The 72,089-nt window shown below is 39.2% G+C and overlaps 2 protein-coding genes and 1 long non-coding RNA gene across 3 annotated transcripts; all 3 read right to left on the bottom strand.

Annotated features, from left to right (window-relative positions):
* Window positions 1–12,480: 12,480 nt before the first annotated feature.
* LOC127978621 (collagen alpha-1(XIV) chain-like) lies at window positions 12,481–36,439 on the bottom strand. Its single transcript, XM_052583411.1, has 8 exons — window positions 36,254–36,439; window positions 36,009–36,170; window positions 35,596–35,751; window positions 16,337–16,456; window positions 16,067–16,231; window positions 15,834–15,995; window positions 15,642–15,740; window positions 12,481–14,683 (listed from the first exon to the last, which is right to left on the bottom strand). The coding sequence occupies exons 1-7, from the start codon at window positions 36,405–36,407 to the stop codon at window positions 15,652–15,654; spliced, it is 1,008 nt and encodes a 335-aa protein (XP_052439371.1). The 5' UTR covers window positions 36,408–36,439; the 3' UTR covers window positions 12,481–14,683; window positions 15,642–15,651.
* A 292-nt stretch (window positions 36,440–36,731) lies between these two features.
* Window positions 36,732–44,219, bottom strand: LOC127978887 (collagen alpha-1(XIV) chain-like). The gene is made up of 5 exons (XM_052583843.1): window positions 44,173–44,219; window positions 38,038–38,106; window positions 37,286–37,435; window positions 37,011–37,130; window positions 36,732–36,754 (listed from the first exon to the last, which is right to left on the bottom strand). Exons 2-5 carry the CDS (start codon window positions 38,096–38,098, stop codon window positions 36,732–36,734), a joined length of 354 nt encoding a protein of 117 aa, XP_052439803.1. The 5' UTR covers window positions 38,099–38,106; window positions 44,173–44,219.
* An 18,399-nt stretch (window positions 44,220–62,618) lies between these two features.
* On the bottom strand, window positions 62,619–63,972 carry LOC127978645 (uncharacterized). The gene is made up of 3 exons (XR_008158580.1): window positions 63,757–63,972; window positions 63,108–63,154; window positions 62,619–62,736 (listed from the first exon to the last, which is right to left on the bottom strand). It is a non-coding gene; the product is annotated as an uncharacterized LOC127978645 (long non-coding RNA).
* Between the last annotated feature and the right edge of the window lie 8,117 nt (window positions 63,973–72,089).

Genomic DNA, 72,089 nt, shown 5'->3' with positions numbered 1-72,089 from the left:
CAACGTATGATCAACGGCGGCTCTGAACGAACACGAGTCCTGAAGGGATCGTTCGCTCCAAACCTGATCATTTACTCGCCTGCATGACTCACTTTCTTCAGTCCAACACTAAAGCTGATGTCTTGAAGTTTCGAAAAACCCTGAGACGTTCCTCAGAATATGTTCATACAGGACTGAAGGACACGAGGGAGAAGATGACAGAAGCGTGTGTTCGTTCATCTGCAGGATCAGATTCAGTCTGAGTCACACGATGCTCTCAGGGTTTACACCTATCTGCTTCTACATCAAATAAACACATGAATGAATGAACAAAGAAACGAGTTAGTGAATGTATGAATGATTGAAAGAACGAATGAGCAAATGAATGAACTCACAAATGCCCAAATTAACTAAGAACCGAAACCAAGCCAGCGTTGCTGAAGAACAGGACTCAATCAATCCCAGCATGCTCCGGATTATGAGATATATGAACTGATTGAGTCATCTCTGCAGTAAATGAGCCGTTATGGTGACAGACTCTTGTATATGCATTATATTGTTTAGTCATATTATAATGTCAACAAGAGACTATTAATCCACTCTTCCACAGTCACGCACTCTCTGCAGATATCTGTGGGTCATTACAGATTCACTGATGCTCAGTCGTTCTCATTCACTTCTCGATGTCAGCGCTACGGTCGTGGAGAACAAGGCGTTTATCAGTCCCACGGCAGGGGCGTGTCCTCCTCCTCCTCTCGCTGTGATTGGCTGATGACAGTGATGGAGTGAGTCAGTGTGTGATGGGTGTTTGAGCGCTTCATTGTGTTCCTCTGCCAGATTTAGACTCAGGACCTTTCCCTTCCAGCCGCTGGAGGTGAACAAATAAATGATTAAAAACGACTAAATTAATGAACAAATGTACAAAAGTAAATAATAAACAAATAAACAAATGAAAAAATTAATGAATAAATAAATAAATAAGTTATCTAAAGACTGAGTCAATTGTGTAATGAATGAATATGTAAATGAACAAATGAGTAAATGAATGAATGAATGAATGAATGAATAAATGTGTAAATAAATGAACAAATTTGTAAATAAATAAAATGAACAAAAACAAAAAAATGACTACAATGAACAAAGGAATATCAATTAATCAATAAAGAAGTAAAAATAACTAAATTTATACGCAAATGACAAATGGATGAATGAATAAGTAAACAATAAATCCACTAAACAAATTACTCAATAAATTAACAAGTGAATGAATTAATGAATTAAGGAACAAAATAATTAAAGAATATAAATGAAAAAAATGACTAAATAAATAAATGAACAAACAAATAACTGAATGAATAAAAAATAAACACATTAAACAAATGAATAAATAAACAATGTATGAATAAATACATAAAACATGACAAAATGAATGAATGAATTAAAAAGTAAACACTACATTAAACAAAATACAAAATAAATAATCAAGTGAATAAATTAAAGAATAAATTAATAACTAAGTAAATAAACAAATTAATAAACAAACAGCTGAATGAATGAATATGAATGAATGAATGAATGAATAAATAATAAATACATTAATCAAATGCCTAAATAAATGAAATATATGAATGAATAAATAATTAAATGAACAAAACATGACTGAATGAATTAATTAATGACTGAATTAATGAGTGAGTGAGTGAGTGAATGACTGAATGAGGATGATGAAGGGTTTGAGGACACAGAGGAACTCAAACTCGGAGACAGGAATCACGCGACATGCGCTGGCGAGGAGCTTCATACGCATCCATACGTGATTGTGTGGGAAGCTCTTCTGTTCCAGTGTTTCAGAAGAAAACTGACTCACCTAAACATAGGATCTGTTTACAGCTGTAATTAAATGCTATAATAATCAGCTTCATGAACTCTAGAAACTAACTTTGGCTCAGATGCAGGTCTAAATAAAGGCATCAGATGTGTCTCTGTTATCAGTGTAATGAGCGGGTTTAGTTCAGGCCACTCTGTCCTTCTCTATTATAGCATCAGTTCCTCCTTTGCCAAGTCTGTCCACCCACTGCACTATTCACAGCTCATGGGACGAGTTCTGCTAAAAATACTGCACTGTAATGGTGTTAGAGATGAGAACAGGGCTTCATGACCTTCTCGTGTGACACTGACCTCCAGCGAGAACACAACTCAGATCCAGATTCACTCACAGATGACGAACAACGGCTGGTTATTCAGTTCTGCTTCACACTGTTAGTAAAATAATGTCTGACCACAGCAATCCTTACAGCACTACAGGTCACTCAGAGGTTATGAGTGCTTTGGTAATCATAGTGTATTGTGTTATTGGATTTTGACAATTAGTGTTGGAGTTTGGGAATGTGTGGTTTTGAGCATGAAATTACCTGTTTTGACAAGTGTGTGCTGTAGGTGTGTTGGCACGTTAAGAATTTAGAAAACAATCTAAAAGTAGCAATTGTAAAACACTGTAAGATGTGTACAAATGAACAAAATACTCACTGAGCTGCACTGAGATCCCAATCTCTCTGGAAAGGAACCATCTAGAGCCTTAAACGCTTCTTGTGTTCAGCAGAGCTTCCAGCTGAAACTTCTGCAACATGAGCACTTTAACTGTCCCGTTCATTACTGTGAAGCTGCTTTAAAACTGCAATCTCTATCTTATAAAGTGTTCTAATAATAAAAATGGAAGTGTGACTTGACTGTGTTTGAGTGACGAACATTTGCAGATTCATTTCCACTACATTCATTCAGTCCGCTGATGTTTTCTCACTAACCCTAATATAAACCCTTTATAAAAGTCAAAAAAAAAACTAATTAACTAAATCAATTATAGAAAGTTTAATTGAACATCTTGCGTTTCTGAATACGTCAGTTTCATTGAGTCAATTCAAAAGAACAGAGGTTTACCGAACAATCAAACTTATTAATTAATTAATTTCCTTATGCAATGGACCAATTCTAAAAATATAACTTTTTTAATTAAATGCGAGCACATAAACACGTGCTCCAGTCTTCAGCACAGTGAAACAGCAACCGAACTTAGAGTTAAACATCTCTTCATCTTTTACTCTTCATGTCCATGCGTGGAGCTACAAACCCAGCGTCCAGATTTAGATTACGCAACACAAACTATTCATGTAATCACACAAACTAAACACTTCTGTTGTGCACAACCAGACAGAGCTGCTGCTGCAGTCAAACCCAGAACGAACAGCAGAAAACACACACACACACACACACACACACACAACGTCACAGCAGCTGTTTGAGTGAAAGAGAGAGCTGTTTTCAGTCGGTCTTGAGTTCCTCTCGCAGAAACTCACAATCAGAGGAGAGAAAGACAGAATAACACTTCCTCCAGTGAAAAGTCTCTCACAGATTAGTTTAGATCTGTTTAAACGCTGCTTGATCTGTGCAGATTTCTCTCCTGATTCAGTCCAGAACACTGTTTCACTGGAGGAAGTGTTATTATGGATTATAGACTCTATGTGTTTGAGTTAAAATCATCTTAATGCTGGATGTGTTTCAGCTTTTGTCTTCTCCAGATGTTCACTGATGGACTGGAGTGCTGTGGATTATTGGGATGTTTTTATCAGACTCTCATTCTGACGGCACCCATTCACTGCAGAGCATCCATTGATGAGACACTGATGCAGTGTCCGAGGTTGAACATTTGTTTTCATGAACTGTTGCTTTCACATTGTCTGCAGTCGCTGTGTGCAGTGATGAGAGAAGAGACTCTTTCTGTCCTTCAGAACCTTCACCAAACATCTGCAGACTCACAAACACTGACACCCTTCATCCTGAAAACCTCCTGCAGCATCATCATCATCATCTTCGTCTTCATCGGAGCCGGCTGGATAAAAGCATCTGCTACATGAATCAATATCTGCTGCATATGAACACATCTCACCTGCTCTACACCCCTCTCTCTCTCTCTCTCTCTCTCTCTCTCTCTCCATCAGAGCTTCATTATGTAAAGCGCTCTTCAAATCAGCCTTCTCATATTTACATCTCCAGAGAGAGAGAGAGAGAGAGAGAGAGAGAGACGGAGGAATACAAATTGTCTGTCTCGCTCACAGGAAGCCCATAGCAGGCTGTTGCCATGGGGACAGATGTCTGTCTGCTCTGACTGCGTGCCACAGCTCAAACTCTCTCTCTCTGCGTGTGTGTGTGTGTGTGTGTGTGTGTCTGTGACGCACACACTGACCTGCAGGGGAAGTTCTGATCTGACTCTGATAAACTGATTTGAAGACCAGCCGAACTCAAGCTGCACTACAACACACACACACATACACACACACATGCACAAACACACACACACACATGCACAAACACACGCACTCACACATGCACAAACACACACACACACACACACACTCACACATGCACAAACACACAAACACACACACTCACACATGCACAAACACACACACACACACTCACACATGCACAAACACACACACACACACACATGCACAAACACACACACATGCACACACACTCACTCACTCACTCACTCACACACAAACACACACCTGTGCTCATCATAATGTGAGTGTGTGTGAAGCACGTGTGAGCTGCTGTAGATCTTGTGCTGCAGGAGTTAATCTAATGACCTGCTGAACTCCACTGAGTCACAACTTCTGCAAACTCAACTCAACTCTCCTCAAACTCACTTCCGGCGCGCGAGCGAGGAGCAGCAGCGCCTCCTGCAGGACACACGAGGAACAGACGCCCATGAGGAGAGAACAGACCCTCCCTCACCTGTGTGAGTGTGTGTGTGTGTGTGTGTGTGTGTGTCTGTGTGTGTATGTGAGTGTGTAAGTGTGAGTGAGTGTGTGTGTGAGAGTGTGTCTGTGTGTGTGTGTGTGTGTGTGTGTGTGTGTATGTGTGTGTATGTGAGTGTGTAAGTGTGAGTGAGTGTGTGTGTGAGAGTGTGTCTGTGTGTGTGTGTGTGTGTGTGTGTGTATGTGTGTGTATGTGAGTGTGTAAGTGTGAGTGAGTGTGTGTGTGAGAGTGTGTCGGGATCATCGAACAGCATGGAATTACAGACAAAGAGAAGAAAATAAACGCATCATGCAGTAAATGAATATGAGATGCATAAAGCACACACATTAATGTGATGAATGCATCTGCTGCATGTCAAACTCAGAGATATCATTCACAAATCCAGTCATATAAACTCATACTGTATATTGTCATATTTTTCACATAATTGTCCTGCCATTAATCACTTCTGCATTGTTCTCACTCGACTTGTTTACTGTGCATTTTCCTAACGTTGCCATAAAGTTGTGAGAACTCTTTTTCCATTAATTGTTCTCTGAACGCTTTACAACGTTCAGTTTTTGTGCTGCAAAAAGAAAAAAGATTCTGAAATAAGTAGTAACATTTAAAAATGTAAAATAACGTTTCATAAATGAAACCCTCTCATGATTGATGTGTGATGTGATGTCTAACGTCTCGAGAGCATTATTAAAGATCTGCTAGCTCTGAATGAACGTTCTACTGATGTTAGTGGAAGAGCGTTTGAGAAGCTTGTCAGGCCGTCTCTGTGTCTGTGAGCTGTTCAGGTTTGGTTTGTCACAGCAGAAGCAGGTCTGAATCAAAGGCACATCAGTGATCCTCTCTGGGATGTTGTTCTCGACAGGGTCATCAGAAGGATCCGGAGCACCGCGGTGTCTCTGTGACTACAGCAGGAGCTCAGTCAGTGAATCAGAGGACATGGTGTTATCCAGACGCTGTCAGAGGGTTTCCCAGCATCCCAATCACTGCCACCTTCAGAGTAATGCTCTATATCAGATATATCACAGCTGTTCCTTGATGAAAGAAAAACTGCCAAACAACAATTCTGCACAATAAATAAATACATAAATAAATAAATGAATCCTTGCACTTATATGTTTGCTAGCATGTGAGGTGTGTTGTTCTCAAATGAAACTTGCACAGATGGCAGCTTTATAATCCTGTTCTTCAGGCGTCATTTGCTTTGTCTTTGTGAGCAAGAATCCTGAGACCGAGTTATCTAGAGTGCTCCTGTGTTAGCGCAGCTTACCTGGAATAGAAATGCATTACGATATTGTGTTACTCCATAAAAAGGAACAAATTGTGTTACTTACTTTTGATGGAAAATAATGCACTATGATACTTTGCATTTCTTTTTTGTCACTTGAGCTGGGCTTGCTTATTTATATTTAAAAACATTAAGAAAAAGAAAGGTTTTTTGGGGACTATGAAGTGAGATGAATGATCCTGAGGCTGAAGGAAGCGTCTACAGAAGGTGATTGTGTCTGTTTCTTTCCTTTGGTTAGAAAGAGCAACATCACCATCTGCTGTTGAGAATCATGAGAAGCGTCTGAAGATCATGTCCTGGAATCAGAAGGTTTTTAACATCACTTCGGTAGTAACATCACAACCTCGATGACACAAAACTCACAACCAGTGATCAAAGTTTGTTTCTTCAGTCTTTTGTCCAATAGTTTGAAATACAATAAACTAACCTAAGATCATGTGTGCATGGAACTAACATCACCTGTTTAAAACACATCAGTCGTGTTACAGTACTCCACTTGCATTTGACATAGACAGTAACTTCACAGTTTCTCAACAGTAGAAACAACTGCATGAAACAAATATGAAATAAAATATTTCTATTATGAAAAAAACATCTGAATGTTTGAGCAGTGTGGTTCACCTGATGACAAACACACTTTATTTTGGTCACTGCCACTGAAACTAAGCAGTTTTGTGAGTGCTGGTGTCCCAGGAAACAGTTGCACAATATGAATACTCACTTCTGAGAGATGGACTGAGGATTCTGAGCGAGGCGATCCATTGTGTGCTGCTGTTTGATGCCAAAAATCATCAGGATATTAAGTAAACATCATGTTCCATGAAGATATTTAGTAAATTTTGCTACTGTAAATATATCCAAAATTAATTTTTGATTAGTAATATTCATTGCTAAGAACTTAATTTGAACAACTTTAAAGATGATTTTCTCAATATTTAGATTTTTTTGTTCCCTCAGATTCCAGATTTTTAATAGTTGTATCTCAGACAAATATTGTCCTCCTAACAAACCACACATCACTGGAGAGATCATTTATTCAGCTTCTGACTGGTTTTGTGCTGCAGGGTCACAGACGTTTTGAGAAATGCACATACTGGTTTCAAATATTAAAAATACATATACATTACATCTGACACCATAGGCAGAAAGAAAGAAAGAAAGAAAGAAAGAAAGATAGACAGAGCAGTTTGTGAGAGAGCCACACCTTCACTCTTTCTTTCTTTCTTTCGGTTTTGGCTGTTTACTGCAGAGTTGATCCGTCTGTAATATCTCTCGATGGATCCCAAACTAACCATCAGAGGATGTGTAATAATCTGTTCATGTAAGTGTGGTTTGTTTTCTCATGTGGTCGGTGAAGCTTTACAGACTTTATGAACTGGAGATCATTTTAAAAGTGGAGGGGGAAAAGTTTTCTAAAGCTAAACTTCCTGTTATTGTTAGCTTATTGCTAGCGGGGAAGTTCGTGGTTTTCTTTTGACAATTAAAAGCTAAACTCACTCTCTTATCGTGGCTCACTGACTTTAATGAGGGTCTGTGATCTACTTTGACGATCTTCTTTATCAGATCTTGAGAGTATTTCTGTAGCTCATGGCGTTCACAACACCAGTGTCACGTGTTTAATGCAGGAAATGCATGAACCGATTTGTTTGATCTGTTTTGGATAAAAGCATCTGCCAAATGCAGGAATGTTCACCAGACGACAGCTAAGAAACCCACAGGCATCTTACACAGACGAACATGTGCTTGAGCCACATGTGAAGAATTCAGACACGCTTCACACAACACTTCACCGTCTGTGGCTGTCAAACCACAGTGAGATACAAGTTTACAGATTATTTAGTCAATGCAGATGCCACTGCTGTTATAACTGTATGAATTATAGTCGCCAGAAATACACTGTGACTAAGAGAGTCTGGAGCATGCAGCGCTGCAGTTTCAGGAAACCCACCGGAAACTAATAGAGACAGTGTTTCCTCAATAACAGCAGGAGCTTTATTAATGGTTGCAGATCTGCTGGCTATGCTGTCTGGACGGGACGCTCTCTCGTGCTGCAGAAGAGATTTCACCAACGGATCGTCCTGCTGTGAGCTGAGTGACCCCCCCGACACGAGCTGTGGCACACAGTGGAGTGCTGATGTGAGTCTGTCACCGCTGGAGCACAGTTCTGACACATACGGACACTAACTATTATATACAAGGTTATATTTATGAGATGCCAACTTTTTAATAATGAGATAACTTCAGAATTATGACAAAAGTCAATTATGAGATAAGAAAGTCAATTATAAAGAGATTTAAAAGTTCATAATTATGAAACAATGTTGATATACAAAGTCATAATTATGAGATAAAAATCCAAAATTATGAGATAACATCTGAATTATGATAAAAAAGTCCAGTATGAGATAAAATATCACAATAATGAGATAACATCAGAATTATGAAAGAAATCAATAACGACATAAAAATCATAATTATAAAGAGATTTACAAAGTAATAATTATGACATAATGTTGTCATACAAGTTCATAATTATGAGATAAGTCAAAATGAGATGACAAAAAAGCTATTATGAAATAAAAAGTCAAAACTTTGAAATTTTTTACATACAAGGCCATAATTATGAGACAAAAATCAGAGAGAGATAATGTTATAATTATAAGTCAATTATGAGATAAAACGTAAAAATTATAACATACATAAACCATAATTAAGAAAGAAGTTGAAATTATGACAAAAATGGAAATTCTGATCAATTATGAGATACAAATTTAATTCATGGCTTTCAAAGCCACAAATATGAGACAAAAAGTTGAATTTATGAAATAACAATAATTACGAGGAGAAAGGCATATATAAAAAGCCTAAATTATAAAATACTAAAATACAATTATGACACAAATTTGAAATTATGAGATTAAACATCATAATACTTACATAAAAAGTCTAACAGATGACATACTTATTAAAAATATAAAATTTGAATTTACAAATAAGTTAAAATAACTAACTTTTTTGTTATGAGTATGATTCACCAAAGCATGTTTTTCTTGGCTTCCATCATTAGAGTCTTCATCATGCTGTAGAAGTATGTTCAGTTTCTGAAGATTTATGATCTCATAATAAATGAGCCTGAAGCTGTACATGAATGTTTCGTGATCTGCAGGATATAGTGGTGGTTGACGAGTCTGGAGGGGTGGATCGGAGCAGAGTTCATCATGAGGGACCTCAGAGCATCATTCTGAGAGGACAACACACTGATGTGATCTTCTGGATGGACTGTGCTCCACCGAAGGTCAGGAGTTCTGTTCAGTCCATCATTAACACTGTCATAAAATATATAAAACATGAGTGTCTTCTCACCTGTGTCTCTCTGCAGAATTCTGTGCAGGTGTATTGTAACGGTGAGTACAAAAATAATTCTGTGTATGAAAGTCAAATCTGTGCTGTTTTATTTGAACAGATTTCTGTATTGAAATATTTAATTTCGGGGTTGGTAAAAGTCACTTCTTTTCACCAGGGCTGCGTTTATTTGATCAAAAATACAGTAAAAACTGAAATATTACAAACTCACTTCCCAAAAAGTTGGGACACTGTACAAATTGTGAATAAAAACAGAATGCAATGATGTGGACGTTTAAAATTTCAATATTTTATTCAGAATACAACATAGATGACATATCAAATGTTTAAACTGAGAAAATGTATCATTTTAAGGAAAAAATAAGTTGATTTTAAATTTCATGGCATCAACACATCTAAAAAAAAGAGTTGGGACAAGGCCATGTTTACCACTGTGTGGCATTTCCTCTTCTTTTTATAACAGTCTGCAAAAGTCTGGGGTCTGAGGAGACAAGTGTCTCAAGTTTAGGAATAGGAATGTTGTCCCATTCTTGTCTAATACAGGCTTCTAGTTGCTCGACTGTCTCAGGTTTTCTTTGTCACATCTTCCTCTTTATGATGCACCAAATGTTTTCTATGGGTGAAAGATCTGGACTGCAGGCTGGTCATTTCAGACCCGGATCCTTCTTCTACACAGTCATGATGCTGTAATTGATGCAGTATGTGGTCTGGCGTTGTCATGTTGGAAAAGGCAAGGTGTTCCCTGAAAGACACGACGTCTGGATGGGAGCATATGTTGTTCTAGAACTTGGATCTATATTTCAGCATTGATGGTGCTCATCTTTCCAGATGTGTAAGCTGTCCATGCCACACACACTCATGAACCCCATACCATCAGAGATACAGCTTCTGAACTGAGCGCTGATAACAACTTGGGTTGTCCTCGTCCTCTTTAGTCCAGATGACATGGCGCCCCAGTTTTCCAAAAATAACTTCACATTTTGATTCGTCTGACCACAGAACAGTTTTCTTCTTTGCCACAGTCCATTTTAAATGAGCCTTGTCCCAGAGAAAACACCTGCGCTTCTAGATCATGTTCAGATATGGCTTCTTTTTGACCTATAGAGTTTTAGCTGGTAACGGCGAATGGCACGGTGGATTGTGTTCACTGACAATGTTTTCTGGAAGTATTCCTGAGCCCATGTTGTGATCTCCATTACAGTATCATTCCTGTATGTGATGCAGCGCCGTCTAAGAGCTGAAGATCACGGGAATCCAGTTTGGTTTTCCAGCCTTGACCCTTACGCACAGAGATTGTTCCAGATTCTCTGAATCTTTGGATGATATTATGCACTGTAGATGATAATAACTTTAATCTCTTTGCAATTTTTTCTCTGAGAAACTCCTTTCTGATATTGCTTCAGTATTTTTCGCCGCAGCATTGGGGGAATTGGTGATCCTCTGCCCATCTTGACTTCTGATAGACACTGCATCTCTGAGAGGCTCTTTTTATACCCAATCATGTTCCCAATTGACCTAATAAGTTGCAGATTGGTTCTCCAGCTGTTCCTTATATGTACATTTAACTTTTCCGGCCTCTTATTGCTACCTGTCCCAACTTTTTTGGAATGTGTAGCTCTCATGAAATCCAAAACGAGCCAATATTTGGCATGACATTTAAAAATGTCTCACTTTCAACATTTGGTATGTTATCTATACTCTATTGTGAATAAAATATAAGTTTATGATTTGTAAATTATTCCATTCCTATTTTACTCACAATCTGTACAGTGTCCCAACTGTTGTGGAATCGGGTTTGTATGACAATTTAAATAATCTGTTTTCTGTCTGAATCTGTGTTAAAGTGTAATGTATTTCTGTATTTTCAGCATCATTCCTCCACACTGTTAAAAATCGCTGTAAAAAAACGGCCAAATTTCGACAGTAAAATACTGTATTTCATTTAAACAGTGCATTCTGGGTAATATTCATCGTTTTCGAGAAGTAGCCTGTTGCTATATATCGTAAAATAACAACGTTCAAATTCGACACTCAGCGTCTGTGTTTCAAATCACACCCTACACCCTCATTCACTATTCCTTACATGAGTTTACTAATATAGTCCACCTGACAGAGAGAATGAACACTAATGAGTGAATTCAGACACTGATCAACAGCTGCTGTTAATGAGTAGAATCACTGAAGAAAAAAAAACATAACAAGACAAACACATGAAATACAACTGACTTCAGCCACAGCCTTAGATGAAATCAACTGAAGATTTAAACGATCAACAAACAGCTTCACCAACTTCACACATTACTAACCGGACTGACTTTATTTCTGTCAGATCAGAGAACAGAGATCAAAAGATCTTATTGAGAATTAAAGAGATTTAGATGATAATGTTACTGTTTCGTTTAGCGTCACCATTGTGGAGATCAGTGTTTGCTTTAGTTGGGCTCCTGACCATTGACTTTTACACTTTACATTTTGTTTTATTGCTGTATTTGTATCTTTATGATGCATCTGTTACAGCAGTATTAATTTTGATAGTCAAGTGATTATGGTTGTTTCTAACAGGCATGATATACTAGACTGACTTAAAGTGTTGCTATAATAATCAAATATTAATTTGGTGTTGAAATATTTGAGTGAATGACACTTCAATTTAGTAAGTTTGAAAAGTAGTGTGACAACCAGTATTTATGGATTTAACGACTAGTTTTAGTTAAAAAGTATTTCGGGCAGCAGTCCGCACAACACTCAAAGAGAGAAATCAACAATCAGCATATGAATCTCAACAATGGTGACAATCAAAAGGTTCATGATGCAATGCATGCTGGGTACCAGCACAGGATAAAACTCATCCATGATTCCCAGCATGCATTGCGGCATGAATAAATTATGCCCCTGAATTGTTCACTTATTTTCTTGAATTCTTATGTGCTTATAATTTTGCATTTGTTTTAAGTTTTAGTAGCATGTGTTGTGATGTTCAGAACTGATCTGTTCATTTATTTTGTGGATTGTCACCATTGTTGTGATTCATACGCTGATTCTTGATGTTTCTGTCTAAATTTCTGCTAAGATTTTTTTTTTTTTTGAGTGAAATTTTATTAACAGTCTTTCATAACTTATGGCTCAGCAGTGTTCCTTCTCATGCTGTAGTATCAATATTCAATAAGAGAAGAGATACGGGATTAGATCAGAAATAATAGTATTTGTTCTTGTCAATCTATAAACAACAATATCAGATTTTTTTTCTTCTGTGTACTTTTGTTTTGCTATAACAGGTTCCAAAAGCACATTGTTACAGCATGAAAAAAAAAAAAAAAAAACCTTAGTTGTTGAAAAGTCATGTTCAAGAGCCCAACTAAAGTAAACACTGATCTCCATCATGGTAGTGAAAAAACACCTAAACCTATTTAACTCTCCATAAGTTCTTCTGTAGACATCTGACAGAAATAAAGTCAGTCTGGTTAGTAATGTGAATCTGGTGAAGCTGTTTTAGTAGTTGTTTAATCAGATCTTGAGAGATTTGATGTATTCTTTTATTCAGTTGATTTCATCTAAGGCTGTGGCTGAAGTCATTTGTAGTTCTTGTGTTTCTCTTTGCTTCAGTGATTCTGCAGGTGTTTATCACTAATGCTCAATCATCAATTAATCACCGAATTATCTCATTAACTTCACTGATTCAGTGTTACTCTAACACTCTGTAGTGTGCACACATTATAAGTGTTCATTTAAAACTGAGGATTTTCTTGTGGGGTTTAAAGGGTTAAAGATTTAAGATGAAGAAAAAACAGAATGAAACATAATTTAACAGTAATAAACTGTAATTCATTTACAGGAAACAAACTGTAGAAAAACAGTTATTTACTGGCACCCCTGCTGCCAGTAAATAACTGTTTTTCTACTGTTTCTTGCCGTAAATTAATGGTTGCCAGCAAAAAAAAAAGTGTTTTCTACAGTTTTTTGCCGTCAAGTCAAGGAAAAACAGTAATATACTGTAAAATGTAAATGTCAGATTTACCAAATGAAAAATAAGTTAATTTAACTAAAATATTTGTGAACATCCATAGAAAAAAATTAGGCAAAGTCATACACTGATAATGAGAGTAAATACTGAACTTGACTGTATTAATGTGTTTGCACAAGAGAGATCGTTTAGTTTAATGTAGTTTAGTGGTTCACCATTGTGCTGGAGAGTAGAGCCAGTGCTTCAGTCAATGATGAGCCACAAATTCAGATTTTCTGCTGCTTTATATAAAGACAGTAAATATGGAGTTGCTGATACAGTGGTGATCTCTGTGTTAAGTACTTCAGCACATACATGTGTGCTACAGCTGACAATGAGCCGCAGTGATTTGAGTAAAAGTCATGTATTTAGTTACTTTATTACTGCACATTAAGTGAAAGAAATATTCCTTCTCAGTGGACTCAAATGAAATAAGTTCATAGTACTAACATCGTAGGAATGCTAGTTTAAAAACTCGAACTGTTTGAAGCAGTGGGAGTGGAGTTAATTTCCATGGTAGAATTTACGGTAAAATACTGTTAAAAAATAAGAGTGGTAAATTAATGGTTAAGAGCTGTAAATTAACAGTACTTTACTGGCACCCCTGCTGCCAGAAAATTACTGTTATTTAAGGGAAATTTTTTTTACAGTGCAGTCTTCAGTGTCACATGATCTTCAGAAATCTGAATAATATGATGATTTACTGCTCAAGAAACATTTCTGATTATTATCAATGTTGAAGACTGTGACACATTTTATTTTTCAGGATTCAGTAGAAAGTTCAAAATTACTCTTTTGAAACTAACTGTCTTAACTGTCACTTTCGATCAATTAAATGCATCCTTGATGAATCAAAGTATTAATTTACCATCCAGTTTTTCAATTGATATTTAATTAGATAATATCATAATGTAAATATAACAAATATAAGTCTTTACAGTACATTATGACGTGATGACTGTATAGATGAGCTTATAATTAGCATGACTGAGCTGTATTATCTGTTCCATCAGATCTCTGCCGATCTTCTCCAGGTGAGTCTAAAAGAAAATCTAAATACTTCATTCACACTTAAAATGTTATTTATTATAAAGAAAGATGCAACAAGTTATGAAATTATAAAACAATATTAGTTTTTTTGTTGGTTTTTCAGGACAGTCACACAACGCTGCAAACAGGAGCACTTCTGATGGCATCTTCATCCTCCTGCTCATCATCATCATCTTCATTTGCGTCACCTAGATTTATTGGGTGAGAAGAAAATAGGAGAACGTGAAATGTTTGATTTACAGTAACAGCATTCAGAGATGTGAAGGAGAATAATTTCTGCTCGTTTCAGGACGTTTCTGTGGGTTTTGTGATGATGACTCTGGATTCTGTGACGTGGAGACCAAACCCAGAGATGAACCACAAAAACACTGCAGAGATCATAACTATAACAATATCTCATAACTATAACAATAGATATTTAATATAAAATATTGGTCTATCTATATCATACATGAAACTATAATTTTAGTGAATAAAGTTATTATTAATTAATATGTATGTTAAATATATAAAATATATGCTATATAAAATATATTATATTATTATTTTAGTTTTTACATTTGAGAGAAACCCCTTAAATGTGATCTTGATATTGTGCATTCATGACAAATTGAATGCATGAAGAAGAATATTATTTCTAATTTGTATTAAATGCTATTTTTTTATTATATTATATTATATTATATTATATTATATTATATTATATTATATTATATTATATTATATTATATTATATTATATTATATTATATTAAATTATATTATATTATATTATATTATATTATATTATATTATATTATATTATTCAGAAACTCCAACTTGTCTGTGGTATTTTACATTTGATGCCAAATTGAATGAAAAGTTTTAAATATTTAATGTGTTGTCTCTCTTTTCTACTGATAAAATTGATCTAATCTACAAATCAGTTTTCTGTTATATATTCTATGTTTTTTTCTATGTTCTGTTTAGTTTCTGTATTTTACTGTTCTCCTGTTTAACTACTGAATGTAAGTGATTTAATCTGACATTAAAGGTCTTTATCACTTGTTGTCTGTGTCTCAATGATTATAAACCTTAGATGTCATATTTCCTTCATCTGTGAACGGTATCATGGTTTGTCATCAGTTTGGTTAGATCACACACTCACTTGTGCTCTGTTAGAGATCCGCTGGACGAGTAACACAGAATCTCCTGGCCGTGAACTCAGAGGTCAGAAGGTCACTGGAAGCGGCTGACCCTTTTTCACCTGAAAACACACACCCAAGAGAAACTTAACCTCCATCTCCTGAAGAAACCTCTTGATCCTGCTCATTAAATAACAGAGATCTCAGGAACGCACCGCTGATCTCTCTGTTGAGTTCAGAGACGCGCTCGCAGACGCTCCTGCTGAGTCCCTCCACGATGTCTAACATCAAGCTGACGTCACGCACGTGATACACGTGTGTCTCCTCCGGTGGGGACGAGATGGCTATTAGCTTCTTCTTATCTGCATTCAACACTCCTGCAGATTCACACAGTTAGAAACCATTATCTCAAGTATTAACAAGACTGTAACTGGTTCTGTTCTGTTACCGATAGCAAACAGCTCGATCCCAGCATCTCTGAGTCTCTGAGCAGGAGAAAGAACATCGTCCCGTGATTCCCCATCCGTGATCAGAATCACAATCTTAGGAACATCAGGTCTGGATCCAGATTCAGCTTTGAAGCTGTTCTCCAGAATATACGTCAGAGCCAGACCTGGAAACACACACACACACACAGACACGTGTGAACAGGTGTGTAAGAATGAAGTCGTTCAGAACTAAGCTTTGTGAGTGTGTGTATGAGTGTGTGTGTATGAACCTGTGAGTGCGTATCCTCCTTTATAGGGCAGATTCTTCACAGCGTGGATCACGGCCTCTTTAGTGCTGTGAGTGTTCAGATTCCACTCGATCCATGAATCCTTGCTGTACAGCACCAAACCTGAACACACACACACTTGTGTATGTGACCTGAGCTGCCAGAATGAGTGGAACGATTTTGGTCCAATTTGAGGTTTCCACAAAAATGAGCTCATTAAAGGGTTAGTTCACCCATAAAAAAAAAAAAAAAAAAGATTGTGTTTTACTCACAGCGAGGCATCCCAGGTGTATATGACTTTCTTCTTTCAGATGAATCCAGTCTGAGTTATATTAATAATTGTCCTGGCACTTCCAAGCTCTATCATTGCAGTCAGCGGGTGTTTCTATTTAACAGTCCAAAACATGTTAAATAAAGTGTGTGCATCCATAATAAAACATGCCTCACACAGCTCCGGGGGGTGAATAAAGGCCTCTGACAGAAACACCCGCTGACTGCAATGATAGAGCTTGGAAGTGCAAAGAATAAAACACAGGCTGATTTTCATTTTTGGGTGAACTAAACCTTTAAGCCATAATCTAATGATCTCAATGCTCCGAATACTAACAAAACATCTAAAACTACCTTTATTTGTATGTTTTCTGAGAGCAGTACTGTAACGCCACGCCAGCAGAGGGAGCCCTCGCCTGAGTATTGACTGATGCCGCTCCCTCTGCTTCTACTATCACTTCCTGTTTGGCAGCCATTTAAGCATGACCAGGCCGAAACATGATTTGCGAAGTATTGCCAGTTCTACTGCCTTACCAAGCATTTTTCCATTGTCTGATTTGATTACACTGTGTTTGACTTTTTGCCTGTTTCTCTGGATTTTTGCCTTTGGATTGCCCCTTTTGCTTGTTTGCTGGTTGGATTGTTTTCTATGATTTTGACCCCTTTGCCTGTGACCTCGACTCTGATTTCTGCTTCACGATTTGGATGGTTGAACTGTTTTTTAAATAAACTTCTGCAAATGGATTCTAACACAGCTTCGGCTTCACCGTCATTACAGAATACTTCGCCTCCTATGAATCCAGCGGAAGTTTCCCAGCTTCAAGCTGCTTTTGTTTATCAAGGTGAAATGCTCAAGAATTACCAGGATCAACTCAACAAACTTCAGGCTGCAAATGAACACCTAACCCATTATATACGATCACTTCCCTCTCCAACACCACAGACGGTAAGACTGGCTATGCCAGAGAAGTTTGACGGTTCAGCTGAACAATGCCGGGGTTTTATTCGTCAAGTGGAGATTTTTTTTGCTAACCAGGAAGAACAGTTTCACTCAGGTGAAAAGAAATGTGCTTTTCTAATGTCACTGCTCTCTGGTAAAGCAATCGATTGGGCTGCAGCAGTCTGGGAGACGGATCATTTATTTCGTTCCTCCTATACCTATTTTATTCAACAATTATGAGATGTGTTTGAATATCCCGCTGGGGGCAAAGATATTTCCACACAATTGCTTCATCTATCTCAAGACAATCGCACTGCTGCAGATTATGCTATTGAGTTTAGAACCCTCGCTGCACAAAGTGGCTGGAATGATGTCTCATTAAAGGCTGTGTTTCGACAAAGTCTGAACCTCGACCTACAAACTGAACTGGCCTGCAAAGGGGAAAACTGTTCTTTGAATGAATATATCACTCTTGTTATCAAGATCGATAATCTTATGAGGAATGCTCCCAAGAGGAAGATATCACACTCCAGTGCTACAGTCACACCCCAGCTTTCCCATGTTCCCCAACCCATGTCAATGCTTAGCCAGGAGCCCATGCAACTGGGTTTTTCAAGACTCACGGAAGAGGAGAGAAATCGACGACGTCAACTCAATCTGTGCTACTACTGTGGAAGATTTTTATTAGTAAGATTTTAATCAATCCAGAATAATCAATGTGAATCTAGCCATTTTTGTTGCTAGTTGTTTTTCCATTATAATCCTATAGGTAATGGAGAGAAAGGAATATGGTTACGTGCAGGAATGTACAGGGCTAATGAATAACATATGGTTAGACATATATTAAGGACCTCCCCTCCCTAGGGACTTAGGTAAAGTGTAATCTAAAGGAAAAGTTTTACTATTTGGAAACGCCCTGTATACGGTATATAATGAGATGCAACCGAGCATATCGTCAGAACTCCTTGCAACGAGCTCTCGACTTTGTTTTGCTTAAAATAAAGTCTTTTCTTCTGAGAGAAAAATCCCTGACTGAGTTTGATCCTTGGGAGAACCGGCAAAATACACCACAGATTTGGCGACCACGAAGGGACTGGAAAGGAGCAGAGTGGACGACTGCTCTTGAGCTGACTGATGAGCAACACACACACATTGGTGGCCACCATAGAATAAGGTAAGCATTTTTGCTTATATAATTAGTGTGTGTTGTTGACTGGTCAGCTCTGAGTGGTAAGGACACTTAAAATCTGCTCTTCCAAATTTAGAAAAATAATATGATATCTAAATTGAAAAAGGGGTTTTACTCCAGAAGAAATAACTGCATGCACATATTTGGGTTATTAATAGGAAGGCCTTGAAAGGCAACCTCGATTTAAGACAAATATGGTGTAGGCAGAAAGACATGGCATGCTGTGGTCTGTGTTTATTGGATAGCTGTGCCAGGTAGGACAGTGATAAACGGATAAGCAGATTAGTTAAGGAATCGCGAGGAAAAGTCCCATGGATACCGCTTTGAGAATGTATAAGTGAAATTCTCGAAGGACTGAATAGATGGGCCCTTAAGGACGCTCTAGGTAGAGCGAGCTCTAGGAAGAGCTGTGTTTTGTTGTGTGAATGTATCTGTGTTCGGACTGAATGAATGTGTGAACAAAGAAATTCTGTGTTGGGTGGGTAAAAGTTGCGCACCATTCTTGGACCGTCACTTCAGGGTGGCTGGGTGGAGTTGGACGCAGCTAGTATCCACTTGAGGGGGATGAATGTATGATGAGCCTTGATAATAAAAGGACAATTAATGTGTGATTATCCCTTAGATAAAGGGAAAAAGTATGCAAGAATAAGCACTCTGGCTCAATAAAGAGTGTAGCAAGTGTGAATGGGTTTAGGAAAATAGCATTAATAAAGTTTGAACCAAGATCTATAATAGATTTTTGCATTTAGGATGTCTGTGTGAAAGGGGAGAAAATTTTCTGAGCCCAGTGTAGTGGGAGTGAGAACAAAGGAGGACGTTTCCACAGTAAAGTTGTATTACATGGGTGGAGCAAGAGGTGCTCTCCCCTCCTGGACCATCACTTGGGAGTAATCAGGTTACAGAGACTGGTGTTGAGAAAGGATAAGTGCAGGAGCCCTAAAACAATGAAATTAAATGAAGGAAGGTTGTTTTAGAGAAAAATAAATACAAATGTTCCAAGAAATGGACTAATATAGAGATGGCAGATATGGTGGAATATAGATATAATAATAAATTAATTAAAATAAGATATGCATTTATTATTTAATAACTTATATTAATAGATGAATTTAAAGGATGCACGTGCTTAAAACTTTATAACTAAAATGTGAAGACATCTAAAATTTGTATCTTGTTATCCCTGGGACAGTATGAAAGTTAATCCATTACAGAGTTTCAGAGATTGGGCTTGTGTAAATGTAAAAAATAAAAGAAATAACTTGTGCAATGGGGAATGAAAGCAAGATTGGGTGACCAAGTTAATAGACATTTTGATTCAAAAGCTATAGGCATTTTACAATAGGAAGGGAACTAGTTGCTTAAAGAATTAAATTTAATTATTTTATTTACAATAATAGGAATTATTTTATGTTGGTTAGGAAACATTAATTCACAAATACCAGATTATTCTGAATCATGTATGCAAATATAGAAGAAATAAATATGATTGAAGTCTTTATTTTACCATATGCATGTCATGCTGTTATAAAAGGAAGGTTTATTTTGTTTTATTGCAGTATATTTAGATAATAAAGGTAGCTGATTTCTGCATTTTGCAAAGAAGAAAAAATGCTTGCTATTTTCCTGCAATGAAGAACTTGCTTAACTAACAAAGAATAAGAGAACTGCTGTTTTCAACCAGATGATTTTGTTTTTATTAAGGGACCACTGAAAGAAGAGGTTGAAAAGTGAAAATTAGAAAAAGAGCTGACTGCTCAGACACAATTTGGTCAGAAGTTACATAGGTACATTTGATTAATGCAGTCTATGAGTGTTCAAATTTCAGATGACTTCCGGAACAGTGCCTTGACAAAGGAAAGCAATGAAATGGAGTCTGTCGAGGAATGGCAAAGCAGCAAACACAGCTGCAGAGAGAAGAAGAGGGAGGGGCTGACTCACTTCTGGGGCTGTTCCCCTCCCCTCCTGAAAGAGAAGAACACACTTCAGCAAGGAGAAGACTGAATCAAAGCAGGAAAAGGTGAATCTTTCACTTGAGACTTTTCCTGAGGTTGAAAAGAACATTACGAAATGCAAAACTCTGACAGAAAGCAACCAGAAGCCAGACTGAGAAGAAGCAGAAAAACAACAAAGACCGTACACCACAACATCAGGTCTTTAAGTGCCATCACAGACTGACGACCCAGTACAACAGCCCAGGCTGATGATCTAACCAGAAGGACTTCCATCCCTTCAGTGCACAGGTCCTGCAGATTCAATGAACACACAGAGACTGCTTCAAATGTTAATTATTTTATTTCATTATTTTATTTATTATGTTTTAATCTTGATTAGTCACTGGTCTCACAGCACTTCCTTAAATTCTGTGTTTTAACTAACTCTCTCAATCTGCTTTTCAATAGGTACCAGTCCAGCCTCATGTCTTAAAGAAAAAATAATTTTGACAGACAGAAGTGAGTACTTGACTCACCAATCAGATAAACATGGAGCTGGATTTGGCATAGTAAGACAGTTTCATTAAACAACTAGGGGAAAATGCACAACTGAATACTTGACAACAATGCTGAGCTCTTTGGGAAAGAAGAAAATAAATTAATAAATAAAAAAGGGTATCCTGATGAACAATAGGAAAAATTTATATGGTTGAAAAAATAGAAATATTGGTCACTCCATTTTGTTTTAAGGTAATTTTCTAAGGTAAAACTGAATAAAATAATATTGAATAAAAGATTATTCCAAAGATCCAAAATCATGTAATCACATATACTGTCATCACTGGGGATAACCAGATGGAAATGTAGATGGTCATGGATCCAAGATTTACAGAGATCTCCAATCCTCTTCTCAGAGTCGCTCATGAGCAATAACAAAAAGTATTTGACTAAACTTTAAATTAAACAAACACATGACATTTGAGAAATGATAATTGGCTCTCTCAAATGCTCAATGCCTAGGCCTAAAATTCTAAACAAATTCATCTAGGAGATTTTGGAAAAAGGAAGGAAAGAAAGAAAAGAAAAGTTTTTGGCAAAAAAAAAAAAAAAAAAAAGGGGGAGTGAAAGTGTGTGAAAAAGTATGAATGATGGTGTTGTATGGCATGAAAGAGAGTGTCTGACGAGACACTGAGGCAATTCAATCGATTTGCCCAAACAGCTGTATACAAATTTGAATGTGGGCCCACAGGGCAAACTTATGCCCAGTAAAATAATGACCATGGATGTATTTGGTTAAGTTTCCTGGTCAGTACCAAGGTCTTTGTTGTGGCAGAAATAAAAACAGTGCCACACATGCGCAGCGTATAACATGGGAAGGCAGAGCAAAGCACGCTTGCTCTGTCCACCCCACATCTAACTTTCTTTTCAGCATATCATGAGCTGATTGTGTCAAAAGGATGATATATTGTCTTTCTGACTGTTAAAATAAAGTGGGTTGAGTGTTTTCCAGGTCAAAAGGCATATACTACTGAGCAAAATAGGAAAATATCCAGTGATATAATGGAACTCAGTTTACAAAAAAAAGAAGATAACTAAATAAGCAAATTGCTGAGAATAAAATTGAAAGGAATTAAAAAATAGTAAAGACAGCACTGAAATTGTGAAAACTCAAAAAGGGGCCAAGACAGCCCTCAACCCACATTACATTTCCACAGGTCACACCAAGAAGGACGACTAGCAGATGAACAAATAAGCATGCTTGATAACACTAACAAAAAACTCTGAAGTTTTCCATTTACAGGTGACAGCAGTTCCAGTAAAGCCAAGGAATGCTTCGCTCCGTCAAAGAGAACCAGTGAGGGTGCAGTAATGATCTCAAGAGAGCCTTGCATTAATCAGCAAATCAGTTACAGAGTGACACCTGAGTTCACATCTCTAACCTTAAAATACACTAACCAGCTTCAACAACTCCACACAGCATGAAGTGAGGGATGAAGGGCGTGCTAGTAACGACCCACCCTTGCCAACGAGGGAAAGACCATTGCAACGACTCGCAAAGAGTCTCCCTGGTGAAGATGGAATGAGACGTGATGGGACTGCTACTGAGATCAAAATACTTGGGGGCAGATATGAGCCAACAAATAGAAAAGAAAAGGTGGAAAGATAATGTCAAGTAATGTCAGATCAAGAATTTGGAGGTTATTAGAAGGGAAATATAGATGTAGGAAGATTTGAAGGGAGAATAGAATGAAAGGAGCAAAATAGAAAAGCTCAAGATTTGTAAACTGAAGAAGGAAAAGTATGTGTTATGTTTGGGGGACAATGCTGTATTTATAGAAGGGAGCATTTAATGAAGAACTGATCAAATTGAAAAGGCTAAGAATGGTGATAAAGAAAATGTTGGAAAAGATAATAAAATGTAAGACTGGTTTGATTTACAGTTAGGAGCATGTGGAGCATAGTTTATAATTAAATAGGGAAAGTTTTTAGGAATGGCATTAATGACAGGATATTTACTATTTTACTGTATACTTCCTATATTGAGGTCACTAGTCAAAGCCACAGTTAAGCAAATTAAATTCAAAGATGTCAAGATAATGGGAAATTGATACATAAGGTATCTAAGCTGAAGATCAACTCTTATAATCTTGTGATATTCAATGTGTGATGTGATTTGTGTTTGTATGTGTATGTATTTTTACGCCTTTTATACAAAACTGTGATAACCAGGCAAATGCTGAACCAATTGCACATTCATGTTTTTAACAATGTCTACTATTAAAGAGGGGTTAGGGAGACTGGATCTTTTACTCACTCCTTGTCAAATTAGGAGAGAGATGTTTGGTCCAGTAATCCCTCAGAGTGGAATTTCATAATCTAGTCACTGGGGATAATACAATGTGACTTATTTAGTCACTAGGTAGTGTAAATAATATGACTGGATTATGGAGTAGCACTCTGGATAAGAATAATCAAATGTGAGACTTATTAAGTCTCAAAGGGGAGAATATGTGGAAGATTTTTATTAGTAAGATTTTAATCAATCCAGAATAATCAATGTGAATCTAGCCATTTTTGTTGCTAGTTGTTTTTCCATTATAATCCTATAGGTAATGGAGAGAAAGGAATATGGTTACGTGCAGGAATGTACAGGGCTAATGAATAACATATGGTTAGACATATATTAAGGACCTCCCCTCCCTAGGGACTTAGGTAAAGTGTAATCTAAAGGAAAAGTTTTACTATTTGGAAACGCCCTGTATACGGTATATAATGAGATGCAACCTAGCATTTCGACAGAACTCCTTGCAACGAGCTCTCGACTTTGTTTTGCTTAAAATAAAGTCTTTTCTTCTGAGAGAAAAATCCCTGACTGAGTTTGATCCTTGGGAGAACCGGCAAAATACACCACACTACTGTGGTGAAACAGGCCACCACAGCATAACATGTCCACACAAAGCCCGGAAGAACACCAAGATAACTACCCGGGTGAGTGTTGAACAATTTTCTCTCCTTCCTACCAAATCATTGACTTTTCCAGTTCGACTATCTACTGAAAGTACTTCCATTGATTTAACAGCGCTAATCGATTCTGGAGCTGCCCTAAATCTCATCCACAAGGACATCATTAGCAAGTTCAACCTTCCCACGCAACCCTGTGTGCCATCCATCAAGATTAGTGCTGTTAACAACACCCTCATAGGAGATGGCATCAACCACCAAACACAACCACTACAACTCCGTGTTGGACTTTTCCATCTAGAGGCCATCTCATTCTATGTCATTGACTCCCCAAGATATGATATTATCCTTGGATACCCCTGGTTAGCTGTTCATGACCCAGTTTTTTCCTGGCATCATGGTGAGTTAACCCATTGGTCTGAATTCTGCCAAAACCAGTGTATGCACTCCACCATAATCAAGCCCTGTTTAACGACCACTATTGAAAGCCCAAACACCACTCAAAATACTAAAATTCCATCCTGTTACAAAGAATTCTCTGAAGTTTTCAGTAAAATCAAAGCCACACAGTTACCACCTCACCGACCATGGGACTGTGCTATTGATTTGTTGCCCAATGCCATGCCTCCTAAGAGCAAGGTTTACCCTTTGTCACGTAACGAGACTCAAGCCATGGAAGAATACATTGAAGAAGCCATGAACTCTGGATTTATCCGTCCCTCCACCTCTCCAGCGGCTGCAGGATTTTTCTTTGTAGAAAAGAAAGATGGAGGCTTACGGCCATGCATAGACTACAGAGGGCTAAATAATGTAACTATCAAGTTCCGTTACCCCCTTCCACTGGTTCCATCTGCACTGGAACAACTACGTGAAGCAAGGGTTTACACGAAGCTGGACCTCAGAAGTGCGTACAACTTGATCCGCATTCGTGAAGGTGATGAATGGAAAACTGCCTTCCTTACCACTAGGGGGCACTATGAGTATTTGGTCATGCCGTATGGACTTGCTAATGCCCCAGCAGTCTTCCAATCTTTTATCAATGAAATATTCAGAGATCTCTTGAACCAATATGTGATAGCATACATAGATGACATACTGATTTACTCCAAGACAGAATCTGAACACATCCAACATGTCAAGACAGTACTCTCCCGCCTGCTGGATAATCAACTATACATCAAGGCAGAGAAATGTGAGTTTCATGTCAAGCAAACGTCCTTTCTTGGGTACAACATCAGTTACCAGGGTGTGGAGATGGATAACTCCAAGGTCAGAGCAGTCACCGACTGGCCACAACCCACTACAGTCAAGGAACTACAACGTTTCCTTGGTTTTGCAAACTTTTACCGGCGGTTCATTCGTAATTACCACAAGTTCATCAAACAACCGCAGTAAGAATATTTCATCAAGCACGGTGAGTAATGGCTTCTCCTACAATTGTTATTTGCACCTCTTGCCACATGTACAGTTTATCTATCTCTGTCGCTGATGAGGGATTCACATGTGATAAATGCAGGGAAACAGTTAGGCTGACAGAGAAGATTTCAGAATTAGAGACACGCATCCAAACTTTAATTGAGGACAGTAAGAATGTTAGGGCTCTAGATATGGCTTTGGATGCGTCTAGCTCAGGGATTCCTGTACATTGTCCGGTTCCAGCAGAGCCCCTGCAGCAGGGCAACTGGGTGACGGTGAGGCAGCGTAGTCGTGGGTCAAAACACCGCTCTTCTGTTCCGATCAAAACATTAAACAGGTTCTCCCCACTCAGTGATGCACCCACTGAGAAACCTGATGAAAGTGCTCTAGTTATTGGCGATTCTATTGTACGGAACGTGAATATAGAGACACCAGCCACCATAGTCAAATGTTTACCGGGAGCCAGAGCGCCTGACATCTTGGCAAATTTAAAAGTGCTGGCTAATGCTAAACGTAAATACAGTAAGATTGTTATTCATGCCGGCGCTAATGATGTTCGACTTCGCCAGTCGGAGATCACTAAAAATAACTTTAAAGAGGTGTGTGAACTTGCAAGCACGATGTCAGACACTGTAATATGCTCTGGTCCCCTCCCTGCTTACCGTGGTGACGAGATGCATAGCAGATTGTCATCACTCAATGGCTGGATGTCTAAGTGGTGCCCACAGAATAACATAGGTTATATAGACAATTGGACGAGCTTTTGGGGCAGACCTGACCTGTTTAAAAGAGATGGTCTTCATCCCTCCTGGGGTGGCGCCACTCTTCTGTCTAGAAATATGGCAAATAGTCTTAGTGTTTATACTTGACTAACTGGGGCCCAGGTCAGGAAGCAGACAGACTGGCTAAACCGACCGTCTGCTAGCTGCCTCCCGTCACAGAGGTCAGTTAACTCTCAGCACATAGAGACTCTTTCACCTAGATATCACACTATAGAGACTGTGTCTGTTCCACGAACTAGAAAATACAAAAAACGTCCAAACCAAGTTAAGGTTAACAATTTAATTGAGGTTCAACAAATAAAAAACAAATGCAATATGGATAAACAAATGATAAAGATTGGCTTATTGAATATCAGATCCACTTCTACGAAAACACTTTTTGTAAATAATATGATAACTGATCATAATATAGATGTGCTCTGCTTGACAGAAACCTGGCTAAAACCTGATGATTACATTATTTTAAATGAGTCCACCCCCCAAGATTATTGTTATAAACACGAGCCGCGTCTAAAAGGCAAAGGGGGAGGTGTTGCTTCAATTTATAATAACGTTTTCAGGATTTCTCAGAGGGCAGGCTTCAAGTATAACTCGTTTGAAGTAATGGTGCTTCATATAACATTATCCAGAGAAACCAATGTTAATGATAAATCCCCTGTTATGTTTGTATTGGCTACTGTATACAGGCCACCAGGGCACCATACAGACTTTATTAAAGAGTTTGGTGATTTTACATCCGAGTTAGTTCTGGCTGCAGATAAAGTCTTAATAGTTGGTGATTTTAATATCCATGTCGATAATGAAAAAGATGTATTGGGATCAGCATTTATAGACATTCTGAACTCTATTGGTGTTAGACAACACGTTTCAGGACCTACTCATTGTCGAAATCATACTCTAGATTTAATACTGTCACATGGAATTGATGTTGATAGTGTTGAAATTATTCAGCCAAGTGATGATATCTCAGATCATTATTTAGTTCTGTGTAAACTTCATATAGCCAAAATTGTAAATTCTACTTCTTGTTACAAGTATCGAAGAACCATCACTTCTACCACAAAAGACAGCTTTTTAAGTTATCTTCCTGATGTATCCGAATTCCTTAGCATATCCAAAACCTCAGAACAACTTGATGATGTAACAGAAACTATGGACTCTCTCTTTTCTAGCACTTTAAATACAGTTGCTCCTTTACGCTTAAGAAAGGTTAAGGAAAACAGTTTGACACCATGGTATAATGAGCATACTCGCACCCTAAAGAGAGCAGCCCGAAAAATGGAGCGCAGCTGGAGGAAAACAAAACTAGAGGTATTTCGTATTGCTTGGCGGGAAAGTAGCATATCCTATAGAAAAGCATTAAAAACTGCTAGATCTGATTACTTTTCTTCTCTTTTAGAAGAAAACAAACATAACCCCAGGTATTTATTCAATACAGTGGCTAAATTAACGAAAAATAAAGCCTCAACAAGTGTTGACATTTCCCAACACCACAGCAGTAATGACTTTATGAACTACTTTACTTCTAAAATCGATACTATTAGAGATAAAATTGCAACCATTCAGCCGTCAGCTACAGTTTCGCATCAGACAGTGCACTATAGACCCCCTGAGGAACAGTTCCACTCATTCTCTACTATAGGAGAGGAAGAATTGTATAAACTTGTTAAATCATCTAAACTTACAACATGTATGTTAGACCCTATACCATCTAAGCTCTTAAAAGAGGTGCTTCCAGAAGTCATAGGTCCTCTTCTGACTATTATTAATTCCTCATTGTTATTAGGACATGTCCCCAAAACCTTCAAACTGGCTGTTATTAAGCCTCTCATAAAAAAGCCACAACTTGACCCCAGAGAACTAGTTAATTATAGACCAATCTCGAATCTCCCTTTTCTGTCCAAGATACTAGAAAAGGTGGTATCCTCACAATTATATTCCTTCTTAGAGAAAAATGGTATATGTGAGGATTTCCAGTCAGGATTTAGACCGTATCATAGTACTGAAACTGCTCTCCTTAGAGTTACAAATGATCTGCTCTTATCATCTGATCGTGGGTGTATCTCTCTATTAGTTTTATTAGATCTTAGTGCTGCGTTTGACACAATTGACCACAACATTCTTTTGCATAGACTTGAACACTTTGTTGGCATCAGTGGAAGTGCATTAGCATGGTTTAAATCGTACTTATATGACCGCCATCAGTTCGTAGCAGTGAATGAAGATGTATCATATCGATCACAAGTGCAGTATGGAGTACCTCAAGGCTCAGTTCTAGGGCCGCTACTCTTCACGCTTTATATGTTACCCTTGGGAGATATCATCAGGAAACATGGTGTTAGCTTTCACTGTTATGCTGATGATACGCAGCTTTATATTTCCTCGCAGCCCGGTGAAACACACCAATTTGAAAAACTAATGGAATGCATAGTCGATATAAAAAATTGGATGACGAGTAATTTCTTACTGCTAAATTCAGAAAAAACAGAGGTGTTAATCATAGGGCCTAAAAACTCTACTTGTAATAACCTAGAACACTGTCTAAGACTTGATGGTTGCTCTGTCAATTCTTCGTCATCGGTTAGGAACCTAGGTGTGCTACTTGATCGCAATCTTTCCTTAGAAAGCCACGTTTCTAGCATTTGTAAAACTGCATTTTTCCATCTCAAAAATATATCTAAATTACGGCCTATGCTCTCAATGTCAAATGCAGAAATGTTAATCCATGCATTTATGACTTCAAGGTTAGACTACTGTAATGCTTTATTGGGTGGTTGTTCTGCACGCTTGGTAAACAAACTACAGCTAGTCCAAAATGCAGCAGCAAGAGTTCTTACTAGAACCAGGAAGTATGACCATATTAGCCCGGTCCTGTCCACACTGCACTGGCTCCCTATCAAACATCGTATAGATTTTAAAATATTGCTTATTACTTATAAAGCCCTGAATGGTTTAGCACCTCAGTATTTGAATGAGCTCCTTTTACATTATACTCCTCTACGTCCGCTACGTTCTCAAAACTCAGGCAATTTGATAATACCTAGAATATCAAAATCAACTGCGGGCGGCAGATCCTTTTCCTATTTGGCGCCTAAACTCTGGAATAACCTACCTAACATTGTTCGGGAGGCAGACACACTCTTGCAGTTTAAATCTAGATTAAAGACCCATCTCTTTAACCTGGCATACACATAACATACTAATATGCTTTTAATATCCAAATCCGTTAAAGGATTTTTAGGCTGCATTAATTAGGTAAACCGGAACCGGAAACACTTCACATAACACCGTACTTTCTACATCATTAGAAGAATGGCATCTACGCTAATATTTGTCTGTTTCTCTCTTGTTCCGAGGTCACCGTGGCCACCAGATCCAGTCTGTGTCCAGATCAGAGGGTCACTGCAGTCACCCGGATCCAGTACGTATCCAGACCAGATGGTGGATCAGCACCTAGAAAGGACCTCTACTGCCCTGAAAGACAGCGGAGACCAGGACAACTAGAGCCCAGATACAGATCCCCTGTAAAGACCTTGTCTCAGAGGAGCACCAGGACAAGACCACAGGAAACAGATGATTCTTCTGCACAATCTGACTTTGCTGCAGCCTGGAATTGAACTACTGGTTTCGTCTGGTCAGAGGAGAACTGGCCCCCCAACTGAGCCTGGTTTCTCCCAAGGTTTTTTTCTCCATTCTGTCACCGATGGAGTTTCGGTTCCTTGCCGCTGTCGCCTCTGGCTTGCTTAGTTGGGGTCACTTCATCTACAGCGATATCGTTGACTTGATTGCAAATTAAAACAGACACTATTTCAACTGAACAGAGATGACATCAATGAATTCAATGATGAACTGCCTTTAACTATCATTTTGCATTATTGAGACACTGTTTTCCAAATGAATGTTGTTCAGTGCTTTGGCGCAATGTATTTTGTTTAAAGCACTATATAAATAAAGGTGATTGATTGATTGATTGAATTACAGTCTGATTGCATCCCCCCTAACATCACTGTTAAAAGGCAAACCATCCAAACTTAAATGGACTCAGGAAGCTATCCAGGCATTCACCAAACTCAAGTATAGTTTCACAACGGCCCCAATCCTCAAGCACCCTGATCCTAATCTACCTTTTGTGTTAGAAGTGGATGCATCTAATTGTGGAATTGGAGCCATCCTTTCTCAACGTCATGGTCAGCCTGGCAAGCTCTACCCCTGTGCATTCTTCTCAAGGAAATTGACTTCTGCTGAGTGCAACTACGATGTAGGCAATAAAGAACTGTTGTCCATGAAAGCAGCTATTGGAGAATGGAGACACTGGCTTGAGGGAGCAGTCCACCCATTCCAAGTAATCACCGACCACAAAAACCTGGAATATATCAAGAGTGCCAAACGCCTGAATCCACGTCAAGCCCGTTGGTCTTTATTCTTCACCCGTTTCCAGTTTCCAGTCACCTACAGACCTGGCAGCAAAAACAGTAAGGCTGATGCTCTATCTAGATGTCACGATCCTCCCGTAGACAATATCACACCTGAATCTATCCTCCCACCATCTGTTATCATTGCTCCAGTAACCTGGGACATTATGGAAGAGATGCAGCGGGCCCATCAACAAGAACCACCACCCGCAAATTGTCCCCTGAATAAGTGCTTTGTGCCTCAAGGTTTGCGTCTCCGAGTTATGCAATGGGTTCACACCACTTTGAGCTCAGGACATCCTGGAATTTCACGCACTCTCCATCTGCTACAGAACTCTTTCTGGTGGCCTTCAATGACCAAGGATGTGGTAACCTATGTCAAGTCCTGTCAAATCTGCGCTCAATCCAAGACACCCAAAGAACTACCCTCTGGCCTCCTTCAACCGTTACCCATTCCACAGCGTCCTTGGTCCCACTTGTCCATAGACTTTGTAACAGACCTGCCTCTCTCCACTGGTTTCACCACCATACTAGTAATCATTGATCGCTTCTCTAAAGCCTGCCGTCTGATCCCTCTCAAAAGTCTTCCCACTGCCATGGAAACGGCTCAAGCCCTATTTCACCATGTCTTCAGAGTTTATGGCTTACCTGAGGATATTGTGTCGGATAGAGGACCTCAGTTTACCTCTCAGGTTTGGAAAGCTTTTTGTAAACAACTTGACATCAACATAAGCCTTACCTCAGGATACCATCCACAATCAAACGGCCAAGTGGAGAGGTTGAACCAGGAAATTGGCAGGTATCTCAGAACATATTGCAGCCGTGAACAGAACCGATGGGCAGAATTTCTTCCATGGGCTGAGTATGCCCAAAACTCCCTGACCCACTCCTCCACTGGCTTGACCCCTTTCCAATGCGTCTTGGGATACCAACCCCCCTTGTTTCCGTGGTCTGGTGAACCCTCAACAGTACCTGCAGTTGATGACTGGATCAGACGTAGTGAGAGGGTGTGGGACAGTGCTCATGTTCGTCTACAGAGAGCCGTCAGAACCCAAGAATTCCAGGCTAACAGACGACGTCGCCCACACCCTCCCTACCAACCAGGACAACGGGTCTGGCTTTCTACGAGAGACCTCAAACTGCGGCTACCTAGCAGAAAACTCAGCCCAAGGTATGTTGGACCTTTCAAAATAATAAAACAGATTAATGAGGTCACATACCAGCTTGAACTTCCCGTTAACTACCGTATCTCCCCATCCTTCCATGTCTCGCTCCTCAAACCGGTCCATCCGGATGCTGACCCCAATGCTGAGAACCAAGAGCCACCGCCACCACTGGACATAAATGGATCACCTGCATACAAGGTGAAGGAATTACTGGACTCAAGACGCAGAGGAGGTCAGCTCCAATACTTGGTGGACTGGGAGGGCTATGGACCTGAAGAGAGATCATGGGAAGCCGCCTCCGACATCCTGGATCCATCACTCATCGAGGATTTCCATCAAGCCAGACCCGATCGTCCAGCACCCCGACTACGGGGACGGCCCCGTCGAGCGCCAGGAGGCGCTCCTAGGGGGGGGGATCCTGTAACGCCACGCCAGCAGAGGGAGCCCTCGCCTGAGTATTGACTGATGCCGCTCCCTCTGCTTCTACTATCACTTCCTGTTTGGCAGCCATTTAAGCATGACCAGGCCGAAACATGATTTGCGAAGTATTGCCAGTTCTACTGCCTTACCAAGCATTTTTCCATTGTCTGATTTGATTACACTGTGTTTGACTTTTTGCCTGTTTCTCTGGATTTTTGCCTTTGGATTGCCCCTTTTGCTTGTTTGCTGGTTGGATTGTTTTCTATGATTTTGACCCCTTTGCCTGTGACCTCGACTCTGATTTCTGCTTCACGATTTGGATGGTTGAACTGTTTTTTAAATAAACTTCTGCAAATGGATTCTAACACAGCTTCGGCTTCACGGTCATTACAAGTACCTTTTTCCTCTGATTGAACTGCTTTTGCCATTTTTATAATCAATTTATAATTAACACAATAAAGGGATTTCACACTTTATTTGTTTTCTTACTTGAATTTTTTTGTTTAGATATAAACAAACAAACAAACAAAAAATAATAGCTGTGTTTTGATTATTAATATAAAAATCATTATTAAAAAATGAACTGGAGAAAAAGATGTGAAGTTGCTAGGTGATTTTGCTTTAGAAAACATTAACTTGATTTGACTTAATTGACTTCAAATGTGCTACAGACAGTCATTGCCCAGGAGGACAGGAGTGCCCAGGACAGCTACCAGAAGGCTATCCTCCCGGATCATTGCCCAGTGCTTGTGGACATTCTCTAACTCATATTAACCGTGTCACAAACTGTTTGCATTTGCGCCTCTTGCACATTCCTGTGTATCTTAACACTAGTTTAAAGACATAGGAAACTAGGGGTGGTCTGAGTCCTTGATGATTTTAACATCTCTGCTTTTGCAGCATTGCAGCAAGCCGGACTAGTTACCAGAAGGTCGCCGGTTCGAGTCTCGGTGCTGTCAGGAGTTGTAGGTTGGGGGGAGTGAATGAACAGTGCTCTCTTCCTCTCTCAATACTCATGACTGAAGTGACTTTGAGCAAGGAACTGAACCTCCAGTTGCTTCCCGGGCGCTGGATCTATAGCTGCCCACTGCTCCGGGTGTGTGTTCACGGTGTGTTCACTTCTCACTGCTGTGTGTGTACACTTGGGTTAAATGCAGAACACCAAAATTCGAGTATGGATAACAGTACTTAGCAAATTTCACGACCACTAGTGAGTCATAGAGAAAATTTAGGGTAGATGTCCTGCAGCAAGGGGAAGAGCAGACCCTGAGATGCGCTCTCTGCAGGGATTTGCAGGCTTGACTGGAGCTGTTCCCATACCACACACATATACACTGAGTTAATACACTTTCTATAGCCCTATAGAAAGTTTTCAGGATTGCTGGTGAGACTCTGAATTTCCTCAGCTGTCGCAGATGGTACAGTCTTTGCCTGGCTTTATTAACCTGTGTTTGAATGTGTGTAGTCCAAATCAGGTCCTCTGAGATGTTTACACCAAGGTACTTGAAGCTGCTCACCCTCTCCACAGGAGTCCCGCTGATCATAAGAGGAGTGTCTCTTCCTGAAGTCCACAATAAGCTCTTTAGTTTTGCTCACATACATAGTGAGACAATTGCCCTGGCACCATGATTTAAGTTTCTTTACCTCATCAAAGTATGCAGTCTCATAAGTATCACCAGCAAATTTGATAATAGATGTGGAGCTGTGCGAATGCACACAGTCATGTGTGTAGAGAGAGTAGAGCAGGGGACTCAGGACACAGCCCTGTGGATCTCCCACATTCAGGGTGAACTGGCCTACTTTTACCACTTGAGGACTGTCATTGAGGAAGTCTTGAATCCAGTTGCTGAGTGAAGAGTTTAGACCGAGGTCTATGATGGGAACTATAGTATCGAAAGCTGAGCTATAGTCGAAAAATAGCAGCCTTATACAGTTCCCATTATTGCTGTCAATTGGCATGAGAGAAGAGTGCAGGATGTGAGATATGGCATCTTCAGTGGATCTATTGGGGCGATAACAATCTGAAGAGGGTCCAAAGTATCCTGGATGGAGGAGCAAATACACACTGAACAAAATTATAAACACTTTTATTTTTGCCACCATTTTTCATGATCTGAACTCAAAGATCTAAGACTTGTTCTATGGTTTCTTAAGCAGTGAGCCTGCTTAATTGCTAAGGGAAATGTACCAGAGTAGAGAAAGGTGTTGAAAATGTGAGTAAGCGAAGGTTTGACTCAAGAAGAGATCGCTTGAAGGAGGTGAGTGGAGATCGGATCAAGTGGACAAGTAGTGGGATGACTGGACAGGAAAAGTTTGGAAACATCCATCTCTGAGAGTGGAGAGAAGGAGGAGAAAGAGTGTGCATCAGTCATTGTGATGTTATTCTCAGTCTGCGGTGTGGAGAATTGGTCACTGGTTCTTGTCTTATTTGTGAAGAGAACTGCAAAGTCATTGGCTGTAAGAGTTTGTTGTCGTAAATTAATGGTTGCCAGCAAAAAAAAGTGTTTTTCTACAGTTTGTTGCCGTTAAATCAAGGAAAAACAGTAATATACTGTAAAATGTAAATGTCAGATTTACCAAATGAAAAAAAGTTATTTTAACTAAAATATTTGTGAACATGCATAGAAAAAAAGTTATGCAAAGTCATACACTGATAATGAAAGTAAATACTGAACTCAACTGTATTAATGTGTGTTTGCACAAGAGAGATCGTTTAGTTTAATGCAGTTTTGTTGTTCACCATTGTGCTGGAGAGTAGAGCCTGTGCTTCAGTCAATGATGAGCCACAAATTCTGATCTTCTGCTGCTTTATATGAAGACAGTAAATGTGGAGTTGCTGAAACAGTGGTGATCTGTGTTAAGTACTTCAGCACATACATGTGTGCTATAGCTGACAATGAGCTGCAGTGATTTCAGTAAAAGTCATGCATTTAGTTACTTTACTACACATTAAGTGTTTGCATTTTTATATTTAGAAATGTTCCTTCTCAGTGGACTCAAATGAAATAAGTTCATAGTACTAACATCATAGGAATGTTAGCTTTTAAACTCAAACTGTTTGAAGCAGTGGGAGTGGAGTTAATTTCCATGGTAGAATTTACTGTAAAATACTGTAAAAAAAAAAAAAAAAAAAAAGAGTGGTAAATTAATGGTTGAAAGCTGTAAATTAACAGTACTTTACTGGCACCCCTGCTGCCAGTAAATTACTGTTATTTAAAAGCACAATTTTTTACAGTGGTACTGTGTGTTGGAACTAAAGAAACAGCAGACGTACCAATGCGTGTTTGGTCTGATCCAAAAGCGAAGGCCTTGACAAACATTCCCAGAAAGCTCCTCACAGTTTTGAAGCTAAAACGGCTGATGCTCCTTGATCCGTCCACCAGAATCACAATATCAGCGATGGCTGGAGTTTCACATGTATGAATGTTCACTATGGACACAGATTTTATTACTCATCAGATATTTTATTCACTTCTCAGTCTTTTTTTCCATCCAATATTTGCACAAAAATGTATTTATGGAAACCTGTTTACTTGCTGGTTACAAACATAACAATGTTACATTTGGGTCATTCCTACAGTTCCTATAGCAGGTTTGTTAAAGAAAATGTTTAAAAAACTTAACCTCCATCTCCTGATTAAACCTCCTGATCCTGCTCATTAAATAACAGAGATCTCAGAAACGCACCGCTGATCTCTCTGTTGAGTTCAGAGACGCGCTCGCAGACGCTCCTGCTGAGTCCCTCCACGATGTCTAACATCAAGCTGAAGTCAGCCACGTTATACACGTGTGTCTCCTCCGGTGGGGACGAGATGGCTATCAGCTCGTTCTCATCTGCATTTTTTACTCCTGCAGATTCACACAGTTAGAAAACTATTAACTAAAGTATTTACAATAACATGTTTAAGTTAGATCTGGTTCTGTTCTGTTACCGATAGCAAACAGCTCGATCCCAGCATCTCTGAGTCTCTGAGCAGGAGAAAGAACATCGTCCTGTGATATCCCATCCGTGATCAGAATCACAATCTTAGGAACATCAGGTCTGGATCCAGACTCAGCTTTGAAGCTGTTCTCCATAATATACATCAGAGCCAGACCTGGAAACAAACACACACACACACACACACACACACACACACACACACACACACACAAAAAGACACACACAGAGTGTTCGTGAGGCTCAAGTGGTAGAGCATTTCGTTAGCAGCGCAAGGTTGTGGGTTCGAAACAACGGAACACATGTAAGGTAGTAAACTGATAGTGTGAATGCACTGCAAGTCGGTTTGTTTAAAAGCGTCTGGTAAATACATAAGTTTAGGTTTAAGGAAGTTGCGGCCTAGTGGTTAGAGAGTATAACTCCTAACCTTAATGTTGTGGGTTCAAGTCTCGGGCTGGCAATACCACGACTTAGGTGCGTTTGTGTGCACCTACTTTGAATGGTTTATTGGGACACAAATTTGTATAATGATGGGCGTGACAGCAGTATTACAATGTGAAGGTGGTTTATGAGGAACAATGACTATGTCCCTGCAATTCAAAAGGCTTTTTTTTTTTTTTTTTTTAGGTTTAAGTGTAGAGTTGGTGTGGGCGATAGAATATATGGTTTGTACAATATAGAAACTATTATGCCTATGTAGAGTCCCTGTAAAGCACACAATACCAACATGTGTGTGTGTATAAGTGAACCTGTTTGTGTGCCTCCTCCTTTATAGGGTAGTATCCTCACAGCGTCGATCACAGCCTCTTTAGTGCTGTGTGTGTTCAGATGCCACTCGATCCTTGGATCCCAACTGTACTGCACCAAACCTGAACACACACACAAACACTCACGGTGAATCTAAAGGGAATCTAACACTAAATACAGCACAAGCACAGCAAAAGTAGCTGTCCTCCTGACCTTGAGTCTGATCTAGTAACATGTGAATATACTGCGTTTGGAAGTAAATATAGTGCAGACGTACCAATGCGTGTTTGGTTTGATCCAACCGTAAAGGACCTGACAAACCTTTCCAGAAAGCTCCTCACAGTTTGGAAGTTTAAAGGGCCGATACTCCCCGATCCGTCCACCAGCATCACAATATCGGCTGGAGTTTCACATGTGAAGTTGTCCACTAAAGAGAAACAGATTTATCTCATATCGTGGTGTTTCCATCCAGCATTTTTTTTTACTTGATATCCCAAAATTCAATGATGGAAAACCTTGCTGATTACATTCTATTTTATACATTCAGTAATACTGCAAATCATCAGTTAATATAATGTGCTGAACAAATGCATGCACAGCTATCCATGACTTTGACAAATGTCACAAATATATCTTACTATCCACAGACAAATGTCTTTCAGCTTGTGTCTGCAAAACTCTGATCTAAATGAATGAATGAATTAGATGTTAAAGATGCAGCAACATTACTATCACCATACAAGCTTTGACTGTTTGGTAAGTGATCAGAGCTGCAGACTGCCATCTGGTGGAACAGCTGCTTTGTGTGGATCAGAGATATTGTTGTGTTGGTTGAGCGAGGCTAAAATGGAGGAACAAATGTCTCAGTTTGAATAAATCAAACAGGAGTCATCAATGAAGGTTTGTGTGTGGACAGAAAGACAAATCTGCTACTGTTCATGAATAACTATGCATGCATTTGATAATTTCATCATATAAAACTGTAATTTTCTGTCTATACTGTTTGATTTATCAGACAGACATTCATACCTTTAGCATGTGTGATTAATACTGATGAGAGTATCAGGATCAGCAGCACTCGAACCTGCATCCTCTCAGCTGATCAACACACAAAATCAGTCACAACAATATAAATAAATGTACACACACTCCAGTCCATATACACGTTTACTTGTTATTTCATGCAGTATTGTTAAAATTGTATCTTTTCAACTGTGCTGAAACCTGAAAATAATTTCAGTCATGTTTCAGGCCCCATCATAGCACAGAAACTGATCTTGTTAAAAATACAAATGACTTGCTTCTTGTGTTAGATCAAGGCTGCATCTCATTGCTAGTTTTGCTTAATAATACTGGATTTATAGATCATGACATACTCATAGATTGATTACAAAACTATACAGGTATTCAAGGGCGGGCTCTAAAATGGTTTAGATCCTATCTGTCTGATCGCTACCATTTTGTTTATTTAGATGGGGACACATCTCAATTATCACCACTACAATATGGAGTGCCACAAGGATTTGTCCTAGGTCCTTTGCTATTTTCAATATATACTCACCTAAAGGATTAGGAACACCTGTTCAATTTCTCATTAATGCAATTATATAATCAACCAATCACATGGCAGTTGATTCAATGCATTTAGGGGGTCTGGTCCTGGTCAAGACAATATCCTGAACTCCAAACTGAATAGAAAGGTGATTTAAGCAATTTTGAGCATGGCATGGTTGTTGGCGCCAGACGGCCGGTCTGAGTATTTCACAATCTGCCCAGTTACTGGGATTTTCACGCACAACCATTTCTAGGGTTTACAAAGAATGATGTGAAAAGGGAAAAACATCCAGTATGCCAACGTGATCTCATGATAATACGTGTGTATTTTTATGTTAAATGTTGTTCTACCACACGTACATTTACTTACGTTTTCATGCACATAGAAACGTACAATTTAGACGTATTTATAGCAGTAAAACGTACAAGTACTTACATGTTAGCAGCTAAAAAAACTTAAACATTCTAACGTAAAGTGTGAATGTATATGAATTCCCATGTATTAATATTAAAATCGTGGCTTTAATGATTTAAATCTGTTTTATTTAATTGTCATATCAATACATGTTTACTCGTCTACTTAATAGGAAATAACATTTCTACCAGAAAGACTCGGGAGATAGAAGAATGTACGAAGCATACATTTATTGACAGCTCAGCGAGCACAATTATAAATTTCTTTGGCGGAAGGCCCCGTCCATGGTTCGTAATCCGAGGGTAGCGAATCTGCATTTCCTGCCTGAAGACGAAGGCAGGGGCGCAGCAGACCCCCCTGGAAGGTAAGGACAGGACCATCCTGGTGGTGGTGGGGAGGGTGGAGGTGGTTGTCGCGTCGGCATCTGCGAACTCAAACATGTGTAAGTACGATCTTTTATACAGGAGTATAAAGACGTGATTGGATAATGATGAAGGTAATTAGTGACGAAGTTATTGAGTCTTCCTGGCAGAACTTAGGCTAAAGCTTCCATTTATGTGCATGATGCAAACCATAGATACACAAAAGCACAGCATACAATTACAAATCACATCCATTTTATTTGTTTGCTGTACTGCATATCCTTAGAATCCAGATGTTTGCAAGGAACATATCCAAATTCAGCCCTTTATCAATCGATCTTGATCTTCACTCTCAACAACAGCGTCACAGTCAAAGCTCGCGCTCGTTATGATTCGAATTTGAAAATAGCGCCAGTGTGCCACGTTACGACATGGTTTACGGCACTGATATCGAATGCTCATTGGTCCTCATCCAATTCGTCACAGATTGCGACATGTTGTGTTTCAGTCTATGACATTTGAGTACTGCGTACGCCGTGCGCCTTCACGGAGAGAAGACAGATACATAATTCCATGGATTAATCAATTAAATTCTGCTCTGTACCCTATAAAAACTATTACCTCCATAGAGGACTGCGATTGGAACTCATTATCATTTGAACTACTTTTGGTACCACTTTTGATATTTTCGTAAAAAATAAATGATTAACGTCACGTTTGTTTGTCTGTTATTTGTGTATTTATAACAGTAACGTTATGTAGTTTTAAGATATGGTTATGGGTAGGTTTAGGGGTAGGTGTAGGATTAACGTTAATGGCTCAAAATATCATTTTAATGTTATATTTTCACTAAAATTGTGTTTTATTATGTTTTATTCTTTTAACATTCTGTATAAAATGGGTAGGTTTAGGTTTGGGTGGGGTATAGGGATCTTACATTTATCAAAAAAATATATAAAAAGGGAAAATATACATAAATATTAAACAAATCAGATACGCATTGAAAAGCAGCTTCATGAGCAAATTTTTATGGATAACTGACTGTTCAGAGAACATGTTCTATCTGTACGTATTTGAGGTTGTTTTTACGTAAATTTCGATACGTATCGAACCTGTAATTGCATCCAGATAATACGTAAATGACACTGTAAATATGTAAAGGCACATACGTATTGGACAGTTTTAATTTACGTCTAAATATGTACGTTTTGATTGTGAGATCAGGCTGAGTATGCGGCAGTCCTGTGGGGGTCAAACACAGTATTTGTATGGTGTTTCTAATAATCCTGGTGAGTGTACATGTTGCCACTTGGTAATTAGAATTAAACAATATGGGATTAGTTTGGATTGTTATGCTGATGATACTAGGCTATGTATTTCAACAAGACCACACAGCAAAATCCCCAGTGTTAATTTAACACTCTGAGTGTGGACTCATATACAAGCACAATAATATCATGGTCAGCAAATCACTTGGAAGTGGTTTTGGCACTGTGGGTAGGTTGTGAGCGTTTTGCACTTCGTTTTATGTTTTGTTTCTTGTGTCTAGTATCAGCACATGGCTTTGTTAATTGTTTTCTCGGCCATGTGCTCCTTTAACCCCTCCTCCTTGTTTCCTGTTTACCACACCCCCCTCGTCAGCCTGGTCAGTCTTATTGTGCTCAACTGTCCCTCATGTATTTTCCTCCTCATTTATAGTGCCCCTTACCCTTTTTTGTTTGCTGGTTCATGGTCATTCACATCCTCTCTGTCTCTGTATGTGGCTGAATACCTGCTCCTTGTCTGGTTGGTCTTGTGCCCTTGTCTAGTCCTTGTAGTTCTATGTTTTTTTCTTGCTCCTTATTTTAGTAATTTGTTTGTTCTTGCTTTTGGCTTTTATTTGTATATTTATTTGGCTTTTCTAGTCTTGATTCTTGTTGGTTAAACTGGTAATTTCTTATGTTGTTACTTAACCTTTTATTAGTTCATTGGCTTATATCTTTCCTTGTCTTGAGTTTAATTTGTGTTTTTGTGGAGCTTTGTCCTGTCTAGTTTTGTGTTCGAGTTCCTGACCTGTCCCCGTGTGTCCTGCCCTGGTTCTACCTATCTGGCACTTGGTCTGTTTCAGAGTCAGTGGTTAACAAGTGTCTGAGATCTGCTCTACGGTGCCTTGTGTGGTCTTCTCCATCAGCCTGGTTTTGCTGCCCCCTCTGTTGCAAAGTATTCTGCCAGTTGTTTCCTGAAGCTTTCCCAGTGGCCTCCCCTAGCTGTTCCTGTTAACTGTTATCCTGTTGTGTTATCTATTGGTCACTTCACTACCCTCTTGTTTCAGTCTGTTTTGTCAATAAAACCGTATTACCTCCCAATGAAATTGGGTCCTCCCTCCTAGATCCCTGACATAGGTGCTAAATTCCTGCTGCAAAATTAAATCAGCATCTCCATTAAGCTTGTCAGCAGATGGAAGCATAAAGTGCTCCAAAATCTCCTGGTAGATGGCTGCATTGACTTTGGACTTGATAAAACATAATGAACCAACACCAGACGTCACGGCACTCAAATCATCACTGACTTCAGAAACTTCACACTGGACTTTGGATTCTGTCCCTCTCCAGTCTTCCTCCAGACCTTGAATTCCAAATGAAATGCAAAATTAACTTTCATCTGAAAAGAGGACTGTGAACCCCTGAGCAACAGTCCAGTTCTTTTTCTTCTTATCCCAGGTGAAATGCTCTGTTTTTTGTTTTTTTTTGGTTCAGGAGTGGCTTGGTTTTAGGAATGTGACAGCTGTAGCCCTTTTCTTGAAGATGTCTGAGCTTGATGACTCTTGATGCACTGACTCCGGCTTCAGCCCACTCCTTGTGAAGCTCTCCCAAGTTCTTGAATCTGCTTTTCCTGACAATCTTCCCAAGGCTGAAGTCATCCCTGTTGCTTATGCACCTTTTCCTACCACACTTTTTCCTTCCAGTCAACTTTCTATAAATATATTTTGATACAGCACTCTGTGAACAGCCAGCCCTTTCACCAATGACTTTCTTTGGCTTAACCTCCCAGTGGAGGGTGTTGATGGTTGTCTTCTGGACAACAGTCAAGTCAGTAGTCTTTCCCATAATTGTGGTTGCATGTTCTGAACTAGCCCAGGAGGTACCCAGTATTTATACTCATAATTAATAAAACTAATCAAGCTCAAAATGGAATATTCAAATTTTTTGAGATACTGAATTTTTTATTTTCCTAAGCTGTAAGTCGTAACAAACAGAATAAAAAAAAAAGTTTACTTTTTAAAATTAAATTACAAAAAATAAAGAACTTTTCTTTTAAGTAGTCAATGATTAATTTAGTTTGAGCAAAATGATATACACTGTGCTTCCAACAACATTACAATGAGTCAAGCAATATCAAATGTCAATGTTCTATTCTACCATCTTCTGAATTGCTGAAAATGGTGAATTTAGGTTTGTTGGGTTTAGTATAATACCACCTTTATACTCTAAAACATCTATAAAGGATGCATTACATATTAATTACCTTATTAAAATTGAAAAGAGTGACCATTTTAGAGGTTTCACACACAGGCCTCTGTTCGGGCTAATACAGGGTTGTTTATGATCAAAGTTATACAACTCCAATTTAAGTTACTTTTGGGTGCAATAACTTTTACATCGAATGTAAAGTCTGTGTTTTAGCAAAACAAGTTACATGACATAGGCAAAATTGTTTACATCTCTGGTTCACCCCAAACCTTACAGTATTCTCACAAAATCATGTATTCCATAAGTATGTAATAATGTCAGTGCAATTTAGACAAGTCCAATGGATTCACAGACCCAGAAAACATGGGGTTAGACACCAAGATTACTTGACTAAGTCAAATAATGAAGGAGTTAGGTTATTTCAAGGGCTCCCTGCCCATCTTGGACGCCATCTTGAAAATTACACCTTTCTAGTGGTCAAACTTTGGTAAACTTTTACTATGTTATTAAGGACACCTAATTCTACAAAAAACAGCTGAGAAACCTTTTGTTAGAATATTTTTAGGGTTAGGTGTTTTATTCTCATATATGCAGCCGTCTATACACTATTTAGAGTGTGCACGAGACGTCCCTGCCTGTACGCGTGCATCGACACAGACAAGCAGGATGTCTGTTCTGCTCGGTCCTGCTCCTCCGTGACGATGACGGCGATAAAAACAAACTAATTTGAAAGTGGGGGGACACGAACAGCATTTTGAAAAGTGGGGGGGACATGTCCCCCCTGTCCCCATAGGAAATTACGCCCGTGGCTTGATTAAAGATAAATATCAAAGTCTTACATAAACGAGGTATTTATTATTTCCAAATAATAAAGTTCTTAAAGGGATATTCACCCAAAAATGAAAATTGTCATAATTTTCTCAACATCATGTCATTCCAAACCTGTACAAATTCCTTTCATCTGTGGAACATACTTTAGGAAGTTCATACAGTAGAAATCAAGGGTAACATTCTACAAAATCTTCTTTTGTGTTCAGCAGAAGAAAGTAGTTTGGAACGACATGAAAGTGAGGAGATGATGACAGAATTTATTAGCAGTAACTCTCCAGCAGTCTAGCTCAAAATCAATGCTTTTCTATGTGACAAAAAAAACATTATTAAGTTTGTTGCATTCGTCGTTAATTCTGTAATATATATCATTATTAGTTTATGTCCTGTTTTATTTATTCACCCAAGAACTGTACAATTTCTGCTATATGGACATCACTTTGACATAGTCATCACAGATTCATTTATTATTATTAATATTGCATATCATTATTATTATTATTATTATTATTATTATTTTATTATTAATAGTTAAAAAACACAATTTCATGCTCACCTGCAGTGAAAACCAAGCGATCAGATGAGATGAAGTGAATAAACCCAGCGCAGTCAGAGCGAATGAAGACTGACTCAGAGAGAGATTTTGAGAAGAAGACCGGAACACAGATGAGATCCAGATCAATGATTAAAATGAAAACACTTACCCCTCATCAAAACCGAGCATTGCTGTACTTTACGCATTATTTGTGGATACATTTTCTACATTCTTTCTCTAAATGGAAAAAGCTCATTTTTTAATAATTTTGTCAATATTCACTCAAAAACTGAGGTGTATGAGCTCAGATCAATGTGGCTTATAATCAATCAAATAAAAAAAGAAACAAAACCTGTGCATATTAAAAAATAATAATAAATAAAGTAGACAACAACATTGAATCCAGGATTTTAAGATAATATAGCATGAGAAATTTACAAGCAATTTTTAAAAGGACTAATAATGTTTGACCAGGAACACCAAGAGTAAAGCATTTTCAGCACAGAACAAGGGTTAAAGAAAGAAATGAGTGAAAGTGGGCATTTTATTGCTTTTTGTCATATTTCTTCATTTTTTTACCCCAGTAAAAACCAAAAACACAATCTGAACACAAATCTTCATCCTGTGGCAGGAAATGCTGGCCAGCACAGGAAGTGAGGTTGTGTCCGCATCAACATCAAAGACTGACAGAGCAGCATTTTCTGGCAGAAAACTGGTCTGCAAAACACTTCCACACAGGGCCGTCGCTAGTGGGGTGAAAGGTGATGACGATTATAGGGGTCCACTGCTGAAGGGGGGCCCTGGCGATCTCAACCGTCTGGCTGAGGCCAGCCTAAAAAGATGATCAGGACAGTTGACAGGCCACTACTCTGTGTCGCCACGAAAGCTTTTCAAACAGTTGAAAAAGAAAAGCGGTTATTTATTATATTGGATGCATTCATCGTCTCTTAAAGTGACCGCGCATAATTTAGCTGATAGCTGCTGTAATGTTAATCCAAGAAAATTAAAGAAAGAAAATCACTCACTGCTCTTGACTGAATTACTATGTAGTTTTAACATGAATTAATGCACAGTCAAATTGTTCAGACACCAGATATCATTTTGATATATATATATTTTTTCACTAATAGGTACAGGACACTGTAATACATTTATGTAAGTGAGTATAGCAAAATAAAGTGAACTGTGACATATTATATGCACAAATTCTTCATACAGTGATTCTTCAGACAGTGGACTACTAGTGAAATTGATTTAAAAAAAAATTGGAACCAAAAATTATTCTGACACTTTGGCTTCACCATCTTTTACATATATTTATTCATTTAGCAGACGCTTTTATCCAAAGCGACTTACAGATGAAGACAGTGGAAGCAATCAAAAACAACAAAAAGAGCAATGATATATAAGTGCTATAACAAGTCTCAGTTAGGTTTACACAGTACACATAGCATGGGATTTTAAATAATATAATAAATAAAAAGAAAAAAGATAGAATAAATAAAAGAATAGAGCAAGCTAGTTAGAGGTCTTTACACATACACACACACACACACACACACACATATATATATATATATATATATATATATATATATATATATATATATATATATATATATAATTGCATAATAAATGAAAAGAAAAATAGAATACAAAAAGATTAGAAAGGTAGTAAGATTTTTTAAGAATAAAATTAGAATATTGAGTGATAATGTTAGAGTGTCAAATAAAGATGGAAGAGATGTGTTTTAAGCCGATTCTTGAAGACGATCTTTAAAAGTGCTTCTTTGGGATGGCACAATCAAGTGACGTTCACTTGCAGAACGCAAGCTTCTAGAGGCACATAAGTCTGAAGTAACAAATTTAGGTAAATGGGTGCAGAGCCAGTGGTAGTTTTGTAGGCAAACATTAATGCCTTTAATTTTATGTGAGCAGCTATTGGAAGCCAGTGCAAATTGATAAACAGAGGTGTGACGTGTATTCTCTTTGGCTCATTAAAAATTAATTTGCTGCCGAGTTCTGAATTAATTGTAAAGGTTTGATAGAATTGGCTGGAAGACCTGCCAAGAGAGCATTGCAATAGTCCAGCCTGGACAGAACAAGAGCTTGAACAAGGAGTTGTGCAGCATGTTCCCAAAGAAAGGGCTTGATCTTCTTGATGTTGAATACAGCAAATCTGCAGGATCGGACAGTTTTAGCAATGTGGTCAGAGAAAGTCAGCTGATCATCAATCATAACTCCAAGGCTTCTAGCTGTTTTTGAAGGAGTTATGGTTGATGTGCCTAACTTGATGGCGAAATTGTGATGAAACGATGGGTTTGCTGGAATCACAAGCAGTTCTGTCTTGGCAAGGTTGAGTTGAAGGTGATGGTCCATCATCCAGGAAGAAATGTCAGTTAGACAAGCTGAGATGCGAATAGCTACCGTCGGATCATCAGGATGGAATGAGAGGTAGAGTTGAGTCTCATCAGCATAGCAGTGGTATGAAAAGCCATGTTTCTGAATGACAGAACCTAATGATGCCATGTAGACAGAGAAGAGAAGTGGTCCAAGAACTGAGCCCTGAGGCACCCCAGTAGTTAGATGCTGAGACTTGGACACCTCACCTCTCCAAGATACTTTGAAGGACCTATCTGATACGTAAGACTCAAACCATTGAAGTGTGGTTCCTGAGATGCCTTTTTGCCAGTAGTGTTGATAGGAGGATCTGGTGGTTAACCGTGTCAGCGGCGGACAGATCAAGCAGGATAAGTACTGAATATTTGGATTCTGCTCTTGCCAGTCTTAGAGCTTCAACAACGGGGAGCAAGGCAGTCTCAGTTGAATGTCCACTTCTGAAGCCAGATTGGTTGCTGTCAAGGAGATTGTTATGTGTGAGAAATGTAGAGACTTGTTTGAACACAGCTCTTTCAAGTGTTTTTGCAATGAAAGGAAGAAGAGAAACTGGTCTGTAGTTCTCGAACAGAGATGGGTTGAGGGTGGGGGTGGCCTGTCTAAATGATGAGGGGAAATCACCAGTGTGGAGGGAAGTGTTGATGATGTGAGTGAGTGCAGAGAAATGGCTTGAAGGAGATGAGATGGAATAGGATCCCTTTCAGAAGCTCTAAGCTTAGAACGGTGTTCACGTAGAACATCAGATAACCAAGGGGCAGAAGGGGTGTTACGGGCTGGCCTGGAAGACAAGGGGCAAACAGTGTCTGAACAAGATGTAAGAGTGGAGCAGAAAGTATCAGTAGCACTGTTTGCGTCCAAAGATGCAAACAGTTTAATGGGGAAGGAAGTGAAGATGAAACCATTGCAGATAGCCGGGAGGGTGAAAGTGTGCGTAGGTTACGTTGAAAGATGACATGTGGAGGGGTGCACTTGGACATCGTGGCCTCGGTGCGAACCTCCCGGTCAATCCAGCTCCGGAACCTCTCGCAGTCTTCTTGCTGGGCCTGATGTTGGTCGCGATGCAGGACCTCGAGGGACGCAATGATGTCCGCGAATGGCATGGAGGACGGGTTTTGCATGGCGGTGGCGGCCCTTCTTCCTTTCCGGGCTTCGGCACCAAGTGTACAAAGGTTCAAGGATGGAAAGGAAGAGTACTAGGGGTCGGCTTGACTGCTGACGGTTTTATTAAATAAACAATTGTCTAAACAGTGTAACTCACACCAGCAACAACATAAACTCTTAAGACTTCCGGGTTGCGGATTTCGGCTCGTGCACTCGTCAGCAGTCCTTCTCTCTCTCCCCTACTCCGGTTTCCCCTGGTGTTAAATACTCTCTCCACGCCAATTACTAAAACAAGAGACAGGTGTTGATTATTTCCGTTCAACCCGCTCAACCACCGTTCGTCTCCGTTTCTCTCTCCCGCAGCAGGCTTCGCTAAACCACGCCTCTGCCTCCACAGATACATCTTCATTCACTGCTACGAACTGATGGTGGGCATATAAGTACGATTTAAACCATGCTAATGCACTTCCACTGATGCCAACAAAGTGCTCAAGTCTATGCAAAAGAATGTTGTGGTCAATTGTGTCAAACGCAGCACTAAGATCCAATAAAACTAATAGAGAGATACACCCACGATCAGATGATAAGAGCAGATCATTTGTAACTCTAAGGAGAGCAGTCTCAGTACTATGATACGGTCTAAATCCTGACTGGAAATCCTCACATATACCATTTTTCTCTAAGAAGGAATATATTTGTGAGGATATCACCTTTTCTAGTATCTTGGACAGAAAAGGGAGATTCGAGATTGGTCTATAATTAACTAGTTCTTTGGGGTCAAGTTGTTGGCTGAATGGTTACATAATGGGGTTATGTTTATTTTCTTCTAAAAGATAAGAAAAGTAATCAGATCTAGCAGTTTTTAATGCTTTTCTGTAGGATTAGTTACTTTCCCACCAAGCAATACGAAATACCTCTAGTTTTGTTTTCCTCCAGCTGCGCTCCATTTTTCGGGCTGCTCTCTTTAGGGTGCGAGTGTGCTCATTATACCATGGTGTCAAACTGTTTTCCTTAACCTTCCTTAAGCGTAAAGGAGCAACTGTATTTAAAGTGCTAGAAAAGAGAGAGTCCATAGTTTCTGTTACATCATCAAGTTGTTCTGAGTTTTTGGATATGCTAAGGAATTCGGATACATCAGGAAGATAACTTAAAAAGCAGTCTTTTGTGGTAGAAGTGATGGTTCTTCGATACTTGTAACAAGAAGTAGAATTTACAAATTTGGTTATATGAAGTTTACACAGAACTAAATAATGATCTGAGATATCATCACTTGGCTGAATAATTTCAACACTATCAACATCAATTCCATGTGACAGTATTAAATCTAGAGTATGATTTCGACAATGAGTAGGTCCTGAAACGTGTTGTCTAACACCAATAGAGTTCAGAATGTCTATAAATGCTGATCCCAATGCATCTTTTTCATTATCGACATGGATATTAAAATCACCAACTATTAAAACTTTATCTGCAGCCAGAACTAACTCGGATGTAAAATCAGCAAACTCTTTAATAAAGTCTGTATGGTGGCCTGGTGGCCTGTGTACAGTAGCCAGTACAAACATAACAGGGGATTTATCATTAACATTTGTTTCTCTGGGTAATGTTATATGAAGCACCATTACTTCAAACGAGTTATACTTGAAGCCTGCTCTCTGAGAAATCCTGAAAACGTTGTTATAAATTGAAGCAACTCCTCCCCCTTTGCCTTTTAGACGCGGCTCATGTTTATAACAATAATCTTGGGGGGTGGACTCATTTAAAATAATGTAATCATCAGGTTTTAGCCAAGTTTCTGTCAAACAGAGCACATCTATATTATGATCAGTTATCATATAATTTACAAAAAGTGTTTTTGTAGAAAGGGATCTGATATTCAATAAGTGTTAAAGCAGGGTCTCTTGGGTCCAAGATTTTAATCATCTGACCTTTTTATCAATTTTAGGTAAATGATCTAAATAAATAAATAAATAGTTGTTTGCCTAAAATATTTTTAACTTTTTTACTTTATAGACAACATTTGTCTTCATATGAACTTTCCCATTATTTATAATTAGGTGGTATTAGCAAGAGATGATTACAGAGAAATACTCACAAACACAAATCAATAATACATTACAGAGTCTTTACACAACACAACATCACAAACTGACAAACCTAACACAAACAGAGAAAGACTGAGTATGTTACTGTTAGAATGTCGCCCTTTTTTAAAGCATTTTTACAGAGTGTTATATATATATATTGTGACATGCGTCCCGAGCGCTCGTCAGCGTCGCCCTGGCAACACACTGGAATCACCGGCACTAGCTCATCACGGGCTGAGCGGCCGCACCTGCGGCTCGTCAAGCGGCGCCTACTTAGGCAGAGGAGGAAGGCAGAGTGGTGAGGAATGTCTCCCAACGAGCACACTAACCCTTACCTCCTCTGTTGCAGAGAGCAGCGTGTGACCGTCAGCCCCACCAAGGAGAGCACAGCACGGGATCCACCACTCAGGACACAGAGAGCACGAGGGACTTGGAGCACCACGGAGAACACCGCCTTCACTCAGAGCACAATTCATTCAATAAATCCACCCTTCGGGGACTTTCTCTGTCTTTCGGTTGTCGTGTAGTTCCTCACCCCACCACACTGGTGGAGAATGCGGGCAAGAGTGTGAGGTGGACACCGACAACCGACCCCTGAGGAGACCGTTAAAGCCACCCGTTTGTTTTTTTTGTTTTTCTTTTTTTCCCCCTTTCATTTGTATCTGCTCTGTTTCCACAGGCGGCCGCTCCTCCCTCGGCATGGAAGAACTGCTAAAACACCCCGCCCTCCGCGCCGCCACCCACCACACGCCGCTGCCTGACCCCCGTGTCCAAGCCGTCCAGCTGATGCCACGAATGACGGCGCATGATGACGTGGAGATGTACATTCAGATGTTTGAGGCCACCGCAGTCCGGGAGGCGTGGCCAGAGGACGAGTGGGCCCGACTCCTCGCGCCGCTGCTGACCGGGGAAGCGCAGCGGGCGTATTTCACCATGACGGCCAAGAGAAGCCAGAACTATGGAGAGGTGAAAAAGGAGATCCTGAGCCGAGTAGGCCTTTCCCCAATCTGTGCGGCACAGCAGTTCCATGACTGGGAATATCGAGCTCGACAGCCCACTCGCGCCCAGGCGGCCGAACTATCCCGGTTGGCCCAACATTGGCTGTTGACAGGGGGTCCCTCCGCACACCAGGTAGCTGAGCATGTGGTGATCGACCGACTCCTCCGCGCCCTTCCCCGCGTGTTGAGGCAGGCGGCGGGCATGAGGAATCCCACCGATCTCGACGAACTCGTGGAGGCCATTGAGCTGGCGGAGGCCGCCCAACACCGGGAGGTAGGGGAGCGAGCGCCGCCTTTTCGCCGAAGGGTGGTCCAGGAGCGTCGCTCGCCGGAGGGCACCCAGCGACCCGTGAGCAGGCCTGCGGTTCCCGGCCCCCAGGACGAGCCAATGCCCACTGAGCCGCCGCGTTCCCCAGGACGGACATGGCTAGCAGGCTGTTCAGTCCACGGTCCAGCGCCGAAGGCACCGCGGGCCAAGGTGCGCATCAACGGCCGGCCATTCGTCGCCGTCCTCGACTCGGGCAGCGGGGTAAGCCTGATACAACCGACTGTCCTTCCGCCCCAAACAGGTTCCAGAGCCCGGCTGGCGATAACGTGCGTGCACAATCCTGATATCAGATCTTAATGCTGTGAATCAGATTTAAATATCTGTGATTAAACAGAGCATTTGACCAGACTGTAAAAATAACTGTACTGTTTAAGAAAGAGCTCTGATGTTTGAGACCATTATCTCAATCTTCTCCAGGAGTTCAGTGACCTGAGAGCGATTCTCAATGTCTTCATTATTGAATGAGTGATATCTGCCATTACACTGAAGAACAAGACCCTGGAGATCATCATTTTCACTAATATACTCTTGTAATGGTTTCCCCCTCAGATGATCTTTCACACACATCTGGTTTTCTGCAAACTATTTACACTCATTTAAGACTTTATTTATGAGGTCACTCATCGAAAAAGAGAACTTCTGCACTACTGACAATACAGCATGCCTGTACCAAATGAATGCTTTAGTTACAACAAAACTCTGATTTAATGGAATGAGGGTTTGCCTCATTGACTCTATGGAAATCTCTTGTTTACAATGAATACTGAAGCCTTATTCTTTGTGTTTGTGTAGCTGCACGAACAAATGGCATTTATAACTTGCCAAAAGGGATGGAGTCGACTGTTATACAAATTCGACTCTGAGTGTCATTTCAGCAGAATATTTCAGGTTGATAGCGAATTTCAAATTGATAGTCCTCTACCTGCATGCAGCCTTAAAGCACGGCACGTTATGCAATTATCATTCTTGCATCTCAGGAAAAGCAGTGAGGATTAACTAAGTCGAATAATATTCATCAAGTACTGCCTATAGTAGACTGATAGTCAAATAATGTGTTTTGTGTGTGTGTGTGTTTATTTTCTTAAGAAACATGAGATGCATGCAGAGAACATGCGATAAAAGGCATCTTTTCCATGTTAATCTGAGTTTTTGTCCTACCCATGATGGCAACAGGCATAGTTTCTATTTCAGGAATGGTTTCTGTTTCTGTGGTGCCCACAGAATAACATAGGTTTCATAGACAATTGGACAAGCTTTTGGGGCAGACCTGACCTGTTTAAAAGAGATGGTCTTCATCCCTCCTGGGGTGGCGCCACTCTTCTGTCTAGAAATATGGCACATAGTCTTAATGTTTATACTTGACTAACTGGGGCCCAGGTCAGGAAGCAGACAGACTGGCTAAACCGACCGTCTGCTAGCTGCCTCCCGTCACAGAGGTCAGTTAATTCTCAGCACATAGAGACTCTTTCACCTAGATATCACACTATAGAGACTGTGTCTGTTCCCCGAACTAGAAAATACAAAAAACGTCTAAACCAAGTTAAGGTTAACAATTTAATTGAGGTTCAAAAAATAAAAAACAAATGCAATATGGATAAACAAATTATAAAGATTGGCTTATTGAATATCAGATCCATTTCTATGAAAACACTTTTTGTAAATAATATGATAACTGATCATAATATAGATGTGCTCTGTTTGACAGAAACCTGGCTAAAACCTGATGATTACATTATTTTAAATGAGTCCACCCCCCAAGATTATTGTTATAAACATGAGCCGCGTCTAAAAGGCAAAGGGGGAGGTGTTGCTTCAATTTATAATAACGTTTTCAGGATTTCTCAGAGAGCAGGCTTCAAGTATAACTTGTTTGAAGTAATTGTGCTTCATATAACATTATCCAGAGAAACCAATGTTAATGATAAATGATGTTCTCGTTAACAAGGTTCGGGAGGAGTGCGTCAGACACAGGTGGACCACAATCTAGTAATAAATCCCATAGTATAAATATCGCTGACGTACCTCTATCCATTGACAGTTAATCAGCATTTCATTTGCTCTGTCTGTCATCTTATCACAGACCCAATCTTCCTTCCAACGAAGAGATCTGTACCGGGGATTTTTCAGATCTGCCACTTTTTCTGGACCCACCATCACTCCTACCTCGCCAAACACGGCCGTCGAACACCATTAAGCGTTATTGCGACAGCTGCTCTTCACGCAAAGCCACACGTTGTTCCCAATATACCGTGCAAAGCCCCGAGCCCAAGCTCGCCTCGCTCCCGCCCAAGAACAGCCAGGCTCTCCTCGAGTGCTGGTTCGCAGCAACAGCAGACATTCAATCAGCCCGGGCCAGATCCCAGTTCTCACCGCAGCAAGTCTTTCTCGCTTCCCGTCGCGGCTCAGCCTTTTCACCGCGGCTTTTCCGGCCACAGCACAGTTTGAGGTTGCCTCCTCTAGCAGCGCAGACCGCCGGTCATAAATCAATACATTCTTCAGGTGAAGACACTAATGCAGGTTTCACGGCTAAAGTTGTTAAATGACGTCATGATGTAATTCTGTCGGATGACGATGCCATTTAACCACGAAGCAAAGGCATTTTTTCAAGGCAAGCCACCCACACCGAAATGTCTGAAGTGCATGTTTAAACCTCACTGAGATGATACAGTCATAAGTTGCATGCAATTATTCTGGCAGGACCTATTTATTTAGGTAAGGCAAGTTTATTTATATAGCAAATTTCTTACACAATGGTAATTCGAAGTGCTTTACATAAAACAAAGTGAAATAATTATGAAAGGAAATAATAATATAATAAATAAAACAAGTAATTTTTAAACTTTAAAAAAATGTACTTATTTAAAATGAATTTTAAAACCTGTTAGAAACAGAAAATGATTTTGCCAAAAGAAAGAAAGTGCAACCAGTTCAGACATTGCACAGTGCTCATTCATTAAATGCACAGCTTAACAAATGAGTTTTGAGTCTAGATTTAAATGTGACTAGTGTATTAGCACATCTGATCTCTTCTGGAAGCTGATTCCAACTGAACCTTTGGTATTTCATACTGACAGGATCCTAGTGATATGAGTGCTCGGTTAGGTATATATTCAGTGAACATATTTGCAATTTATTAAGGGACATATTTCACCATTTACTATGTGATCACTCAGAATTTATCTAAAAAAACAACTACCCTCATGTTTTGCTACAGGACAGCAAGGGTGAGTAAAATTCCTGTTGTCTTTTCAGGACTGTAATACGAAAAGCATGCAAAGTAAATATCTTTATAATCTGCTTGAAAGTGAATCGCACATAACTGCAATCATCTTTAACATTATAACCACGTTGGTTTGTACAATATTTTACAAGACTAAACATGCTTCATCGTTTTCAAAGCCCCAGTTTCCGCAGTCCATCCTACAATGCGAAAACAGCATTCCAAATTTATCCGCTCTGGAGACCGTTTAAAAAGACCAGAAGGCCAAAACAAGCGGAAAACATGCTTCCAGCAGGAACCCACTAAAGTGGACAAGGCTTGAGGTATTGTCAAATAAGGCAACCAATTGCTGAACTGGCAACACCGTAGGCTACCCAGGCATTTTTTATTTATTTATTTTTATTTTTATTTTTAGCATGCCCCATCAATTTCAATTGTTACTAACCCTTCTACTTTCCCTGCAGCCAACAACTACAGCAGCCGAAGCAAGCCCAAACCACAGGCGGCTCGAGAAGCTATCCCTCCCCACCACCGCAGCAGCGTCTGCTCCAGCAGGAGCCTATCTATATTTATCCACCGCCGCAGACCGCAGGAGCCCCTATTTATATTTATCCACCGCTGCAGTAGCATCTGTATCTGTTTTCTGTATTTTCCCTATTGACATAGCAGTTATCGCTCCAACAGGAGCTTTAAAAAAAAAAAAAAAACCATACTGTTCCATAGAACAAACTTAACGTAATGCATCACTAACAATCTAACATACATGCTAATCATATCAAAAGCCTTCATGAGCCTAAACGTTCCCGACAATAGTTTCTACACGTCACTGTACAACCTAGTCCTCGTTTTGCTAAACATCTAATTTAAATGTACACCATCTTTAATATTGGACAAATTCTTTACAACAGGCATGTAAAGTAATCATAAGTCGTGACCTCAAATGTTGCTATATATTTCAGCTATTCTCCGAAATGATCTGTTCAGATTTCCCCTATAGGTGGCAAAAAAAAAAACTGCTCATGAACCCCTTTGAAGCCCCTTCTCATTTTCTCATTAGCCCACTGGAGAGGTTAATCTGAAAATCCTTAACCAAGAATTTGAAAACTCTTAATCAATCCATCAGCCCCATATAATTTGCCGTTTAAAAGCACTGTTACCTCGATGGCTCTTGATGAATTCTCTCTCGCAACCGTAGAACAATGATCACACAATCAATATGGAGAGAGAGAGAGAAAATAAATAAATAGATTAATTAATTAATAAATATTTCTCAAGTTCTCGCTGGGAAGGATGACATCACCTCTGCTTTAAGCTATGCCCATGCATCCTTAACTTCCTCTTTACAGTCATCGAGACTTACATCTGGTGCCGCGAGTATAGAGCTCCCAACAGATGTGAGCGAGACTTTCTACTCTACAGCCGGTGGTTTTTGTAGTTATACAATATTAATCAATATGCAAAAACAAAAAAATAACTAAAACATTTTTACCACAATATGGTTAATTTCCGTCAGGGTTTCCTCTAACTGTATATATATATAATTGTCCGGACCTCGGCTGGTGAGGAGGGTTCATTACTGGACCTCAAGCCCTTTTAGACAAAGATCATTTTCAGGTGTAAGTTCCATTTACAGCCATGAACATCAGTATTCATATTTTATTCATATTTTGGCAATATTAAGATTATTATGGTGTCACATAAACACCAAAGTCTGATTTCCTGATTCAGTGTTTTAATTCTCCAAATCCTGATTCACACTCCTGAAACAAGGTTTTTTTAATGGAAAACTTGTCGCATGTAAACACCTAAACCCACTGAACAGAGATTCACGTATCAGGGTGATAATAATCTGTAGGATCAGAGATCTGGTGAAGCAACAGCTGCTTTTTATTTTTGACTGAAAATTTTTATATTTTGAAATTTAAAAAACTGTAGCTTCATCGGAATGAGATGACACTTGGTGACACTTGGTGTCACATTAGCAATATGAACACACACAAAAAAAATAATTTGGACATGTTAAAGAGTCCAAAAAAAAAAATAGTCACACTTATCTTCTTCACGGTCAAAAATGGCCGACATAGGAAATGAATGGGAAATACGAAAAAATGTGAAAACTCAGTGAATCTTTTGGTGGTACAAGCTACAAATCAGCCACTTGTCAGGACAGAAGTGTGCAGCAATCAAGCAGACTCTCCAGAATATCAGGAGTGCAAAATAGACACCAATCAATAGATGGAAAAAATACACAAGGGGCTCTCTCTCTCTCTCTCTCTCTCTCACACACACACACAAATGAACTGGTAAGACTGCATCAGAATAAAATCTTTTATTTTCCAAGTTATTGAAATAAAATCAATAAATCATAAATAAAAAAAATCCAAAATAGATTCTTATTCTCTCTTTCTAACATTTAAGTACATTGAATAAAATATTAATTAATTATAAAATGTTTGTATAGTGTTTTGAATGATCACTTTTCATTCCTTATTTTGTTAGATTTTGCAATCATCAAATATTGAGTAACAAAAATGCTTTCTATGTGTTCCCTTTCTATCAAGATTTTAATGTTTGACTGTAATCATAATGTAAAACCTGATACTTATCTAACCAAAAATATCTAAACCTTGATAAAAGGTAATACTGTAGAATTTCTAGATATAGATCTAAATGCAAAACCTAAAAAAAATGAAGAGATGAGGTCTAAAAAACTATGGGAATCCAAAAGCCTCTGTATATGTCTATTGGGTGTTAATACAAGAGGTTACGCAACATCACACAAGTTTTACTTTTTTAATGCCTCCAGATTGCCCAATTTTCACATCAAAAAATTTATTTTAAATGCTTTCACTCTATTTTAATGTGAAATATTGCATTTATTAAAAAAATAGTACATAAATAAAGAGATATAAAAAATATATATATTTATTATAATTGAGAAAATAGCTCATTAAAATTTTATAAATGTTGCATAGTTTCATAAAATTCCCTAAAAATCATATATAATAATCAAAAAATAGTATTGAACAAAAATTTATTACATTGGTTTTCCTGAAAAAAAAAAAGTAACATTTCAAGGCTTCGGTCACTTTTGACCGCGAAGAAGGAACGTGTGACTCCCAAACGAAGAGCGTTAATAGTGTGTGGATGTGAGGCTAAAAGAGTGGAACAAAAGTCTCAGTTCAAGTCAATCAATAAAAGCTTGTGTGCCACTTGATCTACAGATGTTTGTGTGTGGATAGTAAGATGCCTTTCGCAATTATCCATCTCATGGATAACGTTTTCTGTTTTTAATTTAATGCTATTTTAATAAATCACACAATAAACAATTATCCACTGCTCTAGCTTAACTGGTTTGATCCACAGGGAATGCATGACAATGTCTTGAATCTTGAATGCAAAGTCAGTCGTTTTGGAAGAAAATGCACCCGTGTAAATGTAAATGTCACACTGACCTGCTGTTACAACAGAGAGATGAATGGTACAATCAGCGGAGGTTAATCAATCTAAAACACACTGACGCATTCAGAGAGAGTCTTTCATGCAGTCATACTAGAAACAAATCATGCTCTGTAATTAACAAATTCCCTCAAATGAACCAATATTACACTCTTTTCAGAATCAGAATCAGAATCAGAATGAGCTTTATTGCCAGGTATGTTTACACATACGAGGAATTTGTTTTTGTGACAGAAGCTCCGCAGTACAACAGAATGACAGCGACAGAACATAAAACACATAATAAAAGAATAAAAAATACAAATATGTAGACAGTGAATGACAATATACAAATGACAATTGTAGGCAAGTATATTACAAAATGAGGTTATGTATGTACATATATATTGTGTGCAAAATTTAAGTGTATACTAAGTATGTGTGTTAGATAAATAAAGTGTGTGTGTATATAAATATAAAGTGTAGTGTGTTCGCCGTTATTATAAGCTGTTCATAAGATGGATTGCCTGAGGGAAGAAACTGGTCCTGTGTCTGGTCGTTCTAGTGCTCAGTGCTCTGTAGCGTCGACCAGATGGCAACAGTTCAAAGAGGGAGTGTGCTGGATGTGAGGGGTCCAAAGTGATTTTGACAGCCCTTTTTCTCACTCTGGATAAGTACAGTTCTTGAATAGATGGGAGAGTTGAACCGATGATTCGCTCAGCAGTCCGGACTACTCTCTGTAGTCTTCTGAGGTCAGATTTAGAAGCTGAGCTGAACCAGACAGTTACTGAAGTGCAGAGGATGGATTCAATGATGGTGGAGTAGAACTGTTTCAGCAGCTCCTGTGGCAGGTTAAACTTCCTCAGCTGGCGGAGAAAGTACAACCTCTGCTGGGCCTTTTTCACAATGGAGTCAATGTGAATGTCCCACTTCAGGTCCTGAGAGATAGTGGTGCCCAGGAACCTGAATGACTCCACTGCAGTCACAGTGCTGTTCATGATGGTGAGTGGGGGGAGTGCAGGGGGGTTTCTCCTGAAGTCCACGATCATCTCCACTGTTTTGAGCGTGTTAAGCTCCAGGTCGTTGAGACTGCACCAGACAGCCAGCTCTTTTACCTCCTGTCTGTAAGCAGACTCGTCACCGTCCTGAATGAGGCCGATGAGTGTGGTGTCATCTGCAAACTTCAGGAGCTTGACAGAGAGGTCCTTAGATGTGCAATCATTAGTGTACAGGGAGAAGAGCAGTGGGGAGAGGACACAGCCCTGGGGAGCTCCGGTGCTGATTGTACGGGTGCTGGATGTGTATTTTCCCAGCCTCACTAGCTGCTGCCTGTCTGTCAGGAAGCTGTTGATCCACTGACAGACGGAGGTGGGCACGGAGAGCTGATTTAGTTTGGGCAGGAGGAGGTTTGGGATGATCGTGTTGAAGGCCGAGCTGAAGTCCACAAACAGGATCCTCACATAAGTCCCCGGTCTGTCTAGGTGTTGCAGAACATAATGCAGTCCAATGTTTACTGCATCGTCCACAGACCTGTTTGCTCTGTAGGCAAACTGAAGAGGATCCAGCAAGGGTCCAGTGATGTCCTTCAGGTGGCCCAGCACCAGTTTTTCAAATGACTTCATGACTACAGACGTTAGAGCCACAGGCCTGTAGTCATTTAGTCCTGTAATTTTGGGTTTCTTAGGGATGGGGATGATGGTGGAACGTTTGAGGCATGAAGGGACTTTGCACAGCTCCAGCGATCTGTTGAAGATCTGTGTGAAGATGGGGGCCAGCTGGTCAGCACAGGATTTCAGACAGGCTGGTGTAACACAATCTGGGCCTGGTGCTTTTTTCCTTTTCTGCTTCCGGAAGACCTGGCGCACCGCATCCTCGCTGATCTGAATTGCAGGTGTGGGGGAGAGGGGGGATGCAGGAGGTGAGAATGGTGAGAGTGCTTGATTGGAGAGGTGTTCAGGATGGGTTGCAGGAGCTGTTAATGGTGTGAACGGTAGTTTGGAGAGGCATTCAGGGCTGGTTGCAGGAGTTGTGAAGGGTGTGAATGGTTGTGTTGGGAGGCGTTCAGGGCAGGTGATGGGTGTTCTTTCAAACCTGCAGTAAAACTCGTTCAGATCGTCTGCCAGTCGTTGATTCTCTACGGTGCTGGGGGGTGGTGTCTTGTAATTGGTGATCTTCTTTAGACTTTTCCACACTGATGCGGAGTCGTTGGAAGTGAACTGAATCCTTATTTTTTCAGAATAATTCCTCTTTGCCACTTTGATCTCCTTTTCCAGTGTGTATTTAGCCTGTTTATACAAGACATTGTCCCCCTTCACGTAAGCATCTTCTTTGGCCTGACGGAGCTGTCTGAGTTTTGCAGTGAACCACGGTTTGTCATTATTGTAAATTAGTTGAGTCTTTGTAGGAATACACATATCCTCACAGAAACTGATATATGATGTTACGGTCTCTGTGAGTTCATCCAGATCGGTGGCAGCAGCTTCAAAAACACTCCAATCAGTGAGGTCAAAACAAGATTGTAAATCCTGCTCTGCTTCATTAGTCCATCTTTTTACAGTCCTTGATACAGGTTTAGCTGATTTTAGTTTCTGCCTGTAGGACGGTATAAGATGAACCAGAAGGTGATCAGAACGTCCCAAAGCTGCTCGTGGAACAGAGTGAAATGCATCCTTTATTGTGGTGTAACAGTGATCCAATATATTACTGTCTCTTGTGGGACAAGTAACATGCTGTCTGTATTTTGGCAGTTCACGGGAGAGATTGGCTTTATTAAAGTCCCCAAGAATGATTAAAACAGAGTCAGGGTGTTGTTGTTCTGTCTCTGTGATCTGATCAGCAAGTTTCTGCAAAGCTGAGCTCACATGCGCTTGAGGATGGATGTAAACACTGACCAGAATGAACGAGTGAAACTCCCGCGGCGAATAGAACGGCTTGCAGTTAATGAAGAGTGTTTCGATATTTGAGCAGCACGTCTTCTTTAACACAGTTACATCTGTACACCACCGTTCATTGATGTAAAAGCATGTCCCGCCACCACGCGATTTCCCAGTTGATTCTGTGTCACGATCCGCTCTAAACAGCTGAAAGCCCGGCAGATGGAGCGCGCTGTCCGGTATGGTGTCATTCAGCCAGGTTTCCGTGAAACACAGAGCAGCAGAGTGTGTGAAATCCTTATTAGTCCGAGAAAGCAGAAGGAGTTCGTCTGTTTTGTTGGGTAGAGAGCGGAGATTTGCCAGATGGATGCTAGGCAACGGCGTTCGAAATCCGCGCTTCCTGAGTCTGACGAGCGCTCCCGCTCGCTTCCCCCGTCTGCGCGTCCTGAAGCGCTTGATCAGCGCCGCCGCTCCTCCGATAACAACGTTCAGTAAAACATCTGAATAATTGAAATCCGGTAAAATATCCTGTGGTGTGTTCTGCCGAATGTTCAGCAGTTCTTCCCTGGTGAAACTGATGGCAGGAATATAACTAAAGACAGGACAAACTAACAAAAACACAAAAACATATGCGGAGCTCGTCACGGAGGCAGCCATCCTGTATCGGCGCCAGTCACAGGTTTCACATTCTTCTCTGAGCTCTCACTTCTGTTTTAATTGCTGATTATTTGTTCTCTCTCAGAATTGACTCTTCTCAGTTGACTTGCACTTCTTCAGGCCTTCACTTACACCTGTCAGGACCTGTATCAGTCATATACATCACATTAGTCCAGATCATCTGTTTGTAAAGGGTCTCTCTTCTCATGAAGCCAAAAACATAAAGCAGGAGACAGAGTGAAAGCAAGCTGATTTATTGAACAAATGCAGTTGTGTTTAACAGGTGTTTAAACAGACTAAAACTGACAGATCATGGAGTCTAAGCTAAATGATCCAGAAGAACAAGATAGACATGCAGAAACAAACGTAATGCATCTGGAGTTCTTTCTAAAAAGTTAAATCGACTCTTTCCAGATTAAAACGGTTTGTGGTGGCTTTTATGTCTTTATAAACGAATGCAACAGCAAAAGTGTTAATATAATCACTGAGATACTGATATATAAACTCCTCATATTTTTCATAAACTAAATGACACCACTTAGAATAAAAAATGTCACATATTTTTTTGGTAATTTCTTCACTAATATTCAAGTTTTTTAGCTGTTTTTTAATCCCATCTGCCTGTCCTTCTCCATATCTCTTGAATTCATTGACTGTCATTGGTTTACCTGGAAATTTAACTGAAATGACTTTTAAAATGTGGCTCACATCTTTCCACTTCATTAAGTTACATTTAAGCATTTCTTCATTAAGAATGCTTTTGATGCTTTTATTTGTGCTTATTCTTTGGTTTTCCTGGAAAATCTTCCCTGGAAATTTGGATCTACAGAGTTTTTTGTTCAACATTTCTTTTAACTCCAATACTTTGGGACTACTCAGACCCTTCAGCTCTTGAACTATATTCCCTGACGCACCATACATGTCCTGAAAGCTGATGTAAAGATCTATGTTATATTTATTAATAATTTCTTCAGAGAAATTAGCTAACATTTTCATACACGGATCACAATGGCCTTTTATACCTAAACAGGGGCTAAATTTTGTAAACATGTAAATAGCTTTTATCATACTCTTATTCTCTTTAATATACTCTTTTAGAGGTTGTATGCACTGATGTTCAGTATGTTGTGTCTCAGAATATTTTCCATTCAGATAAATGTTTTTTGGCTTAAAGGGTCCGATTAGTATAGGTTCTCCTTTTATAAGTTCAATCACTGTAAATGCGAACTGATTGTGTAAATCGACCATTCCATAGATTTTAAAGTGCCTTATAAAATATGACATTTTAGAAGACAGAGTTTGATTGACAGGAAAAAAATAACTTTTTTGGGAAAAAATATTCAAATAAGGAGGAGAATTTGAATAAATCCGATGAACTACTTTTTCAACATATGTCTTCCTGTTTAAATCAGTAATGCTGATGATGGCGTTTTTATCTCTGTGTATCCACATCTCTTCATCTTCATCCTCAGAAACCTCCATCGGTCTGATAAAACATCCAGAGGGAAACCAGATGAATAACTAGTGACTGTAGATTATATTATTCATTTCACACAATTAATAACAGTGTAGAACAGACAAAGAGAGTCCTGGATCTAGCGTTTATGTGTTTCACCTTCTTTAATCTGATCACGTTATCTCTTTAATTACGTTTAGTGTTCCAATCACCAGGCTGCAATCTTCATTTATGTGTTAAACAGACTGCGTTAAAAGCTCTTATTGACAAAGTCACAAACATACCTTCCACAAGCAATAAGACTGTACTGGTTGCTCGTTTAATGCAGATGTGTGAAAATTATACACAATCCGTTCACTTAAAAGACAAAACTCTATATTTTGAAGAAATACATTTCTTACCGTCTGAAATATCGCTGTCTTTTGACCTCAGCTTGCTTTCTTCTATCCTAGAATGAAAAAGGAGAATCAAAACCAATTGTTAGTATGTTTTTTATTTTTTACCCTAATGTAAACCATAGATAGAGCAGAAAAACAGTAGGCCTTGTGTATTTAACTATTTGAAAAGTTAAATATTTCTAAAAGGGCAAAATTCTCACATGCACTACATTTTTGGTTTGTTTGGTTGTGATTAGGCCACACCCTTTAAAGTTTAACCGCTGTGTTTGTGTGTGTGTGTGTGTGTGTGTGTGTGTAGGTGTGTGTGTGTGTGTTTGTGTGTGTTTGTGTGTGTGTGTGTGTGTGTGTGTGTGTGTAGGTGTGTGTGTGTGTGTTTGTGTGTGTTTGTGTGTGTGTAGGTGTGTGTGTGTGTGTGGGTGGGTGTGTGTGTGTAGGTGTGTGTGTGTGTGTGTGTGTTTGTGTGTGTGTAGGTGTGTGGGTTTTAAACATTTAAAATATAGCATTTAAACATTATATACACTTAACATTATAATTTTTTTTTAACTATTATTACTAATAAAACATATGTTATTTGTATTTTAAAAATGATATAAGAGAAACATAGTAAGAAGACAGAACTCCAAACTAATTGAGTCAGAGCAGAATAACTCACCATCATTCTCCCGATCTGATCCTGGGGCAGGAGACACCAGGTGAAACTCTGGACTTCCACAGTCTCGAGGTCAGTCTGGATCTTCTTGTTGATGTGTTGAGATGAGTTTTGTCTTTCAGTTATCTGTAGAAATCTTCTGTTTGATGGTATTGTGGTTTGTTTCGTCTTTGAGTGACTGTCGAGATGGTCAGATTAATTGTGGTGGTGCTCCTGCCCCAGAATGTGTTCATTTTGTCGTGATTGCTCTTTTATAGGCCCGACTCTTCAATGTGAGGAATTTCTGAAACCAGTTCAGTGGATGATGGTGACACATAAAATGCTGTTCATCTCGACTATCAAATATGTAGTCACGTGCCTCAGGTACTGAATGATGCCAGTAGTGAGAAAGATCCAGTGTCAACCCAGATCAGCACATACTCTCTTTATTCAATCTCCAGTTAACTTGCTTCGTATCCAAAGCTAAAGCTCATGGTTTCTCTTGTTTCTCCAGAGGCCTCAGATAATCTGAGTGTTTCTGTTTCCTATAAAGTGAAACTCACACACGACACACATGTTACTCTGAACATCTTTCACTGATGATGATGACGATGTGAAGAATCTGTGCTGATCATCAGGTTTGATCTGTTTATAAAGAAATCATGAACTCATTCATGTGATGCTGATATCAGTTGATGAAAACAAAGTTTTCTCCAATATGTTTTATCATTTAAAACAAGAAATAAATCTGCCAATGGGGATGCAAAATATTATCTGAATTCAAAGCGAAACAAGATCACTTTTCTGACCCCATTGGCATTTTTTCTTGCTTTAAACATCAAATAATTTAGGTAATTTTCCTCAGAACATGATTTAATGTTAATCTACACGAGCAAACCTGCAGCAGTTGTGTTGTAATGTGTTTCTCAAGACTCTGCTTGAATACTGTGTTTCTGTTTCCTATCAAATGAAATTCTTGCGTGACACTCCTGTTCCTCTAAACATGTTTGGCTAATGATGATGGAGAGAATCTGTGGCATTTTTTGGTATTTTAACCAATCAAAAGACAGACTGCTGTGAGGTTTTTATAGGGTCTTCAGCGTTACAGTGACTCTTGATAGAAAGCCCACAATAGTTTGAGAGGAACTACTCGACCGAAGAATCAAACCTGTCACCAATCGTGAGTTTGTGTTTTCCTCAAAACTGATGAAACCTGATTCTTTCCATCATCATCATCATCATCATCATCATCATCATCATCTGTGTAATATGTTTAGGAGAATCAGGGCGTTGCTTTACAGAAACAGAAACACATCATACCTGTGACCGCTTGACAAACACACACATTCCTCTCTGATGATGAAGATGATGATGAGGATAACACTATCATAACCTGCTGACATAAGAGACTGGTTTAGGGATTAAAGTCTTTTTCATCATTTTAACCCTGACCAATATAAACGTTAGAGAAATTAACTTTAAATCTAGATGAAAGAGTCTTTCCAACCGTTCTGGACGTTTCCCAAAAGCATGGTAAGCTTAAATACATCTGGACCCATCGCCAGCAGTGGATGATCATGTATTACTTGTTATAGAGTGCACTATCACCATATAGTTACAGAACATACAGTACAAGGATACACACAATATTTCTACATTTCAGTCCAGTTTTTGTATGCTCTAGATAGCAGCAGTGTTCGGTCAGCACACTTTTACTTCAGAGAGGGACACTAGCTTTGGGCTTGGCTCAGTGTGGTCCACTCCAAACATCAGAACTGACCAGGTCCTCGACAAGACAAGATCTTACAAAGAAAAGATGTCCAATGTTGAGTCCCTGGGATTTCATTTTCTCAGTCCCAAAGGCCAAATGAAGCATCCAGACTTTCATCAGCAACAAGATGCAAAAGCAAACATCTGTCATGGTATGGGGATGCAGCAGATGGGTGACTAGCATATATGTGAATGTACTGTTGACATGGAGGCATAAATTGGGATACAGAGACATATACTGCCATCAGGATGATGTCTTTCATGGGAAGTCCATGGTTATCAGATAAAGACAATGCCAGCTCTCAATCTGTATGTGCTACAACAGCGTGGTTTCGTAGACACATGGATTACCTTACACACCAATAAACGAGCAGACCTTCTGTGTGTCTAAACTGTACTGGTGTTCTCGTGTTTCTCAGGAGGCCACAGATATGCAGAACATTTCTGTTTCCTATAAAGTGAAACTTAGACATGACACACCTGTTACTCTGAACAAAACGCTCCAAAGGTTTGCATACATTTGCACACCCTGTTTGTAGAGACAGGATTCCTCATCAACACGTACACACACGCTGTGATGACGGAGGGAGAATGGCAGATAAACATCAACAACCCGATCTTCCTTCCTGGCTCTGTAGCACTTTTAAAGTTATAATGTATTGCTATGTGTTGCATCTTGCTTTGGTTTTGACTGACAAACTGGCATTCTGACAACACAGGCGTCTTGCTTTCTAACCATATCTCAGTTTGTTTGCCTCTATGTTGGAATTACTCTGCTCATTGTATAAATAAAATAGAAGAAGTTTACATCAGTAGTTCCATATTCTACCAATGTCTTTATACAGTATGTCCATATATATATATATATATATATATATATATATATATATATATATATATATATATAAAGTGTGTCAAATGTCAACAGCCACACACTCACACATACATACATATATATTACTTTTGCTCTCTGCACAACTCTGTATACATAGATTTTAATAACATGAATGTACTTGAATTGTGCATTAAACATTAGTAATATACAAGTATTAAATCAGGATTTGGTGTTGACAGATACTCAATATTCAATGATTCAAGAAAACCTGATTGAGACATCCCTAATATTTTTGTAATAAAAAGAGGTATAAAAAGAGGTAATAATTGAAGTCAAGCTTTGGGGTGTTGATCGACTCTATCTACGTTTTTATTATCATTCTGGATCCAATTCATAGGCTTTTTTCTTGAACATACAAGAGCTTTAACATTAACTCCCCGGAACCATGAATTTAGAAATAAATAACATTAAGACTTTTAATAAAGTCTTTAAAGTGTGTTCCCCCAGGATATAGTTATGTTTGTAAATCTCGTGATACGGGAAGGGGAGGGGGGCTAGCAATACTTTATAAAGAGAAATTGAAAGTATCTCAGTTGACTCTATCTACATATTCTTCTTTTGAGTCAATTGCCATAAAAATCAATGGTGCGATTCCAACCATTCTCATAACTATCTACCGCCCCCCCAAGAGCAATAATGCCTTTTTAACTGAATTATCTGAACTCTTGACTTATCTATGTTCCATATCTTCAAATGTTATCCTTCTGGGTGATTTTAACATTCATACAGATAATGTCAGTAATGCATTTACAAGCGAATTTTTATCATGTTTGGATTGCTTTGGTATACAACAATTTAACACACTGCCCACTCATACTAAGGGGCATACTCTTGATCTTGTTTGCTGTTCTGGTATAACACCTTTTAATTGTACTGTTTCTGATCTATCCATGTCAGATCACTTTTTGGTCTCATTCTGTGCCAAACTGGCCATTTTTAAGGTAAACCTGTGTCGCCCGATTACATTTCGGAATATTAAGAACATTGATTTGCCTACTCTTGCTGATGAACTTGCCATCTTTTCCAGTAAATCAGATTTCTCTACTGTTGATGAACTGGTAAAATATTACGATGATGGACTGAACATGATTTTAGATGAATTTGCACCTGTGAAAACTCGAACTGTTTCATTTGTAAATTCAGCTCCTTGGTTTATTCCTGAACTGCGTGAACTTAAAACTAAAGGCCGTAGGTTAGAGCGGCTGTACGTCAGGTCTGGCCTTACCGTTCATAAAAACATGTATGCTGAACATATTCAAAATTATAAAAATGCACTGACTACAGCTAAATCCGATTACTACTCCAATGTAATTGGAGTTAGCAATGGGAACTCTAGGTCACTTTTCTCGGTGGTAAACAATATTCTGAAACCACCTGATTCTCTGCCATCTGATATGTATTCCACTGACTTATGTGATCGCTTTTTGACTTTTTTTACATCTAAGGTTGAAAATGTACATCGGCAATTACTTACTGGTACTCTTCACAATGACTCCTTTCAGTCTATCACTCACACACCTCCCCACTCTGTCTTCTCTAACTTTACACTACCAACTACTTCAGAGATAGTGGGTCTGATAGGTAAATCTAAATCTTCAACTTGTCAATTAGACCCTCTACCAACTCCTTTAGTTAAAGCTTGTTTACCAGCCCTTTTGCCGTTGATAACTAAAATCGTTCATGCTTCACTTGGTTCTGGTTTTGTATCTCCATCTCTTAAATCTGCTATTATTACACCCATACTTAAGAAACCAGGGGGTGATCCATTTGATTTTGAAAATTTTCGTCCAATTTCAAATTTACCATTCATCTCTAAGGTTGTTGAAAAGTGTATTGCAATTCAAATTCATGAACATCTGTCCAATAATAACTTGTATGAACAATTCCAATCTGGTTTTCGTCCCCACCACAGCACTGAGACTGCTCTTGTCAGAATAACCAATGATCTACTGTTGGCAGCTGACTCTGGGCTTTTAACTATACTTGTCCTCCTTGACTTGAGCGCTGCCTTTGATACTGTCTCACATAACGTACTTCTTGACAGATTAGTCTCCATTGGTATTACTGGCACTGCTCTGTCATGGTTTAGTTCATATCTATCTGGACGCAGTCAGCGTATTCAACTAAAAGGTTTTAGTTCAAGAATATCTACAGTCACCACTGGTGTTCCACAAGGTTCTGTTTTGGGCCCGCTTCTCTTCATTATATATATGCTCCCTCTTGGTAATATTTTAAGGAAATATGGTATTAATTTTCACTGTTATGCGGATGACACCCAACTTTACCTGTCTGCCAAACCTACCGGTTCTTTTCCTCCGCCATCTTTGTCAAGCTGTTTAGCTGAAATTAAAGACTGGCTTTCAGCGAACTTCTTGAAATTAAATGGCAATAAAACGGAGGCTCTGCTTGTTGGCACTAGATCTGTTGTGTCTAAATCTAATTGTTTCTCTTTACACATTGATAATACTGCAATCTGTCCTTCCTCTCAGGTTAAAAGTTTGGGTGTCATCATGGATAGCACATTATCTTTTAAAGCTCAGATTAATAATATCACACAGATTGCATACTTCCATTTGCGCAATATTAATCGTCTACGTCCATTTCTTTCAAATAATAATACTGCAGTTCTCATTCACGCACTAGTCACCTCACGTATAGACTACTGCAATGCTCTTCTATTCCCTCCAAATTGCTACATAAGCTTCAATTGGTTCAGAATTCTGCAGCTCGTGTTCTCTCTAGAACACCTTATACTGATCACATTTCTCCGGTTCTCCAGCAATTGCACTGGCTTCCAGTAAAATATAGAGTTGAATTAAAAATCTTGCTACTCACTTATAAGGCACTTCATAATCTTGCACCACAATACCTTACTCAACTTCTCCAGGTTTATACTCCTTCACGTGCACTTAGATCTTCATCTTCAATTTCTCTTGTGGTACCTCGGATTCGACTTACTACTATGGGTGCCAGATCTTTTAGTCATGTTGCCCCCCGCCTATGGAACTCCCTTCCCCTCGATGTTCGCAATAGCGATTGCTTGTTGACTTTTACAAAGCGTCTTAAGACATATCTTTTTATACAGGCTTTTTTATAATTTTTTTTATTAAGACTTAAATCCACTTTATATGTATATGCTGTTTGTTTCTTGTTTGTTTTGTCTTATGCAGTGACCTGTATATTGCTTGTAAGGTGACCTTGGGTGTTCTGAAAGGCGCCATGAAATAAAATGCATTATTATTATTATTATTAAAGCAAACAGTGATAATCATGTGGATGTGGCAGTGGGACGTCTATCCTGTAGTCTGGTTGTGAAGATGGGTGTCTCTCAGCAGTGAGGTCCATACCAGCTGAGATTTAGGAAGCCTTAGTGATCTGAAACAAAGAGACGACAGCCAGAAGGTGCGTAGTAATGTGCTCATGCTTATAATGGGGAGGGAGGGAGGGTTTCATTAGAAATTTCATAATCTAATCTGAAAAACTGTGAATTTTATGAAATATTTTCTAAGGCCATGTCATGTGTGTTTTTAGAGAAAGCTAATCAGATTGATTTATGGCCCTTGTCATCCCTGTAAGATATCACATGCAAACTCTCCTGTGTTTCTCTGTACGTGTGTTGGCTTTGAAAACTCCCCGATTCATTATTCTATTGTTCTCACCAAACGAGTCTTTCACACCTCCGCCAGGTATGACACATTATCCGCATCATCCTTTATCATTATTCTTTTGTTTTTATTCCACCTTTATAAGCCTTTGTTGTGGTTATTTCAGGCTTTACAATCCACTAAACTGCTATCTCACTTCAGTCTCAGTATGCATTTAGCCCTTATTTATCAAAAGTCTATAAAACTAGAGTTGGGGTACTCGAACTTGGACTCGGACTCGAGTCCGGACTCGAGTCCAATTTTGAATGAACTCGGACTTGTCAAGCACTCGGGTGAATTTGTACTCGGACTTGACACGGACTTGAACATTTTGGACTCGGAAAATATTCCGAGCACAGTCGAGTCCGCGTGTGTAACAATAAAACCAGCATAAAATTGAGATGATAAATTAATGAATGTCTCCCCTTCTGTCATTTTACTGCACCACACCGGCAGGCAGCAGTAGCATATCATCTCATGCTTGCAGACGAAACACACGCATCACTCACTGGATATCAATGTGGATTATGATGGGAAGTTTGATTCTTTTCCGCGAACCGGTTCTTTCGGACGGTTTGATTCAATAAACCTTTTGAAAAAAAAACGGTTCACTGGTTCTTTTACACTCTACGTAATGACTGGCATTGGCGATGTCGATCAAACATTCAAATATATAAAGTCACTAATCATAATTTCAGTCATTTAAAAACCTCATAATCATGAAAAGTTTACAATTAAGTTTTGCAACAACACACGCAAATACAGTAACTGCAATAATGTGCATACGAGGATTTAAGTCTTGAAGATATAAAGTAAATTAGGTGTCATCAGCGCAGAAACCATAAATAATCCATTGTGATGTATTTATTATTAAATGAACTTACGTTTCGTCAGATTGCCCTTCATTCAAGCCCTCGGATTACCCGCACTCATAACATTAGCACAGAATCAGTTCAGAATCAATCACCAAAAGAATCCCTTCGGTTCAGACGCGCTGTGAGTCAGTCGGCTTCACGCTGAATCACGCATGCGCAGTATCATCAGCTCCTCGGTTCTCGAATCGGACGCCTCCGAAAAAACGTTTTCGTTTCAGTTTACTGATGATCCGAAAACCGATGCAACCAGTTCTTGACTCAAAAACGAGAATCGCTCAAACCGGCACGTGCTGCAGTTCAGTATCATCAGCTGCTCTACTCGTGTTCATGTTCTGTTTACTACAAACTCAATTTGTGAATGTGTCATCATTAACTATAAATACAGTACAGATATTTCATAAATCATCCCTTATTCCTATTAAACATAGAGTCTTTAGAGTCTTAATTATTGTCCAACTTCCCTGAAAACCCCTTTGGCCCATACATAAACATAAAGTTATTTTAGCACACTTTCTGATGTTTAACAAAAATTACACGCATGCGCAGTATCATCAGTTCAAATTGGACGCGTCCGAAAGAAACGGTTTTCGGTTCAGTGTACTGGTGATCCGAAAACCGATGCAACCGAGTACCAAAGACAGCAGCAGCAACCAACAGATGCTGCACAGCTCAGCATTGCAGGATTTGCAAGACTAGATTTGACCAAACAAGCAGTGCTACTTTATGATGCAAGTTCTCCCAAGACAACAGGAAATTCATAATGCCATCATTAAGGATCTCCTCATTGGCTGCACTTTACCTCTGTCAAATGTGGGGGAGAGGCATTGAATAACTGAAATGTTAGCTTTAACTCAGAATCAGAAAGAGCTTTATTGGCAAGTATGCTTACGCATACAAGGAATTTGTTTTAGTGACATAAGCTTCCAGTACACAGAGACAACAACAACACAGACAAATAAATAAATAAATAAATAAATAAGATTTACAAATTGGCAAATAAATAAGTGTATAAACAATTTTGCTATACATGATAATGGAATAGGATTGAGTGAGGTGTTCTAGGATGGAGGGTTCACAAATAAATATATTTATAATAAATATAAATATAACTGGAGGACAATATAGTGTGATACAATAATAAAACAGGTTCATTTGAATTTTCATGCACTTGTA

The sequence above is a fragment of the Carassius gibelio genome, chromosome B19 (assembly GCF_023724105.1).
Source record: "Carassius gibelio isolate Cgi1373 ecotype wild population from Czech Republic chromosome B19, carGib1.2-hapl.c, whole genome shotgun sequence".
NCBI classification, from domain to species: Eukaryota; Metazoa; Chordata; class Actinopteri; order Cypriniformes; family Cyprinidae; genus Carassius; species Carassius gibelio.
This window is presented reverse-complemented; position numbering and strand designations above follow the sequence as displayed.

What these genes read in the sequence shown, in the direction of transcription:
- LOC127978621 (XM_052583411.1), bottom strand. Translation starts at nt 36,407, where the DNA reads ATGTATATTATGGAGAACAGCTTCAAAGCTGAGTCTGGATCCAGACCT. An exon ending in GATCGAGCTGTTTGCTATCG is followed by an intron (nt 36,171 to 36,253) that starts GTAACAGAACAG and finishes GTGAATCTGCAG; the next exon opens with GAGTAAAAAATGCAGATGAG. An exon ending in ACTCAACAGAGAGATCAGCG is followed by an intron (nt 15,741 to 15,833) that starts GTGCGTTCCTGA and finishes GTGTGTTTTCAG; the next exon opens with GTGAAAAAGGGTCAGCCGCT.
- LOC127978887 (XM_052583843.1), bottom strand. Translation starts at nt 38,098, where the DNA reads ATGCAGGTTCGAGTGCTGCTGATCCTGATACTCTCATCAGTATTAATC. An exon ending in ATTAATCACACATGCTAAAG is followed by an intron (nt 37,436 to 38,037) that starts GTATGAATGTCT and finishes GTTTCTCTTTAG; the next exon opens with TGGACAACTTCACATGTGAA. An exon ending in AGGAGGAGGCACACAAACAG is followed by an intron (nt 36,755 to 37,010) that starts GTTCACTTATAC and finishes AACCATTCAAAG; the next exon opens with TAGGTGCACACAAACGCACC.